The sequence below is a fragment of the Choloepus didactylus genome, chromosome 6, assembly GCF_015220235.1.
Source record: "Choloepus didactylus isolate mChoDid1 chromosome 6, mChoDid1.pri, whole genome shotgun sequence".
Lineage (NCBI taxonomy): Eukaryota > Metazoa > Chordata > Mammalia > Pilosa > Megalonychidae > Choloepus > Choloepus didactylus.
In genome coordinates, this window is record NC_051312.1 from 118,884,654 (window position 1) to 118,956,742 (window position 72,089).

At 35.6% G+C, this 72,089-nt stretch overlaps 1 protein-coding gene across 7 annotated transcripts; it reads right to left on the reverse strand.

Annotated features, from left to right (window-relative positions):
* Positions 1 to 21,552: 21,552 nt before the first annotated feature.
* On the reverse strand, positions 21,553 to 57,160 carry DCUN1D5 (defective in cullin neddylation 1 domain containing 5). 7 transcript variants are annotated; one of them, XM_037841240.1, is made up of 9 exons: positions 56,469 to 56,513; positions 54,256 to 54,347; positions 54,095 to 54,146; positions 47,854 to 47,924; positions 47,354 to 47,445; positions 37,816 to 37,924; positions 37,626 to 37,730; positions 36,006 to 36,108; positions 21,553 to 33,127 (listed from the first exon to the last, which is right to left on the reverse strand). In XM_037841240.1, exons 2-9 carry the CDS (start codon positions 54,265 to 54,267, stop codon positions 33,072 to 33,074), a joined length of 600 nt encoding a protein of 199 aa, XP_037697168.1. In that variant the 5' UTR covers positions 54,268 to 54,347; positions 56,469 to 56,513; the 3' UTR covers positions 21,553 to 33,071. The 7 variants fall into 7 exon arrangements, with proteins under 7 accessions (XP_037697168.1, XP_037697166.1, XP_037697170.1 ...); XM_037841238.1 differs by lacking the exon at positions 54,095 to 54,146 and having other exon boundaries at positions 56,469 to 56,891; XM_037841242.1 differs by lacking the exon at positions 54,256 to 54,347 and having other exon boundaries at positions 56,469 to 56,889.
* Between the last annotated feature and the right edge of the window lie 14,929 nt (positions 57,161 to 72,089).

The window sequence follows — 72,089 nt, forward strand, 5'->3', positions numbered from 1 at the left end:
CTAAAAAGATATATCTATATAATGCATAAGAATAACCTCCAGAATGACCTCTAGATTCTGAAATCTCTCAGCCACTGAAACTTTATTTTGTTTCATTTCTCTTCCCTGCTTTGGTCCAAAAAGGCTTCCTCAATCCTACAATGCTAGGGCCAGGCTCATCCCAAGGAGTCATGTCCCACATTTCCAAAGAAATTTATACCCCTGGGAGTCATGTCCCATGTACAGGGGAAGGCAGTGAGCTTACCTGCAGAGCTGGCTTAGAGAGAAATGCCACATCTGAGCAACAAGAGGTTCTTTGGGGGTGACTCTTAGGCATAATTATAAGTAGGCTTAGCTTCTCCTTTGCAGGAATAGGTTTCATAAGGGCAAGCTTCAAGATTGAGGGCTTAGCCTATTAAATTGGTGGTCTGCAATGCTTGCAAGAATATCAGGAATTCCCCAGGTGGGGAAGTTTGATATTTCCACATTTCCCCCCAGTCCTGAAATGGGGCTTTGCAAATACTTGCTATTCTCTGCCCAAATTACTCTGGGATGTATTGGGCATCACACTAACCTGTACAAACCAACAATATCTCATTCCCTATTCAAGGCTCCATGTAATTATTCCACCAACTGATTTCTGACAAGAGTTTCAAGTCCCTTCAGTTGGGAAAGAATAGTTTCTTCAACAAGTAGTGTTGGGAGAATGGGATATCCATTTGCAAAAGAACAAAAGAGGACTTCTATCTCATATCATACATATAAAAATTAACTAAAGATGGATCAAAGACCTAAATATAAGAACCAAAACCATAAAACTCCTAAAAGAAAAATAGGGAAGCATCCTCAGGACCTTTGAGTAAGCAATGATTTCTTAGACTTTACACAGAAAGCACCAGTCACACACACAAAATAGGTAAATGGGGCTTCATTAAAATTAAAAATTTCGGACAGCAAAGAAATTCTTCTGAAAAATAAGACGACAACTCACAGAACTGAAAAAAATATTTGGAAGACACATACCCAAAACAGGTTTAATATTCAGAATACATAAAGAAATCCTACAACTCAGCAACAAAAAGACAACCCAAGTTGAATGTCTCCCCAGAAGACATTCAAATGGCCAAAAAGCATATAAAAAGATGTTCAACATCATCAGTCATTAGGGTAATGCAAGTCAAAACTCCAATGAGACACCATTTCACACCTGCTAGTATGGCTACTATTCAAAAATGGAAATTAAGTGTTAGGAGGATGTGGAGAAAAAGGAACATGCATTCATTGTTGCTGGGAATATAAAATGGTACAGATAGTTTGGAAAATAGTTTGTTGTTTTCTCAGAAAGCTAAGTACAGAATTACATACAACCAATTGGTCCCATTCTAGGCATATACCTAAATAATTGAAAGAGGGACTCAAACAGATTTGTACACCAATGTTCTTAGGGGCATTATTCACAATTGCCAAAAGATGGGAGCAACCCAAGTGTCCATCAACAAATGAATGGATAAACACAATGTGGTATATACACAGAATGGAATGTTATTCAGCCATAAAAAGGAATGGCATTCTGATACATGTGACAATATGATAAACCTTGAAGACATAACATTGAGTGAAATAAGCCAGACACAAAAACACAATTATGGTATGATCTCACTGATATGAAATAATTAGAATAAGCAAGTCCATAGAGTCAGAAACCAGAATATAGTTTACCAGGAGCTGAGGTGGTTACCAGGGGTTGGTGTGGAGGTAGGGGATGTGGAGTTAATATTTAATGAGTACAGAGTTTCTCTTGGAGTGATGGAAAGGTTGTGGTAATGAACGGTGGCGATGGTCTCACAACACTGTGAATGTATTTAACACCACTGACTATATATTTGAATGTGATTAAAAGGGGGAAATTGTAGTACATATGTTCCTAGAATAAAAATTTAAGTAAACAACATAAGACTGTACAACACAGTTAACCATAATGAAAACTATGAACTATAGTTAATAGTGTGATTATAATAATACTCTTTCATCAATTTTAACAAAGTTTTCACTCTGATGCAAAATGTTAATTATAGGGAAAACTGTGTGTGTGTGGCGGGGGGGGGGACTCTATCTTCTGCATTATTTTTCTGTAAACTTAAAAGTTCTCTAATAAAAAAGAAAATGTAGGGTCTTGTGGCACCCTTGCTGGCCCCTGCCCTAACCCCTCACAGCTCAACACTGAGTCAACCTGCACTTCCAGTGCAGCATCCCTGGTCCCAGTTCTGGAGGATGCACAGTAATCTTGTGTATATACTGTGATGCAAATATATCTGTGCCAGTCTGGGGCAACCTGAAAGACTGAACCATGTAGCTCACAGAGCTCTCCTATAGAACTCTGTAGAACAGTCAAATTGCAGCTGCCTGTGGCAAAGAACTGTTGGCTGTGGAACATACAGTTTAGCACCTGGAACTATGAGGAAATACTATTTACTAGGGGAATGAGGACATTTGCATCCATTTAAATGGGGGAATTCTTAGGGTCACATGCATGTGCCCAGGACAAGGTTCATGAGCAGAAAAGATCAGGGAGTTCCTATGCTTTTGCCTCAAGCTATTCTCAAAACTCATTATACCACTAAGCTCTGAAGGACAGCACTTGCACAGGCCAATCTGCAAAGACTGGGAAAGATGTTTTCCTTTTTTTCCTCTTTTTTTGTTTCTTAGTTTCTGTCATTTAAGGAAATCTCTGTCATAACATTAGCTGGACACAATCTTAAGGAACAGATGCTCAGATTCTTTTTCAGTGATAACACATTAAATGCAAAAATGCCTAGATTCCAACAAAAGATTTAAAAACATACAAAGAAATAGGAAGCAATGGCCCATGCAAAGGAGAAGATTAAAGCATTAGAAATCATCAATGCATTCCATGTATGCAGTGTTTTATTAAATTTCTGAAATATTTGGCACTAAAAATTTTTTTGAAGTCCAGATAAATTTCAATGCTAGTATGATTAAAAAGTAAAAGAAAGAAATTGAAATTCTTTTTCATTAACCTGTAGAGCTGCTATTTCACTGTTCAGAGAATGTGAAGTGAAAATTGAACCCTGGAGGATTTCTTTGTGTTTTCATTGTTCCTTTTTTAGAAAAAATTAAAAGCATCCAGTGTACTGGAGAACAATGATTGTAAAATTTCATCACCAATGACAGTCTTGAGTTCACTAACATTGTGAGCTTCTATAAGGAGGGGTATTGATAGCGAAGCATACTTGCAGACCAGTGTTTGTTTATATTTTTTCATGTGTCTAGGCTCTGATTCAAGTGACACGCACAAGCTGAAAACATAAGCTTTCAGGGGTAATTATTGCTTTAAATGCATAACAAAACTTGCTGCCAGAACCAGATGTGTTGAAAAAAGAAAACAAAACCAACTCCTTTCTATCAACATTAATGCAGAGTTTTCTGTTCTAACCAGTTTGTACAGTTATTTTATTTTGCATTGCCACACATTTGCTTATTTAAAAAACTACATCCCTCTGGTAATAATGACTCAGCACAAGTAGGTATTGCAGTTTGGTGTTTGTGTTCTAATTCTAAATGTTCTTTTATTGAAGGTCTTATAGAGCAGTTATGGCAAGTCTAAAGTAGGTTTTGAAATATATTGTAAAATAAAAAAAGGTAACAATTAAAATTGAATCAAGGGAGGCGGGGCAAGATGGCAGACTGGTGAGCTGTATGTTTTAGTTACTCCTCCAGGAAAGTAGGTAGAAAGCCAGGAACTGCGTGGACTGGACACCACAGAGCAATCTGACTTTGGGCATACTTCATACAACACTCATGAAAATGTGGAACTGCTGAGATCAGCGAAATCTGTAAGTTTTTGTGGCCAGGGGACCCACGCCCCTCCCTGCGAGGCTCAGTCCCGGGGGAGGAGGGGCTGTCAGCTCCGGGAAGGAGAAGGGAGAACTGCAGTGGCAGCCCTTATCGGAAACTCATTCTACTGATTCAAACTCCAACCATAGATAGACTGAGACCAGACACCAGAGAATCTGAGAGAAGCCAGCCCAGCAGACAGGAGACAGGCATAGAAAAAAAACAACACGAAAAACTCCAAAATAAAAGCGGAGGATTTTTGGAGTTCTGGTGAACATAGAAAGGGGAAGGGCCCTGAGGCGCATATGCAAATCCTGAAGAAAAGCTGATCTCTCTGCCCTGTGGACCTTTCCTTAATGGCCCTGGTTGCTTTGTCTCTTAGCATTTCAATAACCCATTAGATCTCTGAGGAGGGCCCGTTTTTTTTTTTGTTTGTTTGTTTTGTTTTGTTTTGTTTTTTTAATCCTTTTTTCTTTTTCTAAAACAATTACTCCAAGAAGCCCAATACAGAAAGCTTCAAAGACTTGCTATTTGGGCAGGTCAAGTCAAGAGCAGAACTAGGAGAGCTCTGAGACAAACCGCAATAATCCAGTGGCTGAGAAAATTCACTAAACACCACAACTTCCCAAGAAAAGGGGGGTGTCCGCTCACAGCCATCATCCTGGTGGACAGGAAACACTCCTGCCCATCGCCAGCCCCATAGCCCAGAACTGCCCCAGACAACTCAGTGTGACGGAAGTGCTTCAAATAACAGGCACACACCACAAAACTGGGCGTGGACATTAGCCTTCCCTGCAACCTCAGCTGATTGTCCCAGAGTTGGGAAGGTAGAGCAGTGTGAATTAACAAAGCCCCATTCAGCCATCATTTCAGCAGACTGGGAGCCTCCCTACACAGCCCAGCAGCCCAGAACTGCCCTGGGGGGATGGCACTCACCTGTGACATAGCACAGTCATCCCTCAACAGAGGACCCAGGGTGCACGGCCTGGAAGAGGGGCCCACTTGCAAGTCTCAGGAGCCTTACGCCAATACCAAGGACTTGTGGGTCAGTGGCAGAGACAAACTGTGGCAGGACTGAACTGAAGGATTAGACTATTGCAGCAGCTTTAAAACTCTAGGATCACCAGGGAGATTTGATTGTTAGAGCCACCCCCCCCTCCCTGACTGCCCAGAAACATGCCCCATATACAGGGCAGGCAACACCAACTACACACGCAAGCTTGGTACACCAATTGGACCCCACAAGACTCACTCCCCGACTCACCAAAAAGGCTAAGCAGGGGAGAACTGGCTTGTGGAGAACAGGTGGCTCGTGGACGCCACCTGCTGGTTAGTTAGCGAAAGTGTACTCCACGAAGCTGTAGATCTGATAAATTAGAGATAAGGACTTCAATTGGTCTACAAATCCTAAAAGAACCCTATCAAGTTCAGCAAATGCCAAGAGGCCAAAAACAACAGAAAATTATAAAGCATATGAAAAAACCAGACAATATGGATAACCCAAGCCCAAGCACCCAAATCAAAAGACCAGAAGAGACACAGCACCTAGAGCAGCTACTCAAAGAACTAAAGATGAACAATGAGACCATAGTACGGGATACAAAGGATATCAAGAAGACCCTAGAGGAGCATAAAGAAGACATTGCAAGACTAAATAAAAAAATGGATGATCTTATGGAAATTAAAGAAACTGTTGACCAAATTAAAAAGATTCTGGACACTTTAGTACAAGACTAGAGGAAGTTGAACAACGAATCAGTGACCTGGAAGATGACAGAATGGAAAATGAAAGCATAAAAGAAAGAATGGGGAAAAAAAATTGAAAAAATCGAAATGGACCTCAGGGATATGATAGATAATATGAAACGTCCAAATATAAGACTCATTCGTGTCCCAGAAGGGGAAGAAAAGGGTAAAGGTCTAGGAAGAGTATTCAAAGAAATTGTTGGGGAAAACTTTCCAAATCTTCTAAACAACATAAATACACAAATCATAAATGCTCAGCGAACTCCAAATAGAATAAATCCAAATAAACCCACTCCGAGACATATACTGATCACACTATCAAACACAGAAGAGAAGGAGCAAGTTCTGAAAGCAGCAAGAGAAAAGCAATTCACCACATACAAAGGAAACAGCATAAGACTAAGTAGTGACTACTCAGCAGCCACCATGGAGGCGAGAAGGCAGTGGCATGATATATTTAAAATTCTGAGTGAGAAAAATTTCCAGCCAAGAATACTTTATCCAGCAAAGCTCTCCTTCAAATTTGAGGGAGAGCTTAAATTTTTCACAGACAAACAAATGCTGAGAGAATTTGCTAACAAGAGACCTGCCCTACTGGAGATACTCAAGGGAGCCCTACAGACAGAGAAACAAAGAAAGGACAGAGAGACTTGGAGAAAGGTTCAGTACTAAAGAGATTCGGTATAGGTACAATAAAGGATATTAATAGACAGAGGGGAAAAATATGACAAACATAAACCAAAGGATAAGATGGCTGATTCAAGAAATGCCTTCACGGTTATAACGTTGAATGTAAATGGATTAAACTCCCCAATTAAAACATATAGATTCGCAGAATGGATCAAAAAAAATGAACCATCAAAATGTTGCATACAAGAGACTCATCTTAGACACAGGGACACAAAGAAACTGAAAGTAAAAGGATGGAAAAAAATATTTCATGCAAGCTACAGCCAAAAGAAAGCAGGTGTAGCAATATTAATCTCAGATAAAGTAGACTTCAAATGCAGGGATGTTTTGAGAGACAAAGAAGGCCACTACGTACTAATAAAAGGGGCAATTCAGCAAGAAGAAATAACAATCGTAAATGTCTATGCACCCAACCAAGGTGCCACAAAATACATGAGAGAAACACTGGCAAAACTAAAGGAAGCAATTGATGTTTCCACAATAATTGTGGGAGACTTCAACACATCACTCTCTCCTATAGATAGATCAACCAGACAGAAGACCAATAAGGAAATTGAAAACCTAAACAATCTGATAAATGAATTAGATTTAACAGACATATACAGGGCATTACATCCCAAATCACCAGGATACACATACTTTTCTAGTGCTCATGGAACTTTCTCCAGAATAGATCATATGCTCGGACATAAAACAAGCCTCAATAAATTTAAAAAGATTGAAATTATTCAAAGCACATTCTCTGACCACAATGGAATACAATTAGAAGTCAATAACCATCAGAGACTTAGAAAATTCACAAATACCTGGAGGTTAAACAACACACTCCTAAACAATCAGTGGGTTAAAGAAGAAATAGCAAGAGAAATTGCTAAATATATAGAGACGAATGAAAATGAGAACACAACATACCAAAACCTATGGGATGCAGCAAAAGCAGTGCTAAGGGGGAAATTTATAGCACTAAATGCATATATTAAAAAGGAAGAAAGAGCCAAAATCAAAGAACTAATGGATCAACTGAAGAAGCTAGAAAATGAACAGCAAACCAATCCTAAACCAAGTACAAGAAAAGAAATAACAAGGATTAAAGCAGAAATAAATGACATAGAGAACAAAAAAACAATAGAGAGGATAAATATCACCAAAAGTTGGTTCTTTGAGAAGATCAACAAGATTGACAAGCCCCTAGCTAGACTGACAAAATCAAAAAGAGAGAAGACCCATATAAACAAAATAATGAATGAAAAAGGTGACATAACTGCAGATCCTGAAGAAATTAAAAAATTATAAGAGGATACTGTGAACAACTGTATGGCAACAAACTGGATAATGTAGAGGAAATGGACAATTTCCTGGAAACATATGAACAACCTAGACTGACCAGAGAAGAAATAGAAGACCTCAACCAACCCATCACAAGCAAAGAGATCCAATCAGTTATCAAAAATCTTCCCACAAATAAATGCCCAGGGCCAGATGGCTTCACAGGGGAATTCTACCAAACTTTCCAGACAGAACTGACACCAATCTTACTCAAACTCTTTCAAAACATTGAAGAAAATGGAACACTACCTAACTCATTTTATGAAGCTAACATCAATCTAATACCAAAACCAGGCAAAGATGTTACAAAAAAGGAAAACTACCGGCCAATCTCCCTAATGAATATAGATGCAAAAATCCTCAACAAAATACTTGCAAATCGAATCCAAAGACACATTAAAAAAATCATACACCATGACCAAGTGGGGTTTATTCCAGGCATGCAAGGATGGTTCAACATAAGAAAATCAATCAATGTATTACAACACATTAACAAGTCAAAAGGGAAAAATCAATTGATCATCTCAATAGATGCTGAAAAAGCATTTGACAAAATCCAACATCCCTTTTTGATAAAAACACTTCAAAAGGTAGGAATTGAAGGAAACTTCCTCAACATGATAAAGAGCATATATGAAAAACCCACAGCCAGCATAGTACTCAATGGAGAGAGACTGAAAGCCTTCCCTCTAAGATCAGGAACAAGACAAGGATGCCCGCTATCACCGCTGTTATTCAACATTGTGCTGGAAGTGCTAGCCAGGGCAATCCGGCAAGACAAAGAAATAAAAGGCATCCAAATTGGAAAAGAAGAAGTAAAACTGTCATTGTTTGCAGATGATATGATCTTATATCTAGAAAACCCTGAGAAATCGACGATACAGCTACTAGAGCTAATAAACAAATTTAGCAAAGTAGCGGGATACAAGGTTAATGCACATAAGTCAGTAATGTTTCTATATGCTAGAAATGAACAAACTGAAGAGACACTCAAGAAAAAGATACCATTTTCAATAGCAACTAAAAAAATCAAGTACCTAGGAATAAACTTAACCAAAGAAGTAAAAGACCTATACAAAGGAAACTACATAACTCTACTAAAAGAAATAGAAGGGGACCTTAAAAGATGGAAAAATATTCCATGTTCATGGATAGGAAGGCTAAATGTCATTAAGATGTCAATTCTACCCAAACTCATCTACAGATTCAATGCAATCCCAATCAAAATTCCAACAACCTACTTTGCAGACTTGGAAAAGCTAGTTATCAAATTTATTTGGAAAGGGAAGATGCCTCGAATTGCTAAAGACACTCTAAAAAAGAAAAACGAAGTGGGAGGACTTACACTCCCTGACTTTGAAGCTTATTATAAAGCCACAGTTGCCAAAACAGCATGGTACTGGCACAAAGATAGACATATAGATCAATGGAATCGAATTGAGAATTCGGAGATAGACCCTCAGATCTATGGCCGACTGATCTTTGATAAGGCCCCCAAAGTCACTGAACTGAGTCATAATGGTCTTTTCAACAAATGGGGCTGGGAGAGTTGGATATCCATATCCAAAAGAATGAAAGAGGACCCCTACCTCACGCCCTACACAAAAATTAACTCAAAATGGACCAAAGATCTCAATATAAAAGAAAGTACCATAAAACTCCTAGAAGATAATGTAGGAAAACATCTTCAAGACCTTGTATTAGGCGGCCACTTCCTAGACTTTACACCCAAAGCACAAGCAACAAAAGAGAAAATAGATAAATGGGAACTCCTCAAACTTAGAAGTTTCTGCACCTCAAAGGAATTTCTCAAAAAGTTAAAGAGGCAGCCAACTTAATGGGAAAAAAATTTTGGAAACCATGTATCTGACAAAAGACTGATATCTTGCATATATAAAGAAATCCTACAACTCAATGACAATAGTACAGTCGGCCCAATTATAAAATGGGCAAAAGATATGCAAAGACAGTTCTCTGAAGAGGAAATACAAATGGCCAAGAAACACATGAAAAAATGTTCAGCTTCACTAGCTATTAGAGAGATGCAAATTAAGACCACAATGAGATACCATCTAACACCGGTTAGAATGGCTGCCATTAAACAAACAGGAAACTACAAATGCTGGAGGGGATGTGGAGAAATTGGAACTCTTATTCACTGTTGGTGGGACTGTATAATGGTTCAGCCACTCTGGAAGTCAGTCTGGCAGTTCCTTAGAAAACTAGATATAGAGTTACCATTCGACCCAGCGATTGCACTTCTCGGTATATACCCGGAAGATCGGAAAGCAGTGACACGAACAGATATCTGCACGCCAATGTTCATAGCAGCATTATTCACAATTGCCAAAAGATGGAAACAACCCAAATGTCCTTCAACAGATGAGTGGATAAATAAAATGTGGTATATACACACGATGGAATACTACGCGGCAGTAAGAAGGAATGATCTCGTGAAACATATGACAACATGGATGAACCTTGAAGACATAATGCTAAGCGAAATAAGCCAGGCACAAAAAGAGAAATATTATATGCTACCACTAATGTGAACTTTGAAAAATAAAAAACAAATGGCTTATAATGTAGAATGTAGGGGAACTAGCAATAGAGAGCAATTAAGGAAGGGGGAACAATAATCCAAGAAGAACAGATAAGCTATTTAACGTTCTGGGGATGCCCAGGAATGACTATGGTCTGTTAATTTCTGATGGATATAGTAGGAGCAAGTTCACAGAAATGTTGCTATATTAGGTAACTTTCTTGGGGTAAAGTAGGAACATGTTGGAAGTTAAGCAGTTATCTTAGGTTAGTTGTCTTTTTCTTACTCCCTTGTTATGGTCTCTTTGAAATGTTCTTTTATTGTATGTTTGTTTTCTTTTTAACTTTTTTTTCATACAGTTGATTTAAAAAAGAAGGGAAAGTTAAAAAAAAAAAAAAAAAAAGGAAAAAAAAGATGCAGTGCCCCCTTGAGGAGCCTGTGGAGAATGCAGGGGTATTCGCCTACCCCACCTCCATGGTTGCTAACATGACCACAGACATAGGGGACTGGTGGTTTGATGGGTTGAGCCCTCTACCACAGGTTTTACCCTTGGGAAGACGGTTGCTGCAAAGGAGAGGCTAGGCCTCCCTATGGTTGTGCCTAAGAGCCTCCTCCCGAATGCCTCTTTGTTGCTCAGATGTGGCCCTGTCTCTCTAGCTAAGCCAACTTGAAAGGTGAAATCACTGCCTTCCCCCCTACGTGGGATCAGACACCCAGGGGAGTGAATCTCCCTGGCAATGTGGAATATGACTCCCGGGGAGGAATGTAGACCTGGCATCGTGGGACGGAGAACATCTTCTTGACCAAAAGGGGGATGTGAAAGGAAATGAAATAAGCTTCAGTGGAAGAGAGAATCCAAAAGGAGCCGAGAGGTCACTCTGGTGGGCACTGTTACGCACAGTTTAGACAACCCTTTTTAGGTTCTAAAGAATTGGGGTAGCTGGTGGTGGATACCTGAAACTATCAAACTACAACCCAGAACCCATGAATCTCGAAGACAGTTGTATAAAAATGTAGCTTATGAGGGGTGACAAGGGGATTGGGAAAGCCATAAGGACCACACTCCACTTTGTCTAGTTTATGGATGGATGAGTAGAAAAATAGGGGAAGGAAACAAACAGACAAAGGTACCCAGTGTTCTTTTTTACTTCAATTGCTCTTTTTCACTCTAATTATTATTCTTGTTATTCTTGTGTGTGTGCTAATGAAGGTGTCAGGGATTTATTTGGGTGATGAATGTACAACTATGTAATGGTACTGTGAACAATCGAAAGTACGATTTGTTTTGTATGACTGCATGGTATATGAATATATCTCAATAAAATGAAGATTAAAAAAAAAAAAGACATAATGCTGAGCAAAATAAGTCAGGCACAAAAAGAGAGATATTGTATGTTACCACTAATGTGAATTCTGTGAAAAATGTACAATGTTTTATACTGTAGAATGTAGGGGACCTAGAGATACCAATTAGTGGAGGGGGAATGATAATCTAATAAGAACAGATAAACTATGGAGGGTAATCTCAATGTTATGGGAATGCTCAGGAATGATTATGGTTTGTAAACTTTCTTGGATATAGTAAGATCATGTTGGAAGCAATAGAGTTATTTTAGGTTTTTTTTTCTCTTATTCCTTTTTTTTCTTAGGGGTTGTTAATTTTCTTGGGGTATGGTAGGAACATGTTGGAAGCAATGTAGTTATTTTAGATTATTTGTTTTTCTTACTCCTCTGTTTGGACATGGTTTATTAATTTTCTTGGGGTATGGTAGGAACATATTGGAAGCAAAGTAGTTATTTTAGGTTATTTGTTTTCCTTAATCCATTGCTTTGTTTGAAATGTTGTGGGGTTTTTTTTGTTGTTGTTTGCCTGTTTGTTTTTAATTTTTTGATAAACAAAGGTAAAAAATTGAAAAAAAATCAGTAGAAAAATGGGAGTAAAAACTAAATGACAAATAGGGTGGGATGGGGGGATGGTTTGGGTATTCTCTTTTCACTTTTATTTTTTATTCTTATTCTGATTCTTTCTGATGTAAGGAAAATGTTCAGAAATAGATTGTGGTGATGAACGCATAACTATATGATCATACTGTGAACAGTTGATTGTATACCATGGATGACTGTATGGTTTGTGAATATATTTCAATAAAACTGAATTAAAAAAAAAATTGAATCAAAAAATGAGGAGGATCAGATCTGGGACATACCAGACAAAAACTTTTTAAAAATCATCCTAGATATGCTCAAAGAGCTAAAGGAAAATACAGATAAAGAACTAAAGGACATTGGGAAAATGATAGCTGAACATCAAAATCAATAAGGAATTGGACAAGATAATTTTAAAGCACAAAGCACATAATAGGAACTTTATGAATATTAATTCTCTTTTGCCCCTTAAATATGAGAGGTGCCATGAAGTTCCCAGGAGACAGTAGTATGAATTGAATATGACAATAAGATGTGCACTGGATACAGAGGAAGTGGAAATGTAAGTAGAACATCTCAGTGTTGGCATCTTTTAACTGACAGGTTTAACTTGGTAAGAATAGGATAGTGTGTTAAAACTTTAGTGTTCAAAACTTTGGCGTCCAAAACTTTATTTAAGCTTGAATTCTTAAACTAAGAGTTGTTTCTTTTTATTGATTTTTGTACACTGTTGAGTGTACTGTCTTACTCTCAGACAGCATTACAGAAAAAGGAAATATATGTCTGCTGGATGCTCCTATAGATGAAAAGGACACAGGACTCTCATTTTTATATTGAAGGATTATCCATCTAAAGATGCTTTTCATCATAGAAAAATGCACTCATTTGCCTAAAAAAAAGAAATTTTCAACTTAGTGTATTAACCAGTTACACATTTCTGTTTTGGAAATTGAACTTCCTGGCTGTATCTAGAATGGTTTGGGATGCAATGTTTTGAATAATTTTGCCAACTTCATGCTCTGGTCAGAAATAAGTAAGCATCAGGAGACAATGGCTCAGCTGGTTATGAAAGATTGCAGGTTGGAATGTTAACTCACCCAGTTATGGATGCTGGATTTGTAAACAAAACCTCACTCAGCTTTGCTGAGCCAGTCTTCAGAAATAGGCTGGGTGAAGGTTGGTTTTATTTTTTTTTTTCCTGTTTTGCTTTCATATATAACTAAATATTTGCTCAGCTCACACCTTAAATCACAAAAACTATATATTCTTGCTGAATGCAGAACTGGTTTACTGACGTTCGTCTCTTGCTACGTACTCAGAAGGGTAAATAATGCCAAAGAAATGTAAAATAAGTTTATTCTTGGGTTTTTTCCCATGTTGAGAATATACATATAATACAAAATAGTTCAATAACAATATAAAATTTACTCAATGTTCATCACCACAATCAATTTGAGAACATTCTCATTGCTCTGAAAAATAAAAATAAATAAATAAATATGATTTTAAAAATTTACTCAATGTTAATACAGAAAAATTTTTTTGTATACCCAGTATATTACGTACCATGCATGCCCAGACTTGAGAAACTTACATTACGGTGGAATTGGAGGGAATTAGATATAGGCAAACTTGAATTAACAGTGTAATGTAAGATGGATTTCATTAGAGCTTAGGAGCATGGGACTATTAAGAGGCCATGACAAGATAGATTGTGCATGTGTGCATAAAGAGAGAGAAAGGGAGAGAGAGAGATGGTTCCAGCTCTCAAAAAAAAAAAAAAAAAAATATCTTATTGAACTAAGCTATGTCCTATCTATATAGCTTGAAAATTACATTATGTCAAAGTTAACGAGGAATGATAAACCAGTTTTCTTTCTAGCATATTAAAAACCAAAGCAGTGATTCTCAATGCCCAAATATATAAGAATTACCTGGGAGTAAGCTAAAACGCGTATTTCCACTGTCACACCCAGATATTCTGTTTCAGTAGGTCTGGGATGGGGTACTGTACAATTTAAACAAACACCCCAGGTGACTCTGATGCAGATGTTATTCTGATCCTGTTCTGAATAATACTACCAAGAGAATAAAAATTAGGCAGAATGAGATTCAGCGTTTTCAACCATAGACTCCAAAGATACAAAACCCCTTGAACAAAACACACACACACATATATATATATATATATATAAATTCCTTAACAAAGAACTCTATGAAACAGATCAGTTTTAAAAATCAAAGCAATTGACCATGATTATTATCATGTTTCCTGTTTTCATTTCATCCAGATGGTAACAAAAACCCAGAAGGAGTGATTTAGGATTAACTCTACAAGGAACTTTCTGACAAAAAAGAGTAAATTTCTGATGGTAGAATGAATTATTAGAGAAGACTAGAGAAACTTTTTTCCCTGTTATAATTAGGCTATAACTCCAAGATATCAAAATAACCATTGTCACTTAAGAGAAAATGCAAAAATGTGAAACACATAAAACAAGTTATATACAGGAAAAAAAAACAAGCTGTCATCAGTAAGTATTAGATTAGTTCAGCAAATCTTAACATACTCTGGCCTGACCTAAGAAAAGAGCAAGGATTGAGCTAAGTCCTAAAGGATAGATGGAATTTGGATTATTAGAAAGAAGAGGAAAACAGTACTAACAAAATCACTGTACACCATTTTGCCTCCCAGGCTGCTAAAAGTGGTTGGGTTGAATTGAGCAGTTGTTTTGGGTTCTCTGAACCACAGACTTAGTTTTTGTTTTTGTTTTTTTTCCCCCCTATACAAATGTTTCTAACAGTTCTTTCCTAATAGCTAGAAACTATAAACAAAGATGTCCTTCAATAAGTGAATGGTTAAACTAACTGTGGTAGGCTCACACAACGGAATACTACTCAGCAATAAAAAGTAACACACTACTGAGACACACAACCTGGTTGAATTTCCAGAGAATCATGCTGAGTGAAGAAAGCCCATCCCAAAAGGTGACATGCTGTCTGATTCCATTTATATAACATTCTTGAAATGATAAAATGATAGAAAAGGAGAACAGATTAGTGATTGCCAGAGGTTAACAAGGGGCTTGGGGGGTGGGGGTAGGAGGGAAGTGGGTGTGACTAAGAAAGGGCAATGTGAGGCATCCTTGTGTTGTTGGAAATGTTCTCTATCACCACTGTAACAGTGCCAATATCCTAGCTAGTTCGCAAGATGTTACTTCTAGAGAAAATGGGGTAAAAGGTAGAGGGGATCTATCTGCATGATTTCTTACAACTCTATGAGAATCCAGAATTATCTCACAATAAAACATTTAGTTAAAGAAATACTTTCCTAAACTTTTCCCTCATCTCTTTTTCTCTTTACCCAAGCCCTTCCTGATCACTGGTACAGCCTTAGTTTTTCAATATTAAAAACTAATAAAGAAGGGTGGGGAGAGCGAGGAGAATTAGATAGAGAAGAATAGAGTGGAAAAGAAATCCCAATGAAGAAAGAAGAAGAGTATCTACTATGAGGCAGGCAATACGTTTCCTCACAGACCACCCCCCAGGTTTATTTAAAGTAACAATAAGAAGAAAATAGTAAACATTTTCTGAGCACTTATCATGTGTCAGACATATTCCAAGCACATTATATTTATCAGTTCCTTTGATCCTCTGATGCCAGGAGGCAGGAACGCTTTCTGCTGTATCATGAGAGTTCCTTACAGTCCGTGGTCCTCTAAAACAAGGTGCTTTAAATCAAAGATTAATTTAATTTGGCCATTTTCAATGCTTCTTGTATTTATGCATCAATACAAGAAGAAATATCCTTTATTTTCCATGGACAATATATTCAGTCAGTTGAAATGTGAATTTTAAGTTACAGTCAGTACATTTCTACTGAATATTCAATACAGACTTCATATATATTTGCCTTATGTATGCATTTAAAAATTATTAGTATGGATGAGAAACAACATATGTAAATTTAAAACCCTATCTAACAGAATGAGAAATCAACTAATGTGTAACAAAGGAAGCATGCAGGATAATATCTGAAGAAAACCTCTTAAGAATTTAATAAGCAATTCCAAACAGAGTAAACTAGTGACCTAATGGAAAAAATTATCTACTGTAATCTTGCGTTTGTGGTAATGGCCAGTTCTATTAGTAACAAATAAATAATTGGGTTTAAGAAACACAGCTTCTATTACCTAAACTTCCCAGAAATTCGACTCTTTTAGAAAATTTTCACAATTCCCAACAACTCTGTTCTTTTCTCAGCCTTACTGAGCAGAAATTAATGACCTAATGGAAATTCCACTCCTGTTAAATACAAATTTCCCTCTAAAATAAGCAAGAATGCCTTTCTGGAACATTGGTTTCCCCACATGTCTCTTCATTGACTGAATAGGTATCAAACCATCAAATGGCTTTAAATATTAGTTAAATAGTAACATGTTAATCATAGTTGTAGAAGACTTTAAGAGGATATGTTCATTGGACTCGTTTCCATTCATATCTAATGATCAATAATTTTGTAATTCTATAAATCCTTGATTACTTACATGCATTTAACATAATTAATCATTGCAGTATTGCTATTGCTAAAACCATTTGAAGTTACTGAACAGTATTTTAGATTCTATAAAGTGGCTTGCCATGTCTTACCTTATTAGAACCTTATGACAACATTGGAAATCGTATGGGCAAATCATCCAGCTTCTAATACAGGCCTTTCCTACTGCTAATAAATAAGGGTTATGAGAAGGTAAAGAGTACCCAGAACTCTGTTTTTAATAGGCAGGTGTCCTAGTTTATAGTGAGCTAAGCCTTAGGCTTCTCTAGCTCGGTTTTTGGATACCCTGCAAAATGGATGTATACATTTCTCTGACATATTTATCTAATCTACCATAAAACATGGAACAGACCATTCTCCCAGAAGCTTGTAGAGTTTTATATTTAAAAGAAGTAGTCACTGATTAAAATGTTGATTTCTGCTGATCTCTCATTTACTTTCAGATTTTATTGGGCTTTTTATCGACTATTTCTATTTTTAAAAGCAGTTGAGTAATTTTCTAAATTCATGATGAAGGCTGTGTCATAGATAGAATCTGGTTCACGATGGGTTCACAATGGTTTCTTCTTACTAGCTGTTTCTTTCCATTTATTAGTCTCTGAAACTTGGCTTGTGGAGAATACACAATTTCCCAGTAGAGTAACATAGTAAGTATTTGTTGACATTTCAGAAGTACTTCCTGTTTTGTTTTATTCCATTCTGTCTGTATACATATATAAGAAGTCTGAAAATTTTGCTTGCGTTTCCTTAGCCCTGATGATCTCTTTTCATACTGTTTTCCACATCAAAGAGAGGGCAGACAACTCGTGGTACATACAGCAATAGTTGGTGTCATTTCCCTTTGCCTATCTCCACAACTCTACACACAAACCCATGCTCCATATTTCTGTCTCATCTGTCTCAATTCATACAGTGACCACCATCTGACATTTGTAGACATTTGCTGAGAGATTAGAAGGTATGAAAGGCATGGACGTTTTAATAATTGGAAGGAAATAACAGAATTCTAAGTAGTTCTGGGTATATAATTTATGCAATTGCACGTAAATCTATTCAAGGAACTGCACTAAACCATAGCTTTTATTTTTAAGGAAGGGTTCATCCTTTCTGATTTCAAAACTTATTACAAAGCCACAGTAACTAAAACAGTGTGGCACTGGATAAAGATACACATATAGACCAATGGAATAGAATTGAGAGTACAGAAACAAATCCTCACATCTATGGTCAACTGATTTTTGACAAGGGTGCTAAATATATCATTAGGGAAGGAATACTCTCTTCAATAAATGTTGTTGGGAAAACTGGATATCCACTTGCAAAAGAATGAAGTTGGACACCCCACCTGACACCATATACAAAAATTAACTCCAGAAGGATGAAGGACCAAAACATAAGAGCTAAAACCATAAAAACATATATAAATATAAAAAATATATATGTAAATTCATATAAAAATATAGGGAGAACTTTATAACCTTGGATTTGGTAGTGATTTCTTAGATATGACACCAAAAGCACAGCAACAAACTAAAAATAGATAAAATGTACTTCATCAAAATTAAAAATTTTTGCACATCAAAGGACACTATCAAGAAAGTGAAAAAGACAACTGCTGGTTTGGAACTGTTATGTGCCCCAGAAAAGCCTATGTTCTCTTATTCAGTCTTGTGGAGACAGACCTATTGTGGGTAGGACCTTTTGATTAGGTTGTTTACATTCATGGTGGGTCTTAATCCTTGCTGGAGTCCTCTATGAGAGGATAAAAGGCAGAGATATTTTGGAGAGAGCTAAGGGAAGCTAAAAAAGAAAACACCCGGGAGAAAGACATTTGTGGAACCAGAATCCAGGAGAAGAAGGACTAGCAGATGTTGCCATGTGCCTTCCCCAGTGACAGACAAACCAGATGCCATTAGCCTTTCCTCAGAGAAATTATCTTACTTTTGATGCCTTAATGTGGACATTTTCATGACCTTAGAACTGTAAATTTGCAACTTAATAAATCTCCATTGAAAAAGCAACCCATTTCTGGTATATTGCATTCCAGCAGGTTTAGCAAACTGAAACAACAACCTACATGATGGGAGAAAATAAATGCTGACCATACATCTGGTAAAGGTTAAATATCCAGAATATATAAAGAACTGTTAGAACTCAGCAACAAAAAGATAACCCAATTAAAAAATGAGCAAAGGACTTCAACAGATATTTCTACAAAGGATATATACAAGTGGCCAATAAACACACAAAATGCTGTTCAACATCACTGGTCATCAGAGAAATGCAAATAAAAACCACAGAGAGATACCACGTCACACCCACTAGGATGGCTATTATTTTTTTTAAAAAAAAACAACAAAACAAAACAAAACAAAAAAATGGAAAATAATAAGTGTTGACAAAGATGCAGAGAAAAAGGGACCCTTACACGTTTCTGTTGGTGTTGTAAAATGGTGCAACTACTGTGGAAATCAGTTTGGCCATTCCTCAGAAAGTTGAAAATAGAATTACCACATGACCCAGCAATCCCAGTTCTCAGTATACAAAAGAGGATGGCATGCTTTACATAAACAATCATAAAAGACAAGAGAAGGCACAAAAGCCAAAGACAAAGGCAAGGAAGTCCCAGAGGGCTAAGAGTGGTGCCAGAAGATTAAAGATCAGAGCAAGGTGAAGAATGTGGAAAATGCTGTGGGCGTCTTCATTTATGTTCAGGGTAAGAGAAAGGAGAAAGGTACAGCTCTATTTCTGGGGAGTGTCATGTTAAGTACAGAGAGAAAATAGAATTACTAAGGCCCTAGTTTGGTTCCTATCTTCTTGGTTAATGTGACTGTGAAACTGAAATTAAAGAAGATAATCTCATGAATGAGGTAACAGACTCTCATGTCCTGCACTGGCTTTATCACATCTGGAGTTTTCAGTTCACTATTTTAAGAAGAATCCAAAGATCATGAAGGATCTGGAAACAATATTATATTCATTTATGTATCCATGCATCCATTTTTTCTTCAGTAAACACTTCTTGAGCAACTTCTATATGCCAGGTCTTAGTTTCCCATCTCTATAACAAATACTACAAGGTGCATTGGGTTCAATGATGGGAGTTTATTGGCTCATGGTTTTGAAGCTCTGAGAAGTCCCTTCAGCAAGGTGATGTTTTCTCCCACAAGACTGTAGCAGTCTAGGAATGGTTACCACCCATCCTTGGAACTTTGGCTTTTCTGCCACATAAAAATGCACTTGGCAATGTCTTCTTCATCTTCCAGGTTCCATTGACTTCCAGCTTCCCCTGGGGCCTTCTATCTCCATGAGTGAATTTCATTTGGCTTTCAAAGGACTGCTGTAATCTGGATTATCCAACCTGATTCACCTACCCACACTTCAACTAAAAATAACATCTTCAAAATGTCCTATTTACAATGAGTTCCCTGCTGCTCTGAAGTGAATTCAAATATCTATACACAATTCTTAGCAGATTTATAGATGTAGTAACCGGAGCACAATCTGTAATATTAAAGGAAAGATGGGGAACAAGATGTTCAGCTGCTAAACAATTGGAAATTTTTCAAATATAAAGAAGGTGGCTTCTCCAAGCTACAGGTCAGAACAGATTAATGGTTATTGATAGACAGAAGTGATCACAAGGAACCAGCATGGATTCGCTGAGAACAATTCATTCTAGCTAACCTTTCATTTTTTATTTGTTAACTAAATGGTAAGGAAATTTATTTACTTGTTTATTTGTCCTATCAACAAAGAGAGACTTGTTTGCGTGCCTGCTATGGGTTTAATTAATGCTGTGGTAAGCACATCAGGAAGATAAAAGAACAAGTCTCTGGCTTCAAGGAACTTGGATTAATTCAAGTGACCTGGCCAATACAAAGAAGTTAAGGGTGGATGTTGGGGAGGGGATGTGGATGAGGAAAGCCTTCCAAGAAGAGACAATATCTGTGATGGGATTAGAAGTTTTGAAGAATGAGAGAAAAGAGTTATCCAGGTGAGGATTTTCAAGATTGAGGGAGTAACATGTAAAGAAATAGTGCATTTGGTAAATTGGGGGTAGTGAAGAGCTGTGTTTTAATCATACTGTACCTGTATTTTACCAGTTGACAAAGTCCATATGATGATGAATAACTTTTTGTGGTAGGTGAATTCCTGATGACTTAATAGCCCTTATCAAATAGTAAAAAGCAATAGACAGATGTAAATTAGGGGGAAGGTTTTAAGTGGTTTTGCCCAATTTTATTTTTGATGTTAAAAATAAGATCAAAATTATAGAATGAGGGAGAAATAGCTAACGACGACTAATATAGAATACTCATAGATATGAAGCTTTTGTTAACCCCAAGTTCAATGAGACAAAGTGAAGCAAATTAGGGCTACTAATTAATGTTGTAGAAGAGATACAGGCATCACATTCAAGATATTTCCTAAATTTGAGAATCTATCGTTTTACAGTCTTCGAAACAAGAGAGGCCCAAGTGACTAGAAAGAGCACTGGACTAGAACGTGAATTTCTGAAATTAAGTCTAGGATTTATCATACACTATCTATTCAATCTTGGGCAAATCTCTTTGGGATCTGTTTTCCCTGTCTCCGAAGAGTGAGGGTTGGACAAAATACTCTTTATTAAATTCTAGCTTTAAAAAGAAATTCCAAAAATAAAAATAGACTTCAGTATTTTGGCACTTACCCTTGGATCCCAAGTTCCTGGACCATAGTAGCCCTCAACAAACATTTTCTAAATGAATTAATCTCTGTGACTGCTATATAGGTCCCCACTATATCATGTAACTACCATGGGCAACAGGGACAGACAGGTAGGGAAAATGGTCTGCCAGACTTAGGTGCAGGTGGACATTCATATTTTAAGGTTGGTTCCTCTTTCTTTACTAAGTAGATGTGTAAAATCAGCAGTGGACAAAGTACATATTCTTTATACAATCTTTATTGACTTTTTAAAATTACAAAAGTGATACTGATTTTATCACAGAAAATACAGATGAGATTAAAAAAACTGTAATTCTATCACCAAGAAGCTATCATTTTTCATATTTTTGTGTACAGCCATCTTTTCCCTATACACTCACAAACACATTTCTGAAACACTATCATATTGAATACACTCCTTTAAAACCTGTTTTTTACTTTCCTTTGATAAAATAGTATGGATTTTTCAAGGCTGCATAGTACTCCATTGTGTGACTATACTACAGTTATTTAACCCATTTCCTATAGTTAAACAACTAGATTCCTTTTTTTTTCCCTACCTACAAACTATCTTATGATAAAAATCTTTTGAAAATTTTAAATTTTTCTTTAGGATAACTTCCTAGCTTGGTATTGCTGGGTGGGAGGATATGAAAATTCCTAGGCATGGAATTACTGAGTGTAAGGTTATGAAGATTATTAAGGCTTTTGAATATATCTTCCTAAATGGCTTCCAGAAAAAGACCATGTATGGCAATTTACACTCCCTCCAACAAAGTATAAAAATTCTTGTTTCCATACTCTTATGAAAAATGGGCACTATTAATCTGTAAAATCTGTGTCAACTTGAGAGGCAGAAGTGTCATTGTTATAATATGCACTTCTTGTTTTAATTTGTTTAATTACTTTAATAGTAAATCAACATTAAAAATAGGGCTATGCATAACATCTGCCATCCAGTGAACAAAAAGAAAATACTCAAAAGATTATTAGAAATCTCACAAAAGCAATATCAGTTATTTATCTGTTCATTTTCATTTATTCATTTGTTGCATTTATTTAGTGCTTTCCTTATACTGTAGACACTATTGGGCACTGGACAAACAAAACAGAAGCAAAAAACACAGTCCCTGCTCTCAGGAAGCTTCATGGTTTAGTTAAGATAACAGATATGCAAGTGTACTATTCTATTACAGTGTTTTCAACACTCTAATGAAAGTATACAAACAAGGTTGGTAGTGGTTTGAAAATTGGCAGAGAGGAAAGACTATTTCTTTAAAAATAATGAGACCCAGAATAAGGGAGGAAAAACCCTCAAAGACTACCTGAGATGGCAGAGATATGGAGTACTCCAGAGACAAAGAGAGGTGCTACAAGTTCTCATTAATCCAATCTTACATCATAAAGTTAAAGACTGAACTTACTATTATAGATTGACACATTCTAAATCAAAGAAGAATCAGTTTCCCCTATTTAGCTGGTGGCCTGTCAACTTTTTCAATTATTTTTGTAACATTGGAGGAGTCAATGTGACTATCTTATGACTAAAATTTAAAACAATTTACCATTTAAGAAAAAAAAGAAAGATTCATTAGTAAGGCAATCATTTAAAGCAAATGAAGCACCCATCCGCAGGAAGTTGGTTTTTTTTTTTTAATTAAGCTTTTCTATATTGTTTATCTTGTGGTTTGCCTCTTTCAAAAGCCAGCAACCTTAGAAATAACGTTAACATGAAAAACTCATGACTTATTCACCTCTGACATAACTTTAGAGTCTCACTGGCATTTCCAACTTATCTTAAAAGTCATTCCTCAGATCATGAGATTCAGTGGCTTCACAAATTTACTTTTCTTCCCGTAAGAGTTAATAGGTTTACTGGCAGATGCAGGAGTTGACATTCCAGTGGCTCTATTCTTTTCATTAGTCAATATCATTTATTCTTTGTCATTGAACAAATATTCCGAGCCTGCTACATTTAAAGCACAGCATTAGTTTTAGCATTTAACACACATTTTTAAGTACAATTATCAATATGCATATCAATCATACCCCTACTTCACAGAGAGGAAAAAGGAGCTAAAGTAACCTGTTCAAGTTCACACAGGCAGGAAGTAACAGAGCAAGGACCCTAACAGATCTTTTAACTCCAAGCCCAGGGCAATTCCCACAGCACCAGTATTATTATGTCTTCTTTATTTATCTCTTTGCTCCCTGTCTCTTTCCTCTCCATCTGTCTAAATAATGTCCTCAAAACCCACTTTCATTTCAAGTCTTTAGTAGCTACCTACCACTTCCTGGCTCAGGTCCAAACTTCTCAGGTGGGCTTTCAAAGACCTCTACCCAACTCAAGGTCTAAAATTATATTGTCCTACTCACGTTTCCTAAGATGCGCCACCTGCGTTTGCTCAAAGTATACCCTACCCTCATCAAAACAACCTGCTTTGAGAAGCCATCTTGACGTTTTCAGTCCACAGAACTCTCCCTCTTCTGAACTCTACAGCTTATTTATAATACTCAACTGATACTTAGAAAATGCTTAGTGGAATCTCTGATATCTTCAATCATGAAATAATTGTATTGTCTACTTAAAAGATACTGTGCCAGGCTATGTGAGACTACTCTGGCACTACTCAAACTTAAGTTCTTCTCACTTTTGCAAACATGTTTGACAAACTATTATGTGTCAGGCACTCTGCTAAATGCAGTTTCTACCCTCAAGAATCTTAGTCTAATGGTAATGTAGCTATATAAACTTTTTAGACATATATGCATATATTTGTCCATTCATTCGTTGATTAATTCAATAATCAAACTCCAAATTTGCTGGCGATATGCTGGCACTAGGGATACAAAGATAAATGAAACATGATCCCTGTCTTTCAAGTAACTTGCAGTTTAGGAAAAATAGACAGTTTAGGAGAAATAGACATGGAAATTTTTTCATTCATTCAATAAACATCTATTAGTTCCGTATTATGTGGACACAAAGTAGGGAACACCTATGAATGACATGGTCCCTGCTCTTAGAGTTGTCTCCCCTTTGAGAATCATAATCCTCAAAGGTGAGACTGGGAATTATACTCTTTTTAAGCTATGTAATATGGAACCATGGTGAAGCTTCATCCTATCGATATTCATTCATTCATACATTCATTCATCTATTCCAAATCTCTCTTGGTAGTCCTTACATAACACCCTCTTTTAGACCAACTCTAGATAATGAACCTAAGACAGAATTATCCTAACCATTACAGTTCTAGTATAAAACATTACCAAGGATACTTGACATTTCTCATCTTTTTCTAGATTAAAACAAAGCCAGTAACACTTTTGGCTTTTTATAAGGAGAATGAAGTAAAAAAATTTAAATAGAGATCTGAAGTTTCCTCCATTGCTTTGTTCAGGTGTTTGACGTGCCAAGGTGCAACAACGGAAGCAACAGTTTTCAAAACATGCCCAGTCAGATATCTAGGGGTTCCTCTGAGGTTTCTCAGAAGTGATAGTGGGGGTGAGGATGGTGCGTAGGGAAGATTCCTCACATCAACCACAGCATGTCAGTTAGCTTTCTGTTTGACATATTGTGCTTCTAATTTTAAGTAGCTTTTGGAAAGAATTTCTGCTACTTACATTTTTTTAAAAAAGGACTGGCTGTAATAAAATCAGATAATGTAATAAGAAATGTTCCCCATTAAGACATTATAGTATTTTGGTTTTATAATTCTTAATATTTACCTTAAAAATTTTTTTTTTTTATTAAGAGCCCTTCCTATGAGGTAAAATTGGCCTTTTTCTTTAAAGCCAGCTACAGCAGCTAAGATTTACTAAGCACTAGTTACCTGATGCCAGGTGATGTGCTAAGCACTCTACATTGATCATAGAATTTAGTCATCTTTAACATCCCCTTGAGCTGACCATGATACTATACTGACCAAAATGAGCAAATAATACAATTTAGTTTATATCATTGATACAGATTAATCTCCTACAAGACAATTGCATTTCTAAATATATCTGTTTTTGTGAATCAACGTATTTTTTTCCCATTTATTTTAATTCTACTTTGTAATGAATATTTCTTGGACACAAATTCATCTTACAAAATCCAATGGATCTGTTTTTCCAGATAACAGAGTAGCTAATACTTTCTGCATGCATTATTTCATTTCATCCTCAAAACTATCTTATGGCAAGGAAACTGAGGATCCAATATGTAGAAGTAGGAACCCTAAAACAACTGGAAGAGTAAGGACCATGTATGGGCAAACTTTCAGGGTGAAAAGTGGGAAAAAGAGAGAACATTTCAAGCCTCCATTTTAGCATCTCAAAACTTCTCAACAGATACAACCAGAAAGAGCTGCCCATCTTCACATTTCTTTCCTCTCCATTCCAGTGACCCCCACTCTCTACTGTTGTCAGTCAGTTATTTCTACTGACTGTTCTTGATCATGGAATGGAGACTATTAAAAAGAGGGGTGGGAGCAAAGAGGGAGAGCTAGAATCATCTCCATAACCATTTATAAACATGGTAATAAAAGGAAAGTCTCCCTAACTATAAGAAGAATGTGTGAAAAGAAAATAGGTTTTTGAAAAGGTTCCAATTCTGCTCTTATTTTTTTCCTGTCTTTTCATTCATGTTTTTCACAAACTAAAAACTAACCTAAGTACCAGGTGCTGTGATGGGCACTTATAGGTACCAAAGATAAATGAGTCCAGATTTCTATTATTGGGGAAAAGACAGGTAAAGGACAATATACTAAGTACTATAATATACTAGACCAAAGCATATTTAAAGCAGGGACTATATTTTAATCATCTTTGTAGCCTCAACTCTTATCACAGTGCCCAGAACATAGTAACAGCTCAATATATTTCTTGAATAAATTTTTATGTCCGAGGTTTGTTCTAACTGGCTTCAAATTTTCTTACATTTACACGTGTGGTGGGCCCTTTATATCAGGTCTAAATACAATGTAGTAAGCTACACTTGAGTTCCCTTGAACTTAATACATAAACGTATATTGTCAACTTCCTGTCCTAAATATCAACTACTAGTCTCATTTTATGTTTTACCAGCAAAAGAAAAAAGAGACTGTAAACTTGTTACTTGAGAATCAAGTACATTCATTAAATGGAACTGAATGTAGGTACTGTGTTTGGCTAAATTAATCCATACATAGCTCTTCACAATCTAGAAGCAAGCCTGCCCTCTAGTGCTAAAATTATCAAATTGAACCAGCTTTTATTTTCTTCTTCCAGGAAAACTAGCACTCCACATACATTCTGACAATGTTACACTGTATGACTGCAAAACAAAACACTTCTTTGCAAGAATTAATAAAATGGTATTCCACCTTTAATTTAATTTGCCATTTGCTTATATATTTGGTAACTCATCAACCTTGCTTTTTAGATTTCAGTGATTCTGTAACATTATAGTAAATGTTTGGCTTTTTTCACTTGAAAACTCACAAAAGCCAACCCTAATTTCACGAATCACTTCTTCAATTCTCTAGCTACCCTTATTTCCTAGGTGATTTCTTCCATGTCTTGGCTTAAAATACTGTTATATTCTGATGGCTTCCAAATATATATCTCCAGCCAAGACCTCTCGACTTAAATATCCAACTGACTACTCTACATTTCCCTTTGTATATCTAACAGAGATGTTTACTGTAACACAGTCAAAACTAAACTCTCAATCTTTCCTTCTGAAAGCTGCTCCTCTGAGTCTTCTCCATATCGGTAAACAACCACTTTAATCTTGGAGCTCTTCAAGTCAAAAACCAAGTCATTGCTGATTATCCTTTCTTTCACACCCTGCCCTTCAAAATATATTCAGAATTTGACCACTTCATACTAAATGTCCATTGCCCTTGCACTCATTCAAGCTACCACTTCTCATCTGTACTATTATGTTACGCTGCTATATAATATCTCCATTTCCAACCTTACTTTGATTAATACCCTAATTGCTTCCCATCTCACTCTATAAAAGTCTAAGCCCTTAAAACTGCCTACAATGCCTCACATGATCAGGCACTACCATTACTCCCAATCTCTCTAACTTCATTTTCTAACACTCTCCTCTTGCTCACTCCAGCCATCCCAGCCACACTGATCTCCTTTCTGTTCTTTGAAAATACCAAGCACACTAGTAGCTCAGGGTGTTAGCATGTAATTTTCCTTTTTGCCTGAAATTTTCTTTTCCCATATATCCAAATGGCTCAATCTTTCACTGCCTGTCAGGTCTCTCTGCCCAATGCCACTTTATCAGTGACCATTCTATTTAAAATAGCAACCCTATGTAACACATTCTCCCAGACCTCTTCCTTGACTTATCTTCCCTCAATAAATTTGTAACCATGTGATAAAACTATTTATTTTACTTATCAATTAAAAAGAAAAACCCATAAATGCCAGAGAATGTCTATTCTGTGCCCTGCTATATACTCAGTCCTAGAACACTGCTTGGCTTATAGATTTACTGAATCATTTAGTCTAAGAAGAATATGAATGAATTTGAATACAAAAACACAAGGAAAAAGAAAATAGGAAATCCCAGCTACTTCTGTCTATCTGGATGGTAAGATTCCTTGGGGGAAAAAAAGGCCTATTTTAACTAACTGTCTTTGTTGAAATTGCAATTTGCACTTACTAACACTAACACTGGTGCAATATCATTATCTATGTTACAGATGAGGAAACTGAAGATGACAGAGGTCAAGTGACTTGTCTACAAGAGAACCAATTAGGACATGGCAAAGAGGAAACTGAACTCCGGATCCTCTGATATTACTTCTATAAACTCTCTCTCAATATTCAAAATAACTTCAATGAATAATGTAGAGCCCTAAACAAATGACATTTCTACATTTGTAGATAAAAGTAACTTCATATGGACTAGCTATAAGCCATTTCATTTGCATGATAGAATAGTACAGGTAAAGTACTCTAAGTAAATTTCCTTCATTTGATTCAATACTCTTCTAAATTAATTATGCTCAGATTGATAAAGTAATAAAATTTAGTCTTAAATGACAAGCTGTTCAAATAAAACAATTAAGTCTTTCATCTTTCACAGTTCATATTCAATTGGCAGCAATCAAATGAAAGCAAATTTTCTTTCTACTTTCAAATATATGAAGGCTTTTATTTCCTAGAGAAGTAAATTGTGAGCAATACCCAATTATACACAAACACACGCTCCCTAGTTTTGGGGTGGGGGTGGGGAATCTGGCTTTATACATATCCATTTTCCTTATTAGCTTTGAAAAATTATTAGTATGAAATTTGAATATTTCATAATATCCACAAGTTTTACTTAATACTTAAAACCAATCCATGAAGTATGTAGAAAATTTTTCATTAACACTAACAGCAAAGTTAACAAAGTCAACAGCAGAAAAATAAAACTTATTCAAAATTACACAATTTGGGGAGAAGCTAAGAAATTTTTAATTAAACTGTTTTGCTGTAACTTTTCCATTTATAGATCATAGATCCATAAAATAAATACAACAAAACTACAATAAAATTGGCATTGTAAGACAAGATTTAATACTCATGTTAAAATCTAACCTATTAGAGTGTTACTAGATATTATGTTTGAAAAAATATTTAACACATGGTAAATCAAAACACAGGCAAAAATGAGTGATTTAGTAAAAGGTTCTAATGTATTACAAGGAACAAAATGTCTCATCCATCTGAAAAAGAAACTGGTCTAGGAAAGGAGCAAAGAAAGCACTATCATTACTTACAGGATGTGAAAGATTTTAAGCTGAGCGTAATAAAAATTTATGATCAGTTTTACTAAGATTGGTATTTGGGAAAAGGTAAATAAATGGTGCTTTAAAAAGTCAAAAGATTTGTTCCAATGAAGTAAGAGTTCATTAGTATAATCTCTAAAATTAAATATTAGTGATAATTCACACAAGTGTTGGGGCAGAAATTTATCTTTCCACTATCTATAGCAGTTTACCATACAATCAGATCACTTTTTGAGTTTCCATTGTACTACTCACAGGTAATTAGGTCTATTAATAAAAAAAGGAGTCTTATACATTCGTTAAAGCAAACTCTTAATTTGGTTGTTACCAAATAATCATGAAAGGAATACAACTACATGCATTAAAAAATTACATGACCTGGAAAATTCAATAATTCAGACTAGCTTTCTCATTGCAGAAATTAACGAGATTTTACTATTTCTCTTTTCTCCTAGACAGAAAATGATCCCTTCTTTGAAATGTTTACCTGTGATGATTTTGAGACTTATTTCAAGAAAAGAGAATTCCTTTTTAAGAATAAGACTAAGAAAGATAATTTTGTCTTTTCTCTGAATTGAACAAAGAAATACACTTATGTATTAAAACTTCCCCCAATTTATTTAGTGCTTTAGACATTTGGGAATCACATAAGAGATGTGCTGCAAAGCTTTAGACTAGAACTAAACTATACCAGTCTATTATTATCACAACAGTTTTAAGTACACTTCAAGAAGGAAGTAAAACAAATTAAGTAAGCATTCTTACTACCTGCTCCTTAAACTAAGCATATATTTCAATAAATCCTTTCATAATTTCACACTAGCAATTAGGCAAAAGCACATGTTTTGTTGAAGAAATACTTAGTTCAAAGTGAAATATTTCATTAGCAATATACTTCATGTCTTCTGACTATGAGCTACTCCATGTATCTTGCACTCCTTAAAAACACTAGTTATTTTTAAACCCCCCCCCCCAAGAGATGGCATTCAATATTGTTAAGATAATTTTTGGTTTACTAGATGAAAAGGCATTTGTATTTAAGAAAAATACTACTCAGGGTCAATCTAATATAACCAAAGAAGACCCTCAAATTCCAGTTTAACAAATACTTAAGAGTACTTCAGAGTAAAACCCAAATCAACAAAACCTATAATTTATACATAAAAATACTATTACTGTAAAAAATGTATTATGTCAATAAGTATCAGTAGCATTTAAGAAGCAAATCATTAAACAATAAAAGACAAACATGGTAACATAGATTCAGATCAGCAAGCAGCAACGCACCATTTTTTAAGCACACTATGTTAACTGAATCTCTGGCAATTTCCTAAAGATACATTTATTAAAAATTATTGGCCACAAGGCATGGGGAGTGGGAGATGGGCAGGAGGTGGGGTGGAAAAGAATGCGGCAGCCTCTCCATCTTATCAAAGATGAGAAGCAATACCTGGCTCTATTTTCTTCCAGTTGTATTACATTTGTATGCTAGTCTATAAGAAGCAAGTTTTCTCCATGTTATAAAGCACCGTAGAGTATTTCATTCCATACAAAGGAAACAATTCTGAAAATTTTACAGCAGTATTCCTGGAAGGCACTTGAAGCTAGGTAGTCAAAAGACGAGCCACAGAAGTTAGGAGACTTCTTTTTTACACTGCAGGCTCCTTAAGACTGTCCTCTTTGCTAATACTACTTCTTAATCATAATAGTTTCCCAATAAATTAAACATTGTTCAAATATAAATTAAGAAAAGAAGGACAATAAGAGATATAGCCAACATTCTGCTTGATGAATGAGCCAGAGTAAATTTGTCTAAAAGTAGGTGACTCTAAGGAGGTAAGAGAAATAGATGAAGCAAGAAGAGTAGATCAAGCATTGGCTGGGTAGGATTGGATTGCTGACTTTAAGGAAAGAAGGTAAATTTCCATTTTATTTTCAGACTCAAAAAGTCTTAAAGATTTCTTTGGATAAGTAAGCAAAGTAAGTATTTTCATATATTTTATTTTTGTAAGGTCATTTCTCAGCTTTTAGTGTTCCTTATTTTAATCAAATAACAAAGAAGACAAAGATATTACCATTATTTCAGACTATAAATTGACACCTTCTAAGTTTTCACTTAAATTGTTCTGGAATTAAACAATATGGACAATATTCTTCAAGTTCAGCATTTTTGCCTTGGGCAAAACAGTCAATTAAGTTTAAATGATTCAAAAGTCTAAAAATGTAAATGTTTCCATATAATGTATTTTATATTAAAACATCAGTCATGATGTTAATCGTAACACTGTTGGTATGCTCAGGTCTAATAAATTAGTGATTCTACTACATAAGAGAAGCATTTAAGGAAAATTTTCCTTATCTATAAGACATTAAGGAAAAAAATTGTTTTCCACTATTAAATCAGTGTTTACAAAGTTGTACAAAGTAATTTCATTAAGAAGACAAATAAAACACTGGCAATCATCTTCTCCCATTCTCCCAGCCCATTATTCAAAAAACAAACAAAAAACTTTACAATGCTATTCTTCCTTAAGTAAACAATACCAAAAATCACTCACTAAGCAAATTCACCATCAAATATAACCCTCATCCTTACCCTAATTCCTGACAGAAATGTCCTTATTATGGAAATGTACTTATTATGTCCTTATTTACTTCTCTCCACTCATACAATGAAACTAGTAATGTTACTGAAGTTGACTAGAGTGAATGTGAACAAAGTTTTCATATCATTAGGATTCTGAATGGCTTGAAAAGGAATGTACAAACAGCCCTGCTATTAGTCCAAAAGATACCTTTCACATAAATTAGAAAAAGCTGCCCTTTCCTCAAGATTCTTTATTGCTATCAGTCAGAAAATTGTAAAAATAATAATACTGCGATTAATACCAATAAATCCTTTCATAATTTCACATTAGCAATTAGCTGTGCACAGTCATGCACAGAGAGAATGCTTTCATGGTTCTTTATTCTATTATTTTCTTTTCCTATAAATCTTAACTAAATCCACATCAGAGCTAATGTTCTCTTAAGATGAAAAAAAATGCTCTCAATAGAACTCCTTATACCACAAAATGACAGTTAAACAGATCATTAATATATCACTAAAGCAATATTAACGATGATGATGATGATGCAAGTTCAATACTGGTCCTAGTTCTCTCATAAGGCTATCTGATTTTAAGGCTATTAATATATACATCTTGCTCTTTCACATATAAACTGGACTTTTTAACTGACAGAAATACAGAAACATAAAATTCACATTAAGAATACACATTTGCAATGCTGATTTATGTTTATTAACACTATTTAATGGTCAGAAACAAAATAACTGGAAATAATCTTTCCATTTCTAAACTCTTCAGATAAGACAACTATAGGTGCATAAGACCACAGCAGCTTTTACAAAAACCCAGAGTTGAAAGTTGTAGCACTTCCAATATCCAGAAATGTTTTTGATTAGCTGCATCAGGAAATCATTATCCCAGGAGTAAAGGCCAATAGTTATTCTTCCTAAAGCTGAATAGGAGATGAATGAATCATAACACCAGCAGACTACATTGCTAAATGTTAAGACTGCTTAAAGTCTTAAAAATTCCACAAATTCATAGTGAGTTAGAACCTCAAAAATCAGGAATTCAAGTTTACAAAAATAAATACCACTCTGACACTCAAGGGACATCTTCACTTTAAGGCCTTTGTCACAAATCTGAATCTTTATTGTTCTGAAATAAATGTTATAAACATAACTCAAAACAAAAACTTCAATATTCAGTCTCAGAAGAGGTGTGGCTCAATGCCCATCAAACGTAACAAGAAAACTTCCTTTAAAAAAAAGGAAAAAAAGTACTATGAGAAGTCTTTGATATGAATGAAAATGCACCCTTTGGATTTTTTTTTCCTCATTTCATTAGTTTGTATACACGTGGGAATCAAAAGGTTTGCATTTTCTTCACAATAGTTCTTGCTATGATGCTTGACGGACTTTTTGCCACTCAACAAATTCATCAAGAAGAACAGGCCCTAGAAAAGAAATAAACATTTTTTGTTAGAATTCACTGAAGTCACCTCTCCAATTATAAAACAAACTCCCCATGCGCTCTGTAATGACAGAAGCCTGAACCTGCCCATGTTCAGGTGTTTTGCTTCTATCTTCCCTCTTCTACTTAAAAGTGTTGTCTTTTTGCCTTTTCTTTTCTGCCCATGATGACAAAAGGGACTTTCCACAATGGATATTTATAGGAACATCCTTCTCAAGGTGTAAACATTACATGAATCCTCCTCCAATAACTAAGCCAATACCAATGTCTCCCTTTTGCTAATTCCCCATAGCATTTTTCCATTTAATTATTAAACAATCTGAAGTGCTCAAGATAATATTTCTATGTTATCTTCCCAGTAAGTATGTAAGCTTGCTGAGGAGTACTGGTCATATTACAGACTTATTTTGTTCTAGTAGCAGGACCTAGTACAGAGCTGAACACAAAGCAATTGCCTAATGAATACCTGACTAATAAACTGAGAACTATTTTTATAATGCAGGGGGTACAAACTCATCCTTACAGTAGCCAGGGAGATAATTTAAGTAGCACAGTGTTTATTTATTTTTAATGTAGGAAAGCTCATTGCAACAAAAAAATTATGTTTGTCCTATTTTTCTTGAAACATACAACTCTCTGCTCTCTTTTTTCTCTTGCTTTCAATAGACATATTTCTCTACTTTAACAGCAGAGCAAACACAATAATGGCAACTGACAAACAGCCTGGGTGTTGGCATTCATAGACTTGCAAACTGGAAAGCAAGTCCAAAACAAGGTGGCAGCCACCACTTGGTTCCAGCCTCTGATTTCTATGCAGGTATCTTAACGCAATTTTGTCAGAATTTCTGTTTTTTTTTTTTTTTTTTCTGTTTTCAAACAAAGATGAAAGTTATACTTTTATACAATATATCTTAGTTTTTAATGTTGGCTCAAAACATACATAAACACACATCTGCAGGCCATATATAGTCTTCTGGCTGCCAGTTTACTGCTACAAAGCATTGCTTCTTTAAAATGTTATTAAATTTTATTCCTTCCTGTAAGGAGAGGACACAATGTATACATGAAGAAATAAAGTTATGCCTTCAGTATTTTATTTCTTCAGTGTCACAGAAATAAATCCATAATTTTATGTTTAAAAATATGCACCTCTCCACGTAACCCTTCTGAATATTAAAATGACACATGCAACTAAAGTGATGGTGGGAACTGAAAACTTAATTTAGAGGTCTAAAGAATTAATTTGGCTTATCCAATTAATTGATCACTGCTTCAAAGATCTATTTAATGGCATTCAAGCTTTTCCACTGAAGAGTGCAGACAGATATTTTAATTTGAAGCACTGAAAATCAGTGACTATTTCACTGGATCAATTTATTAAAGGAAGTCATTTTGACATTATTTGCTATATTGCGAATGAATGACAATAACTTCAAAGCTCTTTCTATTGTAACTGATATTTTGCTTTTGTATTTCTAAAATCATGATTGTTATTTTCTTCCATAGGAAAATGCCAGAAAAGACATGAGGCTAAGCAGAATTTTAGCCTCTAAATGTAGAAATTACAATTTAAATTTAGCTGCAATAATTGTTTACTGAGGATTTGAAAACATTTCATCTACCAGCCTAGATTATAAAATTTTGCTGAATCTCAAGGGATTGAAAACCACCCCCAACGAGGGACATGACTCCCAGGGGAATGAATCTCTCTGGCGACGTGGGACATGATTCTCAGGAATGAGTCTGGCCCCGGCAGTGAGGGACTGAAAATGCCTACTTGACCAAAAGGGGGAAAAAAGAAAGGTAACAAACTGAGGTCACAGTTAGCTGAGAGATCCCAAACAGAGTCCAGAGGCTATCCTGGAAGTTGCTCTTATGAAAGCTCTAGCTAGACATCCCAATTGGCCACAGTATGCCATGCCCTTACCAAAAGTACTCTCCAAATACCCAGGTTCTACTTGAGATTCTATAAAATATTCACACACTAAGTTTTATCTCTCAGAAACTTAAATCCACCAGAGTGTTCCTACGCTAGACAAGTTCTAAAACCCAGAAGCAACAGCCTCTTTAAGAACAACAATCAGATGCAGCTCCCTTCCCCATACTGTAGTCACCCCCTTTTAATATGAACAAGTTAGGGTGCTCACTGCCTTGACACCCCTGAAGATGGAGAAAGAGATTAAGTGAGAGGAAGGGGTAGTAACAAATAAGAAAAGATTTAACAAAGGTCTATGAATACTGAAACTTTATATAAATATATATATATATTTAGATGTTGGGGTGTTGGACTAGCTGGAAGGAGGTAAATGGCATGGTGGAACTGTACCCTATAACATTGCTTGAAATTTGCTCTATAGTTACTCATTGAATTGTGCTTTGAAAGTCTTCGTTTTTCTGTATATACCCTATATTGCATAACAAGGAAAGAACTGAAACTGTGGAACTGTAACCCATAACAACTGTTGAAATTACCTATATAACTGCTTGTTGAGCTGTACATCAAAAGCTAACACCTTTCTGTATGTATGTTATATTTTACAATAATGGAAACAGCTGAAGTTGTGGAACTGTGACCCATGACATTCTTTGAAATGTGTCCTCTAATTACCTGTTAAATCATACTTTGAAAGTTACCACTGTTATGTATATATGCTAAAGTTCGCAATAAAAAAAAGCATTTAAAAAAAAATACTGCTGAATCTAAGTTCTCTCTCTACCCCCTGCCACATACATAGACTATTACATAATAAAGTTACTGTTAAGAAGTTTAAAGTCTTCATGCTAATGCTACACACATGTATATTTTCACTTAACATTTTTAAGAATTTTATTTTCATAGGAAAACAACATACTATACTTACAAGCACCATCTTCATCATAGTTACTAAGATCGGCATGGACTGTCCTGCTGAATTCTAATACATTGTACCATTGATCTTTGTTCATTACACGATACTTTGATTGCTATGGAAAAGTAGATAAATATTTGGATTACAGAATAAACATTATTTATAGGGCTTGATTTAGTAAATCTAGTTATACCATTTTTGGGTGTGATTTGGTCTTTCCTTAAACATTTATTCCTTTTTCTTTGTTAAATTATTCTTTTCTTTTTTTATTTTTTGAGAAATAAAAAGTACAGTAAGGGTACTAATCTTAAGGGTAAAACTCAAGAAATTTCCTTATGTATATACTTGTATAACCACCACCAAGATCAACCAACATATATACAGCATTTCCTTTACCCAGAAAGTTCCCTTGTGCTACCTTCCAGTAAATCACTTTTTTACATGAGATTCACTGTTCAACCACATTTTGAAGTTAGCATCTTCAAAGGCAGAGGAAAAAGTATAGGCTTGGGTTCAAATTCCAGCTCTGCTACTTAACTGAGTGACCTTGGGAAAGTTACTTAATTAAGAGGACCCTTTTCCTTGTTTGCTAAATTGGAATGAAACTTGACTCAAAATGATGTTAAAAGATTAAAAAGATGTTTGTAAAGCACCCTGCACATAACAAGCATTTGAAAAATATTTAATTTGCTTACCTCAGCTTCCTTTAGAGGTGAATATTTTACATTCAGTGAAAGTTATTTTTGCCCAAAACTATTAATAGGAGGTAAATCTATCAAAGACATCTACTTTGCTGGTTTAAGATTTAAGTATGTCCAAAATCCATTCACACAAGACCTTTCCATACCATTATTTCTTATCACAGTTTTAACTACACAGGAGAGGTTACTATGATGAACAATCAGCTTTAGGAGAAATTATTTTCAAAGCAAAAAGCATCTGTACTCAAGAAATGGTGAAACTATACAAAACAGATGTCATTAAAAAGGCACAAAAACACATAGAAAAGCAGACAGAAAACAATGGAAAAAAAGATAGCATCTTAGAATTGCTGCCTATAGTAAGGAATAGCTGCTTTACTAATTCAGAAGTACTCTTTCATTTTTTTTCAGTAATTAGCACATTTAAGTATACTATTTAGCTGGTTCTCACATTTGAGGGCATAAATATTAAAGCTTTATTCTATTTCTTTAGATAGAGCTAAGTAGAAAAGGAAAGCTTTATTACTACAATTGGTTATCTTCAATGGATTTCAGCCCAAGACCTTGTGTAACAGAAATAAACCAGATTAAAAAGCACAACACTTGTGCACTATTGTGCATTAGCATCAATTCTCTCTTGCCAAATTCTGAAAAACCAACCTTCCATAAAGAATGTATATGTTAAAATATATAATTTGTTACATATTTTAAGAAATATATAAGGGGGCAGCAAAAAAATCTTATGCACTGAATTTATCAGTAACACATGAATTCACATCTAAAAATAGCAGCAGATATGCACACACTGAAAATACCTAGAAAGTACACATTAACACACTTTTCCCAATATTTGTTTTCCCTCAATTGAAGGTATATTCGTAATTCGTTAAGTGTTGAAAACAATATTTTCAAAATAAAAAAGCATACATACCTCCAGGTACTGGTAAAATACTGAAAACAGTGGCCATGTCCTCCCAAGAAGAAGAGCTAACATAGATTTAGCAGTATCAATATCAAGGCTTCTCTGATCTTTATCCTAAAATATAAGTCAGAAAATTTTCCTAAGTGTGGCCTCAAGATGAAAACATATTAAAATTGTTAAACATGGAAATGACACCTACCCTTGCAAAATCAAAGGCATATCTGTAGATATTCTTAAATGATGAAATATCATTCAACTGTGAGCGCAAAAAGTCAAATTTGTTCTGTAACTTTTCTGTGCAGTCACACCTTAAATCAAAATCAAACAAATTATATAATCAAGAAAATTAAATAAAGGTATCTTTATTCTAACCCCTTTAGGGGGTGAGAAGGAATGCACTGAGAAAAATGAGTGCATTTATGAAGTTAATTTAGGATTAAAATTCTCTGATTTACTAATTCACAATAACAAACTTGTCACCTTGTATCTACTAATACAATTAAAAAAGGGGGAGGGGCAGTGTTCAGGGGGAGCCTGGCAGTCAAGGTTCACTGCAACGCTTTTTTCTTTAAAACAAAACAAAACAGAGAAGTAAACCAAAAGACTCCAATATTAAATCACAAATATCTTTTAAAAGAGATGTATAAAACTGTGTGCTCTTACCACATGTAAAACTAGTAAGATGGAAAAACAAATGAAATTTTGGGCCTCCATCACGTATTTCTTTGGAAGGTTCTTTAGGCAAAAGTTTGGTGAAAGTGATTAGCCATGAGTGGTTTTAAAAGTTTAGGATTTAACACACAACAAAATATGTATAGGACATGTATGCTGAAAATTACACAAGGTTGATAAAAGAAATGAAAGAAGGTCTCAGTAGCAATAGTATACTGTTCATGGATTGAAAGACTCAAAATAGCAAAGATGTCAATTCTCATCAACTTTATATGCCATTTAACCAGAATCTCACCAAGATTTTTTTATAGATACAGAGAAGATTACTCTAAAATTTATACGGAAAAGCAAAGGAACTAGATAGCTAAAATGATTTTGGAAAACAGTATACCTGATTTCAAAAATGTGTGATATTGGTAGAGGGTTAAGGCACACAGATCAACAGAAATAAACAGAAAACCCAGAAATGGACCCATACAAATATTCCCAACTTATTTTTGACAAAGTTGCAAAAGTAATCCAATGGAGAACAAATATTTCAACAAATGGTGCTGGAACCAGGCAAACACTCATAGACAAAGAAAAGGACTCTGACCTAACTCTCAACTTGTACAGAAATTAACCCAATATGGACCTAAATGTAAAACATGAAAATATAAGAAAACTTCCAGACAAAAATATATAAGAAAATCTTTGGGATCCCTAACTAAGCAAAGAATTCTTAGACTTGACACTAAAAGCACAATCTGTAAAAGTAAAAATTGATCAATTGGACTTCATCAAAATCAAAGATATTTGCTCTGCAAAAGACCTTGCTAAAAGGATGAAAAGACAAGTTACAGAGTGGGAGAACATATTCACAAACCGCATAGTTGACACAGTACTCTTATCTGGAACATTAAAAGAACTCTCAAAACTCAACATTAGAGAAACAAGCAACTCAATTAGAAAACTGGGCAAAGACATTTCATCAAATAGGATATACAGATGGCAAATAAGCACATGAAGATGTTCAACACCATTAGCCATTAGGTAAATAAAAAAGTAAAGCCACAGTGATATATAACTACACATCTACCAGAATGGCTAAAGATAAAAAATAGTGACAACATAAAATGCAGGCAAGGATGTAGATGAATTTGGTCACTGACACATTGCTGGTGGGAATGTTAAATGGTACAGCTACTTTAGAAAACAGTTTTAGCAGTTTCTTCAAAAACTTAACATGCAATTACTATACAGCCCTGCAACTGCACTCCTGGGCATTTTTCCTAGAGAAATATACATATATGCTCATGCAAAAACTTATAAACAAATGTTTATAGCAACTTTATTCGTAATAGCCCAAAACGGGAAACAACCGATGTTCTTCAATGGTATATTGTGGTATATCCATACATGGAATAGTACACAGCAATAAAAAGGAACCAACTATTGATAAACCTAATAACCTAGATGAATCTCCAGAGAATTATGCTGAGTGACAATAACATTCTTGAATGACAAAGTTATGGAAGTGAAGAACAGGGTAGTGGTTGTCAGAGATTGAGGGGCTGCGTGTGGGAGAAAAGCAGATATATCTATAAAATGGCAATATGGGGATTGTGTAATGGAAATGTTCTGTATCTTGAGTGCGTCAATGTCTATATCCTGGTTGTGATACCGTAGTTTTGCTAGATGTTACCATCGGGGAAAACTGTGTAAAGGGTACATGGGATCTCTATTATTTGTAATAAATGTATGTGAATCTGTAATTTTCTCAAAATTAAAAAGCTTAATTTTTAAAAAAAGAAATAATGGCATGTTTAAATGATAGCAAGCAGGATCCAGTAAACAGGAAAACACTATAATACAGGAAAGAAAGAGGACTATTGCTGGAACAACACCCTTGAGAGGGGATAAGAACTTCTGCACAGAGGAATTAGCCTTAAAAACAAACATCTATAGTTAACATGTAGAAAGGAAGAGAAGATGTGTACAATTATAAGTAGATTGGTAAATCAGCTGGTGGTAATGTGGAAATTCTCTTCTGATTGCTTCCATTTTCTTATTAACTAAGAGTATGTGGAAAGTTTAAGTTGAAGGAGCATGGAATATCTGAAATAGTTCTCTAGCAGGTCTCTAGGAAGAGTGAATAGATGAAAATCTGTTCACTGATTGAAAAGATCACGTCCTTTTACACTGATTGTGATTACTGATATATTGAGATTATTTCTGTATTTTATTTTCTGCTTTCTTTTCACTTCATCCTGTTTACTGCCTCCTTTTTTACCTTCTAGCCTTTTTTCCTAATTCCAGTTTTTTTCCTCCACTAAAATGGAATATAGATCCTAAATTCTATTTATATCCTTTTATAGGTTTCCTAAAAACTTTAGTAAGCATATCTACCTTGAAGTCTAAGGTTAGTCTCTTTACCCTCTACCCAAACTATACTTTTTAAATGTTTTAACCTTAACCATTTTCTTCCCAACTTATGTTACTGATCATCAGGATTTCAGTTCTTGGGTTTTTTTTTTTTTTTTTATTTCCCCTAATTCTTCAAACTATCCATTATCGTTCCTTCTTCCTGAAGGACATCCTATAAAAATTCCTTTAGCGAGATGATAGTAAACTTTGGTTTTCTTTTTGCCTCAAAATATCTTTATTTCCCTCTTCATTCTTGATAGATCTACTAGATATACAATTATAAATTAAGAATTGTTTTCTTTCAGCACTATCATTTTTTGGCTTTCAGTATTTGTGTGGAGAAGTCAGGTGTCAACCTAACCAATATCTCCTTGTATTATTTCTTTATCCTCTATAGTTACTGTTAAGACCTTCTATTTTACTTCAGGGTTCTGTTGTCTCACTCTATCTAGGTTGTAAATTTCTTTTTATTTATCATGGTTGGGATTTGTTGGGTTTCCTGAAACTGGTAATTACTAAATCTCAAGCATTCTGGGAATTTCTCAGGTATTTTCTTCTCAAAGTCCCCTTAAGATGTTTATTGAACTATCTCAATTTATTATCCATGACTCTTAACCTCTCTCTCCTATTTTCCTTCTGTCTCCCTATACATCTTCCACAGATATTATAGGTCAGTGATTCCTAGCTCAACTATACCTATTTCTTTTCTAACTCATCCACTGAGTTTTTAATCTTACTTTTTTACTTCTAGAAATTTAATTATTTTAAATTTCATTATCTGATATCACTGAACCTTCCCTACTCAAATGAGGCTTCTGTTTAACATGTCTTCCTCCACAGAGGAAATGCTTCCACTACACACATGGGGATCCTGTTTACCTAGGACAATTCTAATGTGCATTTTGGGCTTCGGCCACACAAATAGTGAATTCCAGCCGCAAATCTACAGGCAATCAAATCTCCATCTATGGGGCAGGTTTGGCATCGGTGACTTTATGTGGGCATTTCTGACCTCATCCCCACCTTACTCAGGCCCCATAATTTGTCTCCTGTCCCCAACATGCAGGACAGTTTAAAAGCCAAACTCTAAGTGACAAGAGATAAGGGTAAAAGCCAGCTCTGTAGATTCCAATGGAATCACCATTTCTCATCATTTCTGGCCTTCGATTATTTTCCTTAACTTACAAGTCAGCTCAGGTATGCTTTTTACAAATATGTTTTTCATTTTACCTGGTATTTAAGTATTTTATATGAAAAGTGGTTTCTTGGCATTTTTAATACACCACATTGTCAGAAATGGAAATCAAAACTTAAATAAGTAAACCATCTAATTTGACAGTGGCCCAGTTCCTTAACTATTTAATAATAATAAATAAATTCTGTAAGTGGCTTCTAATAGTGCAAAATTATTCATTAAGTGAAAAACAAAGCTTTAACGAAAGCTGAAAAAGCAGTTAAACTTCTACCATGGGGACAGGAAAGAAACAAGCTCTCAGATTCCATGCTACTCTAATGCTGTTTGAAACCTTGGAGATGAAGTCTTCAAGATCTCCAGACTCATCACTTGAGAATGTTGGCAGAGTTCTACATTTTTAAGTATCTAGTTACATGTACTTTTTTCCCCACTATGAGCTATCTTAAGTGGGAGCCACGTATTCGATATCTTTGTAGCTCCTTAAAGCAATGTTTTTCAAATTTTCTTTTAGTAACGTGACTCACATTTTCCCACAAACTTTTATACAGAGTCCTAATAGATTTGGAGTTCAGGAGGGCAGAGAAGAGAAAGGATGCCTCCTATGGCCACACCTTCTTCCACTTCCTACCATCAGAGTTAGAAAACCATTGCCATAGCATACACTAAGGCCTGGCATGTACAAGCGCTCCAGAAACATTTGTAACAAATGTACGATACCATAAGTAATTCTCAAAAAATGAGGTAATAGATGTATTTAATTACAAAAAGTTTCAAAATTCCAATCTGGGCAAAAGTTAGAGTGGAAAATATATTTCAAACAAAATTCTAAATCATCTAGGTAGTAACTGAGTTTTAAGTCACTAAGTAAGTTAGAATCTAATGTAAAATATTTTCCAAATATTTTACATTTCACAACTATACACAACACAACAACCATATTACTGAGGATGTGATCTCAACTAAGCTTAAGACAGAAGATAGAATGGAGGAAAGAACAAAGGTTTCAAGTCAAATAGACTTTGAATAAAATTCCAACTTCTTCATTTCCTGTCATGTGGCTCTAGGTAAGTTAGTTAACGTCTTTCAACCTCAGTTTCCTCATTTTAAAAATGATGATAACAATAGTAGTAAATTCACAGGGTAAGCATAATGATTAAATGAGGAATGCTATGTGCAATTCTTAGCCTGAGATGCGACTTTTCAGGCAAATATTTAAACTATTACACATTGTTGGTTCTGTCCAAACGATTCCATACTATTCCTAATGGTCTATCACAAAGTTTGAGAAGAGAAAGAAACCTATTTACTGCCAACCTCAGAAGTTGTGACCAGATCTAGCAACACCAGTGAAAAATACCAAAGCAGTCATTAGCACCAAAGCAATTCTTATTATTTAATCTGACCCCCCAAAGCACTCACAAGTATAATAATGTCAATACTCCCAAACTTGGAAAGTTTAGAAAGAATATTTAGAAATAATATTTTACCTGAACTAAAAAGACGTGCATATTTAACTAGCATACCATGGAAAGCTAGGAAATATTTTTTGAGTAACAATCAAAACCATGCAGATTACAGAGAGCACAGGCATAAGAATACCATTCTCCAAGGCCACTGCAGTTAGAATGAGAGGAAACAGGTTTAAATGGCAACAATGAGGACTCTGAAAGTAATTTCCCAAGTACTACTAAACACCTATTTATAAAGGGAGGTTTTTGAACTTCTACTTTATTAAAGACCTTTAAAACAAGAAGTTCTCATTTATGTATCAAATGTAAGTGAGGTTCTTCCTTATCAGTAAGTCCCTATAACTGTTCTGTGACACAGTGATATGGAACAGGAAGAATTTTATTCACATAGTTCTGGATTTAGGAATTTCTTTAAATCAGGTTTCTCAACAAGGGCAATCCAGTTCAAACACTCTAGGGGTATTTGGACATGTTAAGAGGGAGCTTTTTAGACTTGTCATGATTACTTTGAGGGCTCAGAAGGGAGGAATGTTAATGGCAATTGGTTACTGGGCACAAAATCCTATACAAATAATAGTCACCTACCACATACACCATGGCATCCCATATACCTCATTCTTCCATTCATACAAAAATCATACAAATATTCCTAATTCCTCTCTCTCCTATAGTAAGTCAAACCAGGCATCCCCTCTAATCTTCTAAATATGATCAAACTCCAGGACTCAAAATGGAGACCAGAAGGTTTACTATTGTAACCCACTGGCAGGCAGTTTGGTTGCCATCATTCTTGTCTGATGCTATCCTCTTGACTCTCTGTTCATCATCATAGTCAAGTACATTCCTTTTCGAAGGCCTATCTATGCTCACAGTTTTCTCCACTAGTATGGTATTTCACTCTTGCTCCTGCACCAAACTTTCAGCTAGCAGATATGATAAAAATCCACTGTTACAGTAAGATTGGCCAGAACAAAAACTTGTAAGTATCGTTAGAAACTTGTCTCCATAGATTAAGAAGAAGCTCCACAAACCTCCTGATAGCACAAGCAAACTTTTGTGTTTAGTGGCACATGTTCATCTTTATAGGGACAAGGTTTATAGTTTTCTCAAGTTTATGACCTTAAAATATTAAGAGTGACTACAACAATGAAAACCATCCCCAACACTTTGATGATTTCTGTGCTCAAAAATCTCTGATGGTTTCCCAATACCTACAAAATATACTTTAAGCTCTTAACATGTTAACAAAGGCTCTCCATGGGGTAGCCATTAATCCACCTCTTTCTAAATCTTCCTGGTAATTTTATGTACTTTATGATTCCACCAAATCAGCATCTGTTCACAGTCTCTCTCTTCTGATATATTTTCCCATATTCTCAACCATTAAAATCCTGATCATTCTTCAAAGGTCTGGTACAAATGCCACATCCACACTTTCCTGTCTTACTAAACTGAAATTAACTTCATTAGCATCTGTGCTTCCATAGTATTTTGTACTTGTACTCTAGCACCTATCATATTCTACATGGATTTATAGTTACTGTATTATGATTCCTTTTCTTCTCTATTAGAATGTAACTAAAGGATAAGAGCTGTGTTGTGTGCCTCACTGTGATCACCATTAGTATCACAGTACTTTACAAGATAGTGTTTAATAAACATCTACTAAATTAAATCTGATTTGAAGGGGCTATTATTAAAAAAGATGACATTTTTCTATATCTATTACTATTCTTTGTAGAGCTGTTTTAAAATTGTCTATGGGTTAAAACAAATGAATTTAAAACAACTGATATTTTAAGATGACCATCATCAGATAAGTATGCCCACGTTAAACTGAAATCCTAAAAATACGAAAAATCTACAAAGGGAATTTGAGTAATTAAGAATAAGTTGTGACTGAAGTTATATATTTTATGATTATATTTATCATACATACCCAAGTATACTAAACAATTATAGATTTAAAAAATTAAGACTTAAATAGATTCTTTTGTCTCTTTTGGTTTAAATTTCAAACTGTTTTATTCCTAGCAAGTTTTCACAAGAAGATTCAGGGAGTAAAGTACTGCAATCTGTCCAATTTAGGGAAGATACTTTGTACTTCATATAGCAACTCTAGATCATGGGGGGAAATTTCCTGATTTTCCCATTCAGAAATGTTTGCTTAATTTGAGTAGCTTCAAGGCTCTGTAACTTAGAATTCTAGGCAATTGTGCAGGGAATAATAAGTGAAACACAAACTTCCAGGGTAATTTTAAGTGCTTAATAAATGCTTTTATGTTTTATAGCTTGTGAACTTCCTATAGGAAAGGCGTGCTATTAAAAGCCATGTATGGGCAAGTCAATTTTTGTCCTTGTACCCAAGGCCACAGGCCTAATTATTCAAGAGTAAATAATAGGAATACTTTGTATTTATGCATTTGTATTATAACCAAGTTTTTATATTATAGATATCTAGTTATGCAAAAACAGAAATAATTAGGATTTTTTGTTTTAAAAAATATACAAATATTTGTTAGTTGGAATACTAGTACAGTTATAATACCAAATTATACAGTTATAATACAAAATTATAAGCAGTTATAATACCAAATTAGAAGCCTTACAATTAATAAACCATGACATTAATTATAATAAAAGAGACAAACCTGTATAAAAGTGGGCTTAGTTTCTTTGCACAATTGTTTTGGGCATATTACGACACCCAGATGAATGACAGAGTTCAGTCTTGGTTGTAAATACTATGATTTATAAAGATAATATTGGCCCTCTACTTTGCAAAGAATGCTAACTTACATACAAAAGAATGGTACAACAGTGTGCTAAACTAGTCATTTAGGAAACTTAGGTTACAGATCCTAGCTCTGTCACTAAGGAACTGCAAACTGGCTATTTTCTTCACTAATCTGGGTGTCTGACACCTCATCCTCAAATAATGGACATGAGAGGATTGATTTTATGGTCTATTCTAGAAACTGTCATTTGGTTCACATGAGCAAGGGCTTTTACCCAAGAAAATATATGAGAAATATCTATGTTAGTATTGGTTAAAAAAATAATTATAAAGCATTAGATTCTGAAAGTTCAAACACAAAAATTTAAGTGTCATATGTACAAATACAGAAAAAAAAACCTAGGTATTTTTAAACCTAAGTAAAGGCAAATAGTTAAGGAAAATAGATAAGGATGTTAATAGAAGCAAGATCACAACAGGAAACCACATGGTTAACTAATCTCCAGTTTTTTCCTAAAAAAATATTATAATTTAATGCTTCCTTCAAATATTTTAGAATGTTGATAATTAGTAACATCCTACATGAATATTAGGAACATGACACAATATAAAATTAATACACAGTTATTAATTCATTCTGGAACTAAAGATACTTTACTCTAGAGAGCCAAAATAAAATTGTTTTTTAAAGAAGCAATTCTATAACTTATGAAAGCGCTCAAAGGCAGTATCCTAAACTGAAAGTATACATTTGTAAAATGGCTAAAGATTGCATGGGACTCATAAACCATTTCTACTTTGGTCCATTATGAGATTCATGTGGCAAAAATAAAACGTAACAGTGTCATGTAACTGTATCTCCTTATCTCTTTTTTTAGTCAAGCATGAAATTGAAGAAGGGAGAAAGGAGGCCCTAGAGCTTAGGACTGTCCAAAGAACAAACTCCTTAGATAGTGGAATTCTATATTCAAAGAAGGAAGACCTTATTGCTCCAACAACCTGTGAATAAATGACCTTTTGCTCCAAGGACCTCTAATTCACCCATCCATAGAGTCAGTGAATTTTAGTAGGACTGTGCTGAGGTTCTTTAAGACCACAATATAATTCTATTAATCCTCCAAACCAACTGTTATTCATCAAACTGGATTTGATTATTTTAAGGTGAAATCTTACTCCTGCAAATTATAAATGATGCACAATATATCACTTAAGATCTTCAAATAGGCCATCAAATTTGTTTTTTAAAAAAATTTCTTACTGTAATGAAGTCATCCCCTTTAACCATTCTTCCTTGGTAAAAAATCCCATGCTTTCAGCCTCCAACTTCCATGCTAAAACTAACATAATAATCTGGAAAGAACAGAACATAAAGGATAGGGGAAAAGTCAGCAAAAGGTAATCATGTCTATATTTATCATGGAGAGCATTTTTATATAACTACTTCCATCCTTCAACTACTAAAGAGCACAACCTCTGGAATTATTAACTATAAAGAAACTGAGATGGGCCAATTTCTTAAAAGTAAAAAGATCTAACAGTTCCTGAAGGTAGAATACCTCTCTATTACAAATGCCACCTTTTTCAAAAAAGAGACCGCTTGCCCAACTTAAACTGATTTAAAATACCTAAATGTAAACCTACAATATTAAACATGAAGAAAAAAATTCTTCATACAAGACTAAAGTGTCTCAACTTTTAGAGATTTACAAATGGCCCATACCCCACTTGCATTCCATTCTACTTTGAAATAAAACATACATTTTCAGGTTCAACACCAATGTCTTCACAAAACTTTTCCATTCCTTCTGGCCCTACAACTTCATCAGGACCTTCAAAGACAAAAATAATTTATATATTTTATTGTTATAAAGAATTAATATCAACATAAAACATAAGCCATTATGCTAAAGACATCTATGAACACACCATAACATTTTGCAGATAATTGAATTTAACTTTTGACATAGCTTTGATAAAGTATAAATAGTTGCTACAGGATTTAAAATATAAATTTTCTTAAGTATTCTTTGAACAGAACCTCACATTACAACATGAAAGAAATTAAAAAAGAAACAGTAAAGTAATACTCCATTAATATCAATCACAATAACTTAGACCTATCCATTAAAAAAAAAAACATTACTGAGAGCATACATTGAGTAAAATGTCCAGCAATGCAGGAATATAAAGAAGTATAAGTTTATAGCTCTCTATTCTACCAGAATATGCCAGTAGCAACTCACAGTTCAAGACAGTAATCAGAAGTAGAATATTTATTTACTTATTAAAACAGGGCATTCATTATCTGTTTTAATATTCTCAAACATAACTTAATTTTTGAAAAAGATACACATATTGTAAAAATAATGACTTAAGAAATTACTACATTCCATTTCTAGAGATATTTTTCTTATCTTGGCACTAGTTATACCACCTTAATGCAGGAACAAAAATTTAATCCCTTAATTGGCTTATGTCTATCATTTGTTCAAAAATTGATAAACTGTACTTAACCTGTTTTTTTAAATTTTCTTTTTTATTACAGAGGTTCTAAGTTTACAAAACAATCATGCATAAAATACAGGATCCCTGTACACCACCCCACCACAACACCTGCATTGGATGGAACCTTTGTTACTATTGATGATGGCACTTTTTAAAATAATTGTATTTTTTTTTAGCAGTAGTTACTTTTGTTACAATTGATTAAAGGTTATTAAAATAGTTCTATCTATAGTCAGTTATTTACATTAGGTGTATTTTTTCCCATACAGCACTCTATTTAATCACCACCTTGTCATAAATTTGTTATAAATCATGAAAAACATTCTTGTACTACTAACCATTGTCCATCATCTACAATAGGGTTCACTGTGCTGTGCAGTCCCATATTTTATCTTTTAATTTTTATTCTAGTAATATATATATCATCCTAAAGTTTCCTCTTTCAATCACATTCATCTATATAATTCAGTGGTGTTGATTACACTCACAATAATGTGCTAACATCCCCACCGACAATTTCCAAACCTTTACCATCAGCCTAAATAGAAGTTCTGTACAAGTTAAGCATCAACTCCCCATTCTCTAACTCCAGTCTATCCCCTGGTAACCTATATTCCACATTCTAACTCTGTGAGCTTACTTATTATAATTAATTCATAGCAGTGAAATCATACAATATTGGTCCTTTGTGTCTGGCTTATTTCACTCAACATAATGTCCTCAAGGTTCATCCATGTCACATGCATCAGGACTTCATTCCTTTTTACAGCTGAATAATATTCCATTATATGTATACACCACATTTTATTGCTCACTGGTTGTCGGACATGTGGGTTGCTTTCATCTTTTGCCAATTGTGAATAATGCCACTATGAACATAAGTATGTAAATGTCTGAGTCCCTGCTTTCCATTCTTCTGGGTATATACCTAGTAGTGGGATTCCTTAACCTGTTTTTTTTTTTTTTTTTAATCTTATTCCCTTAGTAATGCTAAATTTAAGTCAATCCTCCAATTGTCATATTTCATGTTATCAAATTTTTCCCAAAATATAATACTTACAACATCGCTAGGTCTCTTTTGTAACTGGATAAGACAAATTTTATAACAATATGAAATATGATAGAAATATGTTCATCATTCTGGCTTTTTGAAAAATATAGTCTTTTAATATTATTGTTAAAGTACCAGGAGAAACCAGTTTCTGTTTTTAAGGACTAAAAATACTCCAGTTTTATAAACCATAGACTGGATTATGGCTGTGCAGGTGGCATCTTATACCACCACCATCAGGTCACAAACACAACATGAAGTCAATGTGCTATGGTTTTTCTGAAAAGATTTTAATGCCTTCCAGTACGTAGCCACTATATTTTTGCTGCCTGAGAAGACATCCTGGCAAGCAAGATGAAGTTCACACATAATCTGAGAAAAATAACCCTTATTTTATTTTGTGTTAATATAGCAAATGTCACTAGGTTTAGTAAGTACTAACAAAATTCTGAGGTGTTAAAAGGTGAGGGGATGGGAATTAAAGACTTTCACTTCTTAATTTATACTTTGGAGATAAAAATTTTTTATAAAAACTGTATAATTTAAAAAAGTACAAAACTGATAATCAATAAAGCTGTTAAAAAACATAACTGAGTTATGCATCCTTTTATTATCTACCATTACTATTTTGGAACATACGGCATGTATGAAAATAAAAATCAAGTAAAAAATGTAATGGAAGAAAAAGTTTTATTTTTAAAGCACAAAAGGAATATATTCTAAATTTTTCTCTCTAATGCAATAAGAAAGCAGACTTGTCCTCAAAGCTGCCATTGGTATCAAAAGAGAAAGTTGAAGTTATGTTAAGAAATATCAGTTAATGTCATAAAATATAGTTCACTCCTCTAGAAATTAGAGGAAATCAATTTTAATTAGTGATTAAAATTTGATTAGAATCAAGTTAAATTAGGTTACATACACACATACATACACAAAAGACCTTATACAGATATAAGATCTGTACACGTCAACTTTCCCAAAGTGACACAAATAGTACCAGATCTAAGTCTAGAACAAGGTCCATACCAATGGTCCAACAGTCTTTCCCTAACTGTATATTGTTAATTGTACTTTTGAACCATATCATTCCAATAAAACTACTCCCTAGGTAAAAGTTATGGCAACTAGGTTTCCACTCACTAAATAAATGCAAGTAATCAAAAGTATCCTTAGGATGTGAAAAAGTTACTATAACTTCCTAAGTTTTAAAATTAAAAAGCTATGGAAATGATTTAGTTTACTCCTCTACTAGCTGGGTACTTTATTAGGAATATGCAATTCTAACATTTTTTGATTGTTCATAAGATCTTAAAAGTGTTCTTTTAATTTCTATGCTTTTGTTTACTCATAGGCCCAGTATATTACTAGATCCTTACTAATCTAAACATCACTCAGGGATGAGAGGTCATGTGAAAGATCAATATCATCAGGCTTATCACACATTACTTATAACATTATAGTAACAAGTTTAGGGATACGATATTTTCAAAACTAAAAGAAAAGCAAAACACTGTCAATTTCCTGATTTTTTTTTTAATAACCATAAAGAAATCTTCCTGGCTATATCTGCAGGGCCAAAAAACCATGCCAGCCATAGCAGATGTGCTCAATTAATGACACAACATGTTCAGCATGAGCTATGTAAAAGTAGTTGTTAATTTTTGAATAGTGTTGTAAAAACACACAACCAGTCAATCTGATACTGTAATGCTATTATTCTTCTAATAAATATAGCTAACTTATAGAGTTCTGACTATATGCTAAGTACTGTTATAAGTGCTTTACATGTACTATTTCAGTAGGCACAATTATTGATTCCACTTTAACAAAGGACATCCTCATTTTAAGATGGAACAGTTACTGCTTATTTGGCAAACTGGTTCCCACTTGTCAGTCAGGCTTCTGTTCAAAGTCACCTCCAGAGTGGCCTTCCCTAACAATTTTATTTGAAAGTCCATCGCTCCCCCAATCTTTCATTACTCTCTAGACCTGTACCTTACAATATTCATTATCTTTATAGTCCTCCTCAATTTGTAACTATCTTGCCTACTTACCTGCTTGTTTACTGTCTTCCTCACTAGAAGGCAAATCCCCCAAGGGCTGGGATCTTGTCTGACTTGTTCACTACTATGTCCCAGTATGATACTGGTACTATGCTAAGTGCTCAATAAATATTTATTGAACAAATCATTGAATGAAAGGCAGAAGATAAGTTAACTTCAAGTGAACTTATTAATATTTTGTTTTTAAAAGTGAAAATTAGTTGCCATATACACAGCCTTAAATAAAAAAAATAAACACTACAAGACAGTAGTAGTTAAAAGCATGGGCTCTGTGATCAGAATGACCTGGGTTTGAATCCTGGCTTTTGTCACTTTATGACTTTGGGCAAATTATGTAATCTAGGGCTTAGTTTTCTCACCTATGAAATAGCGCTAATGTCACCTACCTAACTTACAAGGAAAAATGATACAATTAGCACAATCTTTAAAATAATGGTAGCTATTATTAGGTTGACTATTATAAAAATGCTAATATAGGAAATAAATATTCAACTAATTAGAATTTTATGCTACCCAGGAAAGTCCCTAAAAGAAATAAAACAAGTAAGTGTGAGAGAAAAAAATTTACTAATTATTTTTATATTTAGTAACCTTTATATGTGAACTAAGATGAGTAACTTTTTGCAACTTTGCAAACAAGTAAAACTGGCATTTTTGAATAATAGCTTAACATGTTAAATGAAGGTCAGTAAGAAAGTGATTTCCTTTCATTTAAATTGGGTTAGTGGTTGTCTTGGGATACCAGTAATAGCATTTTTTTCTGGTCTAGAAAGAATCTCTGTTCTGTTACTAAACAGTTTTTAAATTATACTTTGGAGATCACTCAGCTGATCCCAAAAGTGATGTCACTGCCCCCAAAATAGACTCACTTTCCATTAAAATCCAGTTAGCCTAAACTTATCTCAAGTTCAAAGTATACTTCAGAACTTAACCTGGATTAGTACTAAATATAAGGCAATAACTACAGACAGACAATTTTATTTTAAACAAAAACTAAGAAAGATAGTTGTAAAAAGAAAAAAAAAAAAAAAAAAGACAGGGAGACAGCTATGAGAAAGAAAAGGAAAAAAAAAAGGAAAAAAGAAAGCTTTAAAATCAGTCACTCCAAAAGACCAAAACCATTCTAAGGGGGAAAAAATTCATTCTGCTTATGAAAAAGTTAGTGATAAATTGGAAACAAGTGTTCTTTTTCTTATATTTGCTTAACTCTTCAGTCTCTGACATTCATTTCAAAACTGCAGCACCACTTTAGGAATAGAGCTTTGCTTCCAAATTTACAGGAATTTGCTTAGATTAAATTAGCTTCTCCAGGAAGCCTTCCCTGCCTACTACTTCCAAAGCTGGGCATTATATATTTCTCCTATGAACTCTCATAGAGTATCTCACTACTAATATGGTATTTATCACACTGTATTAATATCAGTCTCTATTAAAATCAGCACTTAAAACAATGCCTGACACTCACACTGATTGAATCTATATGGACCCCAGAAAATCAAGTTCTTAAAGCTAATCCATTTTCATGGGTGTAAACCGATTTAAGTAGGCACTTTTGACTAGGTTACTTCAGTTAAGGCAAGGCCCAGGTTGGGTCTTAATTCTCTTACTGGAGTCCTTCATAAACAGGATGAGAGAGAAGGAGGAAAGAAAGCCAGGAAAGCAAGAAGCTGAAAGCAATAAAAGGCAGAAGAGAAGGGAGGAGAGACCGGGAGACATTGCCATGTGCCCTGCCTTGGGACAGAGGAGTTCAGGATCACTGGCAGCTGGTGTCTGGGAAGAAAGCATCACCTGATGATGCCTTGATTTGGACATTTTTCTCAGCCTCAAAAATGTAAGCTTGTAAGTTAATAAATTCCCATTATTAAAAGTCAACTGATTCATGATACCAGCATTTTGGCAGCCTAGCAGACTAAAACACAAGCGCTCAATAAATGTTTATTGAACAAATCACTGAATGAATGACAGAAGATAAGTCAACTGTGAGTGCACTTACTCACTAATATTTTCTTTTTAAAAGTGAAAATTAGTTGTCATAAACATGGCCTAATTATTATTGTATATCTAGTAGAACTGAACTGAACCAATTATTTACTATGTCTCCTAAAAATTTCAGAAAATGTTAGTTTCTGATTCAGAAAAATTTCAAAAGAATATTGAACAGAAAAAATAACAACTATGTAAAGTAGAAAATGTTTTACTACCTATTTTGTGTTTTCCAGTATACTATTTAGCCATGGATATAAACTAATAAGTGACTATGTCTCTGTTTGCAAATTTTTAAAATAGGAAGTGAGTTATTCCTCTCCCACTAAATATACAAAGAATATATATTTTAAATAAATATCAGCTTAAAAAGGTATCAAATTCTTGGTATACCCACAATTCTCATTCTTGACCCTGATCCCAGCACACAGCACTAACAAACAGCAGGCCTGCAATAAATAATTTGTTAAGTGAAAAAACAAAAAGAAAAAAAAAAGAAAAAGAAAAAAAAATTTTTAAAAGCACATGATTGACATCTTCTTACATTAATTTCATTACCTGCATACTCATAAAACCAAGCCAGGCACTTCTTGCTTGAAAAATGTTCCTCTCCACCTATTAGTCTAGCAGGGGGTTGGGATCTGCAATAGCTTAAAAAACACACAAATGCCTAAGATTTTTATCAAATCTCAACTCTTCATGTAAAGCTAAGTTCAATATGAACTACTTCAATTCAAACTAAATAAAGGATTTTTGTTGTTGTTTCTACAGTTGGCATTATAGGGAAAAAAACTGGAGTTCTTAAGTATTTGCAATTTCAAACAGTAGTCTATATGTAAGAATTTCTGGTTAACAAAACCCAAATGCTACTTTGCTCAATATCAAATTCCAAAAATATCAGCTAAAATTATTTTGCCAGATTTCAAAGGACTACAGAGAAGTTTAACCTAACAGTCTCAATCAAACTGGTAGTTGGGAAAGTACAAATTTATCCAGTTTCTGTTGATTTGCATGGAAATTATTTTTTGTATAACAGATGTACTCCAAACATTTTGAAAACAAAATCTTACAAAGTATATTTTGATACTTCATCAGTATTGCAAAATAAAATTACACATTAAGAGTTGTTTATTGTCTACCAAACTTAAATAGATTTTTAAAATAAAAGATGACCTAGGATATATGGGAATAATAATCAGGTTCCAGAGATTAAAAGAAAACAGAAACAAACAAACAAAAAACCCCTAAAAGATAACAGTAGTCCAAATAATTGGGCCAAAACTATTAAATCCCTGAGCCAGTTTATTTTTAAGCCATATTTTGATCATTACAAGTTGGGAAGTTCATAAATGACCTCTAGGATTTAAGATTTCAGAAAATGTTTTCTCAAGGAGTTCCAATAATTACACTGCCACAATGACACAGAAATGCTAAAACTTGTGCAATACAGTAATATAAAATAAGGGTACCATATTTAAAATTTTAAATTGATAGAGCAAAGTATCATCTGAGCTCTAATCACATCAACTGCTCTGCTATGTTAATGTGCTTAATTAAAATATTTAAAATGTATTCATTTTTTCAAATAAATGATTTCCAGCTAACTCAAAGTATTGATTTACTACGTTACCATTGGTTGCATCTTGTTACTATGCAAAATCACATGTGAAAATGCAATTAGCTAAATAACTTTGATACTTTGTAACCATGTCAAACTCCAGTGTGAGGTACCAAGTGATATAAGAAAAAAACCATCATCTTACAGATTACTAGCCCAAGAAACAATAACATTTAAGCAACAGATTCCTCTTTATGTAGAGCTCTATCATTATTTCTTCCTTCCAATACTGACTACTGTCCTCCTCTTAATGGTAGTATGTGAAATTGTTACATTAAGTACCAATCATTGATATGGTCAAAAACACTCAATAAGGGAATAAAAACAGCGTTTCTCACACCTAAATTGCAATAATCTTTTGCAGCATACATGTTGCTGTGATGCCTCAATGATAAGCTACAAAAAGATTTAAAAGCTATAACTTCGGTTCTGATTGGTCTTCTTTTTCTCCAAGAGGACACAGAGTACAATAGCTCCCAGATTAGTATTAATATTTATATTGAGAGCTAACAGCGTCCTGAATGCTAAACAACAAAGAGCAGCAGGGCTTTCTAAACCCTGCACATAGGGCCTTTGCACAGGTGGAAGCCGCCTGCTACGTCCGGGTTAGGCCACTCCAAATATTAAATTTGGAGGCCAATTATAGCACAGGGAGTTTTCTTTTCTACCATTCCCAAGACAGTTGTCAAGTCAAGATTCCTCAAGGTCCGCTTTCTTCACACACTGTAAAGAAATTCTAGATAAAACCCTTTTGGGAAATCTGTAGCCATTTCTAGAGCTGGAAGAGGGTAAGGGAGGGGTTAAGGGAGTAGGGGGGCAGGGTGAAAGAGGGCAAGTCACGGAAATACGCAACCCTGTTTCCCACTCTCCAGGGCCCTGAGACTCTAATGTAGGGCCATTTTTGTAGTCCTTCTATGCCCTTAAACTCTAATGTGGGGCGATTCTTCTAGTCCTATGAGCGCCACAGCGCGCACACACGCGAACACGAGGTCGGGAACCGAGACTCGCGGTGTTCTAAAGCCACCACCCAGGTGGATCAGAGGGGCCTCACCTCACCCCCGCCGTAGCCCCGGAAACCGGGCCCGCTTCCTTCCCCTCCTGCTCTCCAGCCAAGGAGGAAGGAGGAAAGCTTTAGCTGTGGGGGAGGTGGTACCTGGAGATTTTACACTTCTTGAGGCCTCCGTCTTCCGCTGCCACCCCGGGGGATTTTCTCTTCTTCTTCACCGGCATCTTCCGCCCTCCCCGGTAGGGCGGCCAAGACAGCCGGGGAATGAAAGGGGGTCGTTGTAAGCCCGAGACCCCTCAGCGCTGGCACCCGGTTCCCAAAGACAGCAGCAGGCGGAGGAGCAGAATCGCCAGCCAGCACTGGCACAAACCAGCCCTGCCGCCGCTCGCTCCCAGGTCTCCTCCTCGTCCTTCCCTGCCCGGGGCAGCGGTGGCTCTTCGCGGACGAACTCTGCGGCTCGATCTCGCCGGGAGGAGATAACGCCGACAGCGCAACACCTCCACTAGTCACGGATTCCAAGAGCAAGAGGTTCAACGTGACCCGGATACGAATCGCTAGGGGCCGGAAGTGACGCGAGCGCAGAGCCGGTCGCGGAGTGGGGTGTGGCTGTGGCTGGCCCGAAATCTGTGCGGTGGAGGTAGATCGTCGCGGTCTGGATGCGGCTAGTGAAGAAATTGGGCTGCGTTGGCCAAGTGAGTGCATACGGTTTCTCAGGGTATCCTGACTTTTATCCTTAAGCTTCCATCCCGTCCTAATGCTAGGAGTCATCACCAAGAGATGTTTCTGCGGTTGGCGTTAAAAGTAACGTGGTAAAGTAGACCAAGTTTCTCTTCTGAGAGTTTTCATATGGTAAGCTACCTATCATCATGGCAGAGGACTAACAAATCTCTAAATTCAGTAACAGTCAATGTGGTTGTTCTGGTGAGACTGCCTCAACCTTTGCACCCTAATCTGGCCAGTCAAAATCTCATATTTCCTTGGTGCCAGTAATTGGTTCAGAATGGACACGTTACTGCTAATTGACACTAAATTGAACCATCAGGAAGCAACTTTATTTTCGTATGGAGTGGAACCTGAAAATATGTAGAGAATGAACCCAGAACTCAGAAATGACCAGGATCAAGCAGAAAGACAAACAGCCAGATCATGGTTGTGTGATATGAGCCGTGAACCCAGATAGAATTTTCAGTTACATGAATTTTCAGTTACATGGATGAATAAATTCACTATTTCTATTATGTTAGTTATATAACAACCAGGAATGTTAACCCAGTTAAAAATACATGAAACCAAAGAAATCAAATCCGAATCAGATCAAGGGTGTAAATATAACTACATCTACAGAAAGTAGAGGACAGAGGAGCAAGTTAAACAACATCACAAGATGCAATTTAAGAAAATCTAGACTGCCCAAAAAATCTACAGGACAAATGACCAGATTCTTTAACAGATTATTAGAAAGAGAAAGAGGGAGAAGGAAATTAAAAGAATTTTAAAAGAAACATCAGTCATTTTCAATGTGTGATTATTATTTGAGTCTTGATTCAAGTAAGCAATTTAAGCAATATTATGACATTTATGTGACAATTTGAAATTTAAATACTAGTTGAATATTTGATGAAATTCTAGAACAGGCAAAACTTTCCTATAGCGACAGAAAGCATATCAGTGATGTGTGGGGCCTGGGATGGAGTAGAATGGGGGCAAAACTGACTGCAAAGAGGCACAAGGGAACTTTTTGGATAATGGGCATGGTCTCTGTTGATTGAGGTGGTGGTATATACAGTTGTCAAAACATTGAATTGTACACTTAAAAATGTATGCCTTTATTGTATAAATATTATTCCTCAATAAAATTGATAGAGTATAAACCAAACAAAATAAAACAAAGCAAAACAAACAGCAACAACTAACCACTATGAGATAAACCAACCTTATTTTTTCAAGAAGTGAGCTGCAAAAGCTAAACAGTCCCCTTTTTCCAAGAATGACAAAGGAAAAGGAAAAAAAAAATGCAAAAGTTTGGAGACAAGGACCTCAGGACAACTGACAAGGGATATCCTTCTGGAGGGCAGAATCAGGGCGTAATCAAAGGATAAGGGACTTTCCTAATGCCTGCTGAGCTTGATACCAGCATTGCTGTGGACCAGTGACTATTGTACATCTTCTGTTTTCTTTTCTAAATGAATATTTTTATTGTGATAATTGTGCCCCCTCTCCGCCATTATATATTGGGAGGGAATGGGGAGCAGATAATTGTCTCTTAATTCATAGATCACTGTGCCTTAGGGAATCACTCCTAGGCCCTAAATGTTCTCCTTTCCATACATTACACCTGGAGCCCATCACACCTAGAGATTCTGGACATTGAGCTGAATGCAGTGACTGGATAGAAGCCTACTTGCTTCCATAGAATTAAAAAAAAAAAAACAAAAACAAACAGATAAAACTTTGGATCTATGTATGGTATTCAATCACTCAATCTGTTATTCAAACACTATGTAATGACCACTTTTAACAGGAACTGTGCTGTGTTTAGGGGTATGAAAGGTAAATGACTCCTGCCTTTATGGCGCTTACAGGTTGGAGGAGGGAATATATGTAACCAATCAGTGTTTAAGAGAATTTTATGAATAAAGAATAGAGATCAATAATCTATGCCTGTCATTATATCAAAGGGATGGCAATTTCAAGCATCATAACCAACATACCATTTCTTCATTGCCTTCTATGGTGAGTACTTACTGTTGCCATTGTAATTCCATTCTCAAGCATCCCACTTACTCTCACAAAAGGAGAATATTGATAGCATAATCATGTGAGTAGAAAAGAAATGCTTAGTTAGAGGGTTTTAATCTTTTTGCTGTTCGCCAACTCATGAACTGTACATTATTTTCCATCAAAAAACAACTGGACAAAGTACTGTGGTTCTTTGTTGTGAAGTAGAATTTTATAATGAAAGTAACAAGAAGGAAAAGGAGGGATGAAACATTTACCATAAGCAGAGACAAATGTGTTCTAGTTTCAGATCCAAAGAAACTCAGTCTTGAGGTAAGGCTTGTAACTTCCTTTATCTTTCATCTTATCCTGCTATTTCATATAAGGATGTAGAAAAAAAGAAGGAATAACTTAATACTGTTGAAGCAGTAGTCAAAAGAAATGAGCCTGAGCCATAGCTCTGTCATCTATTTGGCATCTTGATCATTTAATCTCTTAGCTTTTGGGGGTTATACAAAAAAGCCTTGAAAAAGATCCTTTAAAATAATTACATCTAAATAAAGGAAGTGAAAAATATACCGTAAAATGTGTTAATTTATATTTTCTACATATAGTTTTTTTTCCTTAACACCTCTTTAAATTAGGACATTTCCACTTAGCAGAAAAACAAGCAACGTGGAAATTAAGTGATTTACAGGATGCCACATGTTACTGTGGTTCTGAATTTGTACAAATGTTCTCCTTTCCTTACATTAATTTTCAAAATAAACTTTTAAGTCAAGATTTTGTGAAATATTTCCATACACATAAACTCAGGAAAGAAAATGCTAAGTAAACAGTAGAAATGGGGTATCAGAAGGCGACTTTCTGTTTTGGAGTTTCAAGAAAGCCCTTAAGAACTTAAGAATTGTTTTAGAGAGGCTTGAAAGGCATAGAACTATGTGATGCATGTCATGTACCCCCTACATCCTAAAACAGAATGCTAGACCACATCAACTGCAGGTTAACTGTGGCTGTGGTTCAACTGTGACCCATGCTGAGGGAGTAGCCACTATCTGGAACATGGCTGGTCATCATAGCAGGGAAATAAAACATGATGAACCCATGTTGGCTGTTAAAGGTTCTTCCCTGAAGAGACACATCACTCCTATTCAAGCCCATGACTACATCTGAGTTCACCAGGGCAGAAATGTATAGTCCTACAGACAGGGGTACCAAGTGCAGGTTAATACACTCTACTACACTCTACTACAGTAGGGGATTTCACTGAAATTTTAATTCAGGGTGCAGGGAAGAATGAGTTAACAGCAGTTCTAAAGGGGCACTAGGGAAAAGCATAAGATTGGTTTTTGCATATACACTGTGGCAGATTGTATTTTCCAAAGATGGCCTTAATAATATTTCTCAACCTGCATGTTCTACTAGAATCTCACCACTCCTTATCAAGAGATGGAGTTGAATTCCCCTCTTCTTGAATCTGGATGGGCTTGTGACTTGCTTATAACCAATAAAATGCCTAGTAGTGTTGATGCATGACTTCTGAGGCTAGGGGTTATAAAAGGCAATGCAGCTTCTTCCTGGTGGGCTGAGACACTGTCTTTGAAGCCTTGAGTACCCAAAAAAAGTTTCATTACTCTTGGGCCCTTCAGCCCGGATGGAGAGGCCTTTGTGTTATTCTAGCCAACTACCAGGTTTTAACACTTAAACCACCAAACATGTAAGTGAAGATGCCCTCAGTTACTACCATCTGAGGCCTTAAATATTGAGAAGTACAGACAAGCCTTCCCTGTTGTACCCTGTGTGAATTTCTGACCCACAGAGTCTATGAGTATAAGCAAATGGTTGATTTTGTTATGCAACAGTAGTTAACTGGAACACCCCGGAGTCTAGCTCATCCCATAAGATGGTTACAGTTCCAAAAGGAAAATATTCGTGTGTATGTATAAAATAGGTTGTTAAATCACATTCTCAAGCAAAATACTACATCTTCTATGTAGAAGGTTGACAGAGAAGGTTTTAAAGGGCAGTGATGAAGTAAGTTTGCTTTCTGCTTATTCTTCACCAAGTTTAGCACATTCGATAAATTGGTTATATTGTTTTATATATATAATTCTATAGATAAATATATATTTAAATATATTTTAAACATCAATTAAACAGACTCCTAGGCATAAGTTTTTCTTTTTAATTTTGTCACATTATCAATCCAGTGCCTGATACAATCACTATTTCCCAAAGATGTCAGAGTAGGCACATCACAAATATTTTTTGAATGGTAAAATGTGCTGGCCTTTATCAAGATGATTCCATGGCTATAACAATGCATGGACTTTTAGTCCAAGTATGGGGATGAATTTGTGTCTTTTTATCAATGCAATGAATTTTTAAGACCAGGAAAATATGCATAGGAAAAAAAACACTCTTGTTTCCTAAATCTGGGTGCCTCTTCTTCATCTATTTTTACAGATCTGGTAGGATTTCACTCAGCGGGCTTCCCATTGAAAGAAATGTTATCCCAAACACAGAGACAAATGTTATCCCAAATCCTCTGTTACAATGTTTATCTGTTTTTTAACCCTGATTTTCAATTAATTTGCACATATTTTCACAGATTATTAAAATTTTTGTTGGAAAAATAATTCCTGTGCAAAAATAAATGTTTATTGTATTTTAACCTCTTGTCGCAGCTTTTAAAGACCATATTATGTATATGCTCATTGACAATAAATACATGAAACAATGTTTAATTGCATTAATAACTTAGGAAATATATATATATATATTAAAGCTACAAGATACCATTTTACAGCCATTAGATTGGACAAAAACAAAAACTCTGTTAATATCAAAAATTGGCAAGGATGTAAAGTAAGGGAAACACATAAATATTGGTAATTATAGCATAGAGTGATGTAATGACTTTGAGGAGAATTTGGGCAATATTTTTAAAGTTGAAGATATATATACCCTATGTATTAGGATTCTCTAGGGAAACAGAGCCAACAAGAGATATCCATAAATATGAGATTTATAAAAGTGTCTCACGCAACTGTGGAGATGCATGAGTCCAGATTCTGTAGAACAGGCCGCAAGCTTGCAACTCTGATGAAGGTCTTTGATGAACTCCCCAGGAAAGGCTGGGTGGCTGAAGAAGAAGTGAAAGTTCTCTCTCTCCTTTAAAAGTCTTCAACTGATTGGATTAAATCCAATGGATTTGTATTCTTTCATTTTGGAAGACACTCCCTTAGTTGATCATAGATGTAATCAGCCACAGATACAATCAATTGACTGATGATTTAATAAACTGATGATTTTATTAACCAGCCATGAAATGTCCTTGCAGTAACAGGCCAGTCCTGGCCAAGTTGACACATGAACCCAGCCATCACACACTATGACTCAAAAATTCCACATCTGTGTAGATACTCTAGAGAAAGCCTTGCAAATATTTGCAAGGAGATATGCATAAGAATGTTGGTGGAAGCATTGTTTTTAATAGGAAAAAAAATGCAAAAATATCTGTCAAAGAAACTGAATAGTAAATTGTATAGTCATCCAGTGAAAATGAAAAAACTAAAGTCGTGCATGTCAGTATGGATGGGTCTCATAACCTTAACAATGAGAGTAAAAAGCAAGTTTCGAAAGATACAGCATAATGTTATTTATATAAGATATAAAATAATTCAAAACAATTATATATAGCTTAGATGTATATAATCATGGGAATGATAAACAGGATGGTGGTTCTCCCCAAAAGAACTGAAATGTGGCCAGAAAAGGGTACACAAGGGGGTTCAACTTTATTGAAGATATATATTTCTTTAAAATTTTTTTTCTTTCTTAGAGAAGTGGGTTTACACAAAACTCATAGACCACCTTACTGTCAACACCTTGCATTGATGTGGAACATTTGTTACAATTGATGAAAGCACATTTTTATAATTGTATTATTAACTATAGCCCATGGTTTGACTTAGGATTCACTGTTTGTGTATTGTAGTTCCATGGATTTTCAAAAAAATCTTATTCTGTTACCATATATACAAGCTAACATTTCCCCTTACACTCATATTCAGATATATGTTTTGTGGCTATTAATTGAATTCACAGTGTTGTGCTGCCATCACCACCATCCATTACCAAAACATTTCCCTCATTCCAAAGAGGAATTCTGTACATTTTAACCCTTGACTACCCACTCCCTATCAGCACCCTCTCCCCTGGTAACCTACATTCTAGATTCTGATTCTGTGAGTTTGCATATTCTAATTGTTTCAAATTAGTGAGATCATACAATATTTGCCCTTTTGCATCTGGCTTATTTCATTCGGCATGATGTCTTCAGGGTGCATACATTTTGTTGCGTTAAAGGGGTGGGCTGCCTTACTGTTCATCCTCACCCAAATTCTGGTATTGGCGCTGTTTTAGTTTCCTAGATTGCTTAAAGCAGATACCAGGAAATGGGTTAGCTTAAAGCAGTGGGAATTTATTAGCCTTCAGTTGAGGCTGAGAAAATATCCAAATCAAGGTGATACTTTCTTCCCAATACTTGCCTCCTGTGCCCAGCATCTGCTGGTCTCTCCCTTCTCTTCCAGGTTTTGTTGCTTTCAGCTCCTCTCTCCCCCTCTTTCCCTCCCTCCCTCTCTCCCTCTCTCCCTTTCTCCCTCTCTCTCCCTGTATTCATTCCATTTATAAAGAACTCCAGTAATAGGATTAAGTCCCATCCTTAATGAGGTGGGGCTCACCTTAACTGAAGCAACCTCATTAAAAGATCCTACTTAAAATGGGTTTATACCCCATAGGGATGGATTAGATTTAAGAACATGCTTTTCTAGAGTACATACAGCTTCAAACTACTACAGGGGGCTTTCACTTCTACATTACCATCACTTTTTAGATGTTAAGGACTCCATCATTAGTTTCAGGAATTTTACCCTTGCTCTAAGTCAGCACAAATAGGATTGTCTACACAGGGCAGTTTGAATGGTTCTCTGCAAGTTCTTGGACCATGGTTAAGCATCACTTCTTTGGAAAATCCATAGGTTACATGTGGGCAGTTACTGAAGAAAGGCCCTCACTGGTCAGCACAGAGAGCAGTTTATTTGACTGCAGCAGGGACAATGGGTAATGCTTACTAGAACAATAGTAAATGGGCTGCAGATAGTCTGCAGATATTTAGTTGGCTTCCACACTGCTTCTATGCTGTTGGCATCTCTTGATGCTGACTGTCCCCCCCCCCCCCACCATGTGTTTTTCACAGGTCTGCTCCTCTCATTTGAGCCTCACAGAGATCCCCTTCCAAGGTCAAGCTCTATCCAACCCCTGAACCCCTCTCCTAGCCAAGATGATCTTCTATTGTTATGGCATAAACTCTATGCTCTGCTACTTCCAGAGCCTTCTTGTCTTCAAAGAAAATATGGCTTTCTTAAGTTTTAGCTTTTAACAGTATTTTTTTTTAAATATTGTGGCACTTCAAGAACATATTTTTGAAGTAAAAAAACTAAACATCCACTGTTTTTCTTTTCATTTCTCCTTTTACAATCCTAATTCTCTTTGAGGCAATGAGGATGACTCTGACTATAATAGTCGTGAGCAAGAAAATGCAGAAAAGTACCAATATATTTCAAGATATTCTCTCTTTACAGGCTGAACAAGCAGATAATTCTCAGATAACTTTCACAGAACTCTTCCATAGTCCGTTTGCTGTTAAGGCTTTGTTTGTACACCCTCCTGGTATAAACTACACCTAGGGCTAGCTACATTATTTGTGAGCCCAGAGCAAAATGAAAATGAGGACGCATATTAAAAAATTGTTTAATGCTCTGCAAAAGCCCTTCTAAGCATGGGGCTCTGTGTGATTGCACAGGTAACATGCATACAAAGCTGGGCCTGCCTACACCCAAAGGGAGTCAAGGCCTGAGCTCATTCTTTGGAGCTCCAGGCTTGTGAAATACAGTGTGTCAGAGAGTGATATATATCCTCTAAAAGTCATTCTTTCTTATTCCTGGGCACACAGATTTCATTTCTTACCCTCTCTTGCAATCAAAAATTGCCATAAAAATCTCCTGCATGATTTCCCTATTTCCCTGTTGATCAGCCAGATTAAAATAACTCAGGAGATGGTTGAGTTATTTGAGTTATAGAGGATGGTTGAGCCACGAAATGGAAGAGGTCTGGATCCCTGAATTATCTCATAGAAAACTACCTGCCAAATACTACATTGAACTGTGAAATGAAGAAATAAAATTCTATTGGGGTGTTTGTGGTTATTTGCCATACCTTGACTGTATCTATCAGAGCTAGGTTATGTTGCAATAACAAATGATCCCAAATGTCAATATCCTAGCATGGCAAAAGTTTATGTCTTCTTCATGGTAGGTCAGTAAGAAGATAATACTCATTACACATATTTAGGAAGCCAAGTTGATAAAAACTTCATTTTGACATACACTTCCATGATAATCATGGCAGTGGGAAGGGACCATGGTAAACCATACATTGGCTTATAAAGTTTCTCTGCCTATGTGATCTACCACTTTTACACACATTTCAGAGATTAAAGCAAGTCATATGACCATGCCTATCTTTAAAAAGAGCAGGGAAGTGCAGTCCTACTCTGTGCTGAGGAGGAAAGCTAAAAGTATCTGGTAAACTGCAGGAATGACTACCACATGAATACAGATATTGCTGCTTGGAAGGAAGGTGCTCACATATAGAAACTTAAAATATGTGATATAGAGGTACTGGTCAAGCAGCAGGCAGTAAGGGAACAGATTAGCAGGCTGGATAGCCAGAGAACCCAGGTACCTTGGTAAAATATTTTGTAAAACTGTCCCCAGAGGGAACTTGGAAAGTAGACCAGAAGCTTTAGTAAGTTCTAACACTATGAGAAGTAGTTGGAAGCAGAGTGACAGTGTTTGTTGGCTGTTGGCTGCCTTTATCAAAATATTAAAAGAAAGGAATGAATTCAGATGAGAATTGTTTGATTTTCTACCAGAGATAGACTAAGGAATTCTAGAAATTAAGGACCTTTCAGGGTTACAAAAGCTGACTGCTCTTAGACCCTAAGAAATGAGACAAGACTGAAAAAAGTTTTGAGTGCTGTGCCGGTTTGAGTGTATTGTGTCCCCCAAATGCCATTATCTTTGTAGTCTTGTGTGGGGCAGAAGTTTCGGTGTTGGTTAGATTTGCTTGGAGTGTGCCCCACCCAGCTGTGGGAGATAATTTTGATGAGATGTTCCCATGGAGGCGTGGCCCCACCCATTTGGGGTGGGCCTTGATTGGTGGAGCTATATAAATGAGCTGAGTCAAAGAGAGAAAACGGAGTGCAGCTGGGAGTGATGTTTTGAAGAGGAGCAAGCTTGCTAGAGAGGAACGTCCTGGGAGAAAGCCGTTTTGAGGCCGGAGCTTTGGAGCAGACGCCAGCTGCCTTCTTAGCTAGCAGAGGTTTTCCGGACGCCATTGGCCATCGTCCGGTGAAGGTACCCGATTGCTGAGGTGTTACCTTGGACGCTTTGTGGCCTTAAGACTGTAACTGTGTAGTGAAATAAACCCCCATTTTATAAAAGCCTATCCATCTCTGGTGTTTTGCATTCTCCAGCATTAGCAAACTAGAACAAGTGCTAAAAGCACTAAAAGACCTCTCAATTTAAGGTGACGTAATCTTGTGGCAAAGGTCAGATTGAGGGTTTTGACCTTGCCATTCAAACCTATTGCTTCAGATAGCTTCAAGTTAGCCATCATTAAGTTAAAAGAGAGGAGCATGAGTATGAGAAGCAAAGAAATAAAATATATTGGAGAATTGTATTTCAAAAAGAACTAGAATCTGGATTTCAGAATATGGGAATAAAAGTAAATATGCCAGAAAGCTTACTAAGTTTTTGAGGGAATCATGAACCTGGATGGAAAAAGACTTTGCTTGAGCCTTAAAACAACCTTCAAACTCCTAGAGTTTTCCCAGTAGGAAGCTCAGATAACTTATCTTTTTAGTTTTATTGATTGCTGGACCACCAGGAACCACATTTGGACCTGATGAATAGAACCATGTATCCCATGGGCAATTCAGATCCCTTTCCTTTCTCCAATAAATGCATTTCCATTGACTTCACAGCCCCATTCCTGACGAGAAAACTAGACACATCATGGAAATAACTTTATAACTTTTAATGATTTCAGTGAATATGTTTCTTAATGGTGTAGAATTGAAAATTTCATATTTGATTGGCTATCTTTGGGGATTAAAGGTGCCAAGCTGGAAAAAAAAAAAAAAAAAAAAGAATTATGACTTGGCCACTTTTCCTTTAAATTTATCCTGAGCTACCCTGCTAAGTAGAAGCTGCCAAATTTTTGTGTTCTATTAATTTCTCGTGGCAACAAGCTGTGATGTCTAACGGTTACAATTTTATTACAGAATCTAACCAAAAAAGATGCTAGGTTGTGAAGAAGAAAGCTCTGATTTAATTGCATGTTGTTCAACAATTGTTTAAATAAAAATAGAAATAGGACAAAAAAAGACTCAAAATACCCATTTATGTGAACATTTTTATTAATAGTCATCATGATGTACAAAAAGCTTTCCATTCAGCACTTTACATCAGTTGGGGTTTATTTTGTAATGCCATTAAATGGCATTCAGTAACAAGTCTAAACAAGACCATTTCCTGCAAATAAAAGGTAAGATAGCTCATGCACACAGTCAAGAGAGCAAAATCATATCAAAGCATCTAAAAGAATAATCACCATCATCACAGAGGAAAATATTATGTTTTGAAATTTTTTAAATATTTAAGAAGCTTTAAATATTAGTTTTGCTAGCATGTTTTATTATACAATAAGGCAACAATTAAAAGCATAAGACAAGTGATTAGCACATAATTACAGCAGATGTAACAGATGTCATTAAGACAGCATCCTGTAAGGCAGCTTTGCAAACTCACGTGTCTACAGGGCCCAGGGGACCGGGGAGGGGGTGGCGGGTGTCAAGTAAATTACTGAAATGGCATGAGTGTATAACAAAGGGGTAAGTGGGCACTGTGGCTGATCTGAGTGCATGCCCTATCTGCATCAGTCAGGATAAGCTAGGTTAGGCCAGAGAGAAAAGAAACCAAAACTCAGTTAAGACAAAATTTTTTTGCTTGCTCACACTACCTGTCCATCTAGGTCAGATGGGCACTCTGCTCTGTCATTAGAACATTGACTATCTAGAGCATTATTGATTACTTTTGCAGAAGAAAGCATATAGCTTCTTTTGCTTAGTACAAGCATTTTTTTCTTAAATTTTCAGATGTTAGAAAGTGTGTGCGGTGGTTTGAAGCTGTATGTACCCCAGAAAAAAAGATGTTCTTAAATTTAATCCATTCCTATGGGTGTGAATCCATTGTAAGTAGGACTTTTGTTGAGGTTACTTCAGTTAAGGTGTGTGTGTCCCAGCTCAATCAGGATAGGTCTTAATCCTATTACTGGAATCCTTTATAAATGGAATGAAGTCAGACACGAGAAAGAGAAAGCTACAGGAGGCAAGAAGCTGAACCTGGAAGAGACCAGGAGATGCTGCCATGTGACTTACCATGTGCCAGAGGAACCAAGGATCACCAGCAGCCAGCCCCAGAAAGGCACAATCTTTGGGGAGAAAGCATTGCTTTGATGATGCCTTGATTTGGACATTTTCTTGGCCTCAGAACTGTGAGTGAATAAATTCCCATGATTTAACCTGACCCATTTAATGGTATTTGCTTAAGTAGCCTACGAAACTAAAACGGTGTAGTAGTCATTCAGAGCATTCACAAATATATTAGCTCTCCTTTTGTGCAAAAGGTAAGGTTGCACTTACCTGCCACATGTGGTTAGATGTGACCATATGATTTTCTGGTCTAATAAAATATGAATAGGAGCATTGTGCAGGAACTTTAAAATCCAGTGTGTGCTTTGCCACATGGTCTCTTTTCCCTCAACTCCAAAAAGATGTATCCTCAATTTTAAAAATGTGACTATTCAGAGAGAACTCATATAAGATAATTATAAACCAAAGCTCAAGAAGTAGAAAGAATTTTTATCAAGAAGAATAAATGTCACAAAGCTGTACTTTTTTGTTGTTCTTTCTTTTTAAAAGGGAGACATTTTGAAACAGTGTCTGCCATACCTCTTGTAATCCTTGCTGTTAATAAAAAATGCATTTAAAATTAACTTTGATATCTAATTTTTAAAACTTCCATGCATATATATTATATTCCACAATATAAAATATGATTTTAAAAATATATAAGTGGCTTCTGGGAAGATGGCAGATTAGGAGAGACAGGGCAAAATTCTCCTCCATGAAAACACTAGATGAAGGACAGAAAGCACTCCAGAACAGCAGTTCCAGGGTTCCACCAGCTGGGCAGGGACTTCTACACCCATAGTGAGTGAGTACCTGGAGAAACCAAGAGACTGTGTTTAAAACTGGTGAGTGTGTTTTCTGGAATGCCACCAGGGAATGGGTGGTTGGAGCTGGCAGATGAGCGTAGAGGGGAGCAGACCTGCCGCCAAGAGCCCCCGTGACAGGGACAGGCAGTTGGAGCAGGCAGACAAGTGTGTAAGGGGACAGCTTTCCATGCCTGGTGCAGCCATCTTTGTAGATGGCTGGGGCCCGGGGCCGAGAGCTTCCTTGAGGGAATTCGGGATTCCGCGGGATTGTGATAGCGTCCACTCTTCTTCCACAGAAGTCCACGGACTCATGAGTACAAGGCAGACAGGGACTGTGGGGCATTTGAGCCAGAAGGTGACATGTGCAGCTCTGCAGCCCCAGAGTACTCCACCTGCAGCCCCAGGAACAGCAGGGACCACTGTGTCCTTGCCAAACTGTGCATGGCATGCCCCCCCACCCACAGGGCTGGCAATCCCCAGTGCATATGGAAAATTTGTGCACTGATTGGACTTCCACATGGTTTGGACCCCCACTAAATGTGCAAGGATGAAGTTGGGAGAGAACAGGCTTGAGGGTAAGAGGTGGCTCAAGAGTGCCAACTGCTGGTAGGTCAGGGCAAGTGCACTCCACCAAGCTGTAGTTCTGCCAAATTAAAGATAAATGTTCAAATAATCCTGCATTTCCTAAAAGAACCCTATCAAGATCAGCAAATGCCAGGAGGCCAAAAACAACAGAAAATTATAAAGCATATGAAGAAACCAGAAGATATGGGCAACCCAAATATCCAAATTAAAAAGCCAAAGGAGACACAGAACTTGGATCAATTAATCAAAGAAGTACACATGAACATCAATGTCATGGCTGAAGAAATAAAGGACTTGAAGAAGAACCTAGAAGAGCATAAAGAAGAATTTTCAAGAGTAAATAAAATAATAGATCTTATGGAAATAAAAATTCTGTTCATCAAGTTAAAAATATTCTTGAGAAACATAACAGAAGATTTGAAGAGATAGAGGAATGAATTAGTGAACTTGAAGAAAGGACAATGGAATGTGAAAGCACAAAAGAATGAATGGTGAAAAAAATAGAAAAAATTGCAATGGATTCTTACATTTGTGAAGCACACAAATATAAAAATCATTGGTGTGCCAAAAGTGGGGAGAAGAATAAAGGTCTGGGAAGAGTATTCAAAGACATTGTTGGGGAAAACTTCCCCACCCTTCTAAATGACATAAATATGCAAATAAAAGATGCCCAACCACTCCAAATAGAATATATCCAAATAAACCCACTCCGAGACATATTCTGATCAGATTGTGAAATGCTGAAGAAAAGGAGAAAGTTCTGAAAGCAGCAAGGGAGAAGCGAAACACCATATACAAGGGAAACAACATAAGACTGAGTACTGACTACTAAGTGGGCATCACGGAGGTGAGAAGGCAGTGGTATGACATATTTAAAATTCTGAAAGAGAAAAATTGCCAGCCAAGAATTCTTTATCCAGAAAAGCTCTCCTTCAAAATTGAGGGAGAGATTAAAATTTTCACAGACAAATGCTGAGATAATTTGCTAACAAGATACCTGCCCTACAAGAAATGCTAAAGGGAGCTCTATCAGCTGAGAAAAAAGACATAAGAGAGAGGCCTGGAGGAGAGCCCAGAACTGAAGAGTATTAGTAAGGGTGACTTAAAGGAAATAAAAAGAGAGAGAAAAAATAGGTCTGACAACTGAAAACCAAAGGATAAGATGGCTTATTCAAGAACTGCCTTCACAGTAATAACATTGAATATGAATGGATTCAACTCTCCAATTAAAAGATATAGATGGGCAGAATGGATTATAAAATATGAACCATGAATATATTGCTTACAAGAGACTCATCTTAGATCCAGAGACACAAAGATATTGAAAGTGGAAGGATGGAAAAAAATATTCCACGCAAGCTACAGCCAAAAGAAATAAGGGGTAGCAGTATTAATCTCAGGTAAAATAGACTTTAAATGCAAGGATGTCATAAGAGACAAAGAAGGACAGTATATACTAATAAAAGGAACAATTCACCAAGAAGAAATAACAACCTTAAATGTTTTTTGTTTTGTTTTGTTTTCTCATTTTTTAAAAATTGAGATTGTTCACATACCATACAATTATCCAAAGATACAAAGGGTACAATCAATTGCCCACAGTACCATCATACAGCTGTGCATCCATCACCACAATTAATTTTTTTTCAATTTTTAGAATATTTTCATTACTCCAGAAAAGAAATAGACACACAAAAAAAGGAAACTCAAATCCTCCCATACCCCTAAACACCATCCCACTATTACTGATTCATAGTTTTGGTATAGCACATTTGTTAGTGTCAATGAAAGAATGTCAAAATATTACTAAATGTAGTATATAGTTTGCAGTAGGTACATCTTTTTCCCATATGCCTCTCCATTATTAACTTCTAGTTATAGCATCATACACTTGCACCAGTTCATGAGAGAGATCTCTAATATTTGCACAGTTAATCATGGACAGCATCCACCACAAGACCCACTGTTCCCCACATTCCCATCTTCCAACCTCCAGCCCTTCCCCTGGTGACACACATGACCCCGAGCCTCCTCCCTCCACCACTCAGCACTGCCAGTCAC

What these genes read in the sequence shown, in the direction of transcription:
- DCUN1D5 (XM_037841238.1), bottom strand. Translation starts at nt 56,545, where the DNA reads ATGCCGGTGAAGAAGAAGAGAAAATCCCCCGGGGTGGCAGCGGAAGAC. An exon ending in TATTTTACCAGTACCTGGAG is followed by an intron (nt 36,109 to 37,625) that starts GTATGTATGCTT and finishes ACTTTTCCATAG; the next exon opens with CAATCAAAGTATCGTGTAAT. An exon ending in CTATGATGAAGATGGTGCTT is followed by an intron (nt 33,128 to 36,005) that starts GTAAGTATAGTA and finishes TTTCTTTTCTAG; the next exon opens with GGCCTGTTCTTCTTGATGAA.